Source organism: Miscanthus floridulus, chromosome 18 (genome assembly GCF_019320115.1).
Source record: "Miscanthus floridulus cultivar M001 chromosome 18, ASM1932011v1, whole genome shotgun sequence".
Taxonomy (NCBI): domain Eukaryota; kingdom Viridiplantae; phylum Streptophyta; class Magnoliopsida; order Poales; family Poaceae; genus Miscanthus; species Miscanthus floridulus.
In genome coordinates, this window is record NC_089597.1 from 129,973,593 (window position 1) to 130,045,150 (window position 71,558).

The window sequence follows — 71,558 nt, forward strand, 5'->3', positions numbered from 1 at the left end:
GTTAATTGAGAAAGCATGAGGTCAACTATCCAACACATGATCTTGAACTTGCGGCAGTTGTGCATGCCCTAAAAATTTAGAGACATTATCTACTTGGTAATGTGTGCAATATTTTCATGGATCACAAGAGTCTCAAGTACATCTTTACCCAACCAGAGATGAACATAAGACAACGTAGATGATTGGAATTGATCAAAGATTACAACTTGAATGTGCAATATCATCCTAGAAAAGCTAATGTAGTGGCAGATGCTTTGAGCAGAAAGTCACATTACTTGAATGTGCAGCCATTACTTGAAGATGGGTTCGATCTGATGCACCCTGCTGTGTTGCATAGTATTCAGATTAGTTGCTCTTTGGAGAATAAGATAATAGAAGGCCAGAAAACCGACAAGGGAATATTCCACATCAAAGAGAAAATAAAAGAAAAGCCGTCTCAGCACTTTAAAGTGGATGAATAGGGCATGTTGTGGTTTGATGACCGTCTTGTGGTTCCTAAGGATCGAGAGCTTAGGAATAAATTCATGGATGAAGCTCACCTTTCTAAGCTATCTATCCATCCGGAAAGTAGTAAGATGTATCAAGAACTAAGACCTCGTTATTGGTGGACCAAAATGAAGAAAGAAGTTATAGCATATGTTGCCAGATGTGACACGTGTTGTAGAGTGAAAGCTATTCATATAAAACCTGCCGGTTTGTTGCAACCTTTGTCCGTACCTAGTTGGAAGTGGGATGATATAAGTATGGATTTTATCTCGAGTTCGCCCACTACTCAAAAGGGACATGATTCGATTTGGGTGATTGTGGACCGTCTTACCAAGACCGCTCATTTCTTGCCTATCAAGACAGAATATCGACCACCTCAATATGCCGAGAAGTATATCACAGAAATTGTGAGGTTGCATGGTATACCAAAGACTATAGTATCTGATAGAGGGCCACAGTTCACGGCTCACTTTTGGGAACATTTACATAAAGGCTTAGGAACTAGTTTGATTCGTAGTACCGCTTATCATCCTCAGACAGATGATTAGACTGAACGAGTGAATGTTGTTTTGGAGGATATGTTAAGAGCATGTGTATTGTCTTCTAAGGGATCATGGGAGTCATGGTTACCATTAGCTGAGTTTTCTTACAATAATAGTTATCAAGAAAGCATCAAGATGGCTCCATTCGAAGCTTTGTATGGCAGAAAATGTAGAACACCATTGAATTAGGTCGAGCCAGGAGATAGAAGGTATTATGGCATTGACTTTGTAGAAGAAGCCGAGAAGAAAGTTTATATTATTCAGCAAAATATGAAGGCGGCCCAATCGCGTCAGAAAAGTTATGCAGACAGAAGAAGGAGACCTCTTGTATTTGAAGTTGGTGACTATGTTTATCTGAAGGTCACGCCAATGAAGAAGAAAAGGTTTGGAGTCCGAAGAAAGCTTGTCGCTAGATTCATAGGACCATATAAGATCTTGGAAAGAAGAGGTCTAGTAGCTTATAAGTTAGAGTTACCTAAAACAATAAGTATCGTCTTCCCAGTGTTCCATGTATCACATCTCAAGAAGTGTTTGCGTGTTCCAGAGGAAAGAATAGAACCTCGAGGCATTCAACTCAAATCAGATTTGGTGTATCGTGAGCAACCGATCCGTGTGTTAGACACTAAAGAACATGCTACTCAGAATAGTGTGGTGAAAACATACAAGATACAGTGAAATCATCATGACGAGGGAGATGCAACTTGGGAAACAGGAGAATATCTACAAAAGGCTTATGAAGATTTTTATAACAAATGGTTCGTAACCCAAATCTCGGGACGAGATTTTTATAAGGGGGGAGGGCTGTAACACCCAGGTATTATGCCAGCATTTAGGCACTACAAATTATGCATATTATGCATCATCAAGCATCCTAATCATACATACCTAATCATGTAAATAATAACTGAAACCCTGCTTCGAAATATATGAAACATGCTCGTGAAACATGAATGTTGCATACACTTGTTTGGAGTTGTTTTTGCCCAAGTTATGCTTGCTAGGTTAGTAAAACAAGTTTGGCTATGATTGTAAATCATCTAGAATTATTTAGCATAATTTTTGAAGCAAAGTTTGTATTCAAATTATTGCCAAATTTTACTTTAAAAATAATTCTCCAAAATTAGGGTTTTGAGTTAAAATTGACTTTAATTTTATAATTCAAAATCTAGCAAGAATTGGACTTTGGTCATAAAAGCAAAGTTGTAGTGGATTAAATTCTAAGCAACTTTTATTTTTGGGCCATTTTCAAAAGAAGTCATTTTCTTGCTCAAAAGGGTATTTGAAAACTGCTATTTGAAATTTCCTTAAAAATAGAAAATTAAAAAATGCTTTTCTCCTTTCGCGGGCCGTCGCCTCCTTTCTCGGCCCACGGCCGAAGTCGGCCTGGCCTGCCAGTGCGACCGCCGCTCGCCCGCCCCACGTCCGGCCTAGCCCACCTCGCGCGCACGGCCTGCCCCAGCGCTGCGTCGCGTCGTTCCCTCGCGTCGCGTCCCGACCGCGCCAGAGCGCGACCGCTACGTGGCGACCATGCGCCGACGACGCCCGCCGTGCTGCAGCCATGGCCTGTCACGCCCTCCACGCGTGCGTTCTTTTGCCCGACCATGCTGCCTCCTCCTCCTTCCTCCTCCCGCTCTCTCAGACGTAGCGCCAGCAGCTCCCGCGCGTGCCACGAGCTCGCCACCGACGCCGCCGCTGCCCCGCCGGCGGCATACCCCCTCCCACACCTCCATTCCTCGATTCCTGCCACCTGAAGCTCAACCTAGCCTCCCTGCCTCGCTTACGTTCGCTTGCGGCCACCGTCGTCGAGGTAAGGACCGAGCTTGGCCGCCTCCTTCCTCTCCGGCGAGTGCGCTGCCGCGGCCGTGTGGTTCGTCACGCCACCGAGCCACCTCCACCCTCCCAGCCGGTGCGGCTCGGCGTGGTGTGCACGCTGGCACCACCTGCGCCACTAGAAGGGCTCGCTGCCGGTGAGCACCGATCGGCGGAGCCCCTCCCCTGCTCTCGGGTCGCTGACCCGCAGGGCCCAGCCGTAGTGGCGTGGCTCCTCTACCAGGCCGAGCTGGGCCAGGTTGGCTTGGGCCGAAGCCCCGAGCCAGGCCGCCGCCCTCCCCTTCGCTCGGTCTACGCATGCCAAATGTGGCCGTGGGCCAGTTGTTTTCCACGGGTCGGCCTAGTAGTAATAGGAAAATTTCGTTTTCAGTTTTCTTTTATTATTTGGAAAGAGAAATGCTTTAGAAAATGTTTGTATACTCAAATTTGCTCCAAATCTATTGAAACAAATTTTGCTAGGTTCCTTGTCACCAGATCTACATGATAAAAATATTGCATGTCATTTTTGAGATACTTTTCTGTAGAGCTTTAATTAATTCTGATATTGCTGATATCTTGTAAAATGGTTAGTAAATTCTATATGTATCAGAAAAATATGATTCCAATTTTGTTACTCTTCTTGTGTAATGTACTTCCTAGGAAAAATATGTGTCATGCATGTACTATAGAAAAATTATGAGGTGTAGTTCAAGTGCCTTTAATGGCTGATTTTTGTTATTTTTGCTAGAGAGCAAAATTTGTATAAAACATGCATATGATAATTTTTGTACAGTGATTATTTGTTGTGTAGAACCTAGGAAAAATATTTTATCTATTGGTTGACACTTTTCACAGTACAAAGTATTTTCATGTTCATAATCATGTCATAGCTTGTTATTTTTGTGTAGGCTAATCCACTCATTCAAATACCATAAAAATATGATGGTAGACTACTTAGGGTAGTATTGTGCTATGGTAATTTTCTAAGATTTTTCTAAGCAATAAAAATAGATGTTGCTATTCAAACCTATTATTAATTAGGGTTTAATCAAGTGTTGTTTTATGTGTGATTAAGAAATTAGTGAAGCTTTGGTGTATCTTTGAAACATTTAATGAGATGTGTTGACTTAGCATATTAGTAGTAGAAGAGAATGCAGTAGATGACATGTGCTTGTAGTATATGTTTTTGGATGTTGTTGACTATCTTGCATTCAAGCATATCCATTGTATTCATTTCATCCGATACACTTTTTGCATAAGCACTTATGCACATGTATCATACAGGATCGCAAACTGAGAACCCAGTCGTCATACCCGAGGAGCCCGAGTAGCAGCTCGAGGTGCAGCCGCAGGAAGTGCCAGAAGCCGACGAGGAGGACGTTGAGGAACTTCCGGAGTGCCCCGATCACCGCCCGAGCTCCTTCGAGAGAGGCAAGCCCCGGAGCATTTTCTCCCCGGTTTGCAATTATTAATTAAATGCTTTACTTTAAATGATGCATTACGTTCAGGAGTTGTTTGCAACCGTTGCTGCATTATACCTTGCTTACCTTTGTTATACTATATCCTTGTTACCCTGGTATCCGCAGTCGAGTCAATGCTTAGCTGGCTTAGACCGATAGAAGTCAGGTGATTTCCTATCACCTGCGAGCTATAGGAGGTTACCTAGATCTGCTTGGATGACTATGAAGTCATGGTATAACTAAGTGTTAAATGAAGTTGAGACCGAACGAAGACTTACAGAGTTTTTTGACTATAGTGCTTTCCGTCTATGTCGATTAAGGACTGACCATTGTTGGGCCTCGAGTCATGTTGAACGCATGCCTTACATTTAGCTGGCCGAATAAAGTACCTTTCGACAGCGAAGCTGGGAGATTATTCGGGCCGAGTAGATTGCCCGCAGCGCACTGTGCCAGAGCAGGTGTGGTAGGACATGGGGACAAGATGATAAGACCAAAGTGTAGTCGGTCGGCCCCCGGGTACATGTGGTTCCTGGCAAACTCGAGATTCCTGGATAGTTGACTCAGTGACCGATACCTCACTTTAGCGGGTGAGTGAGATTTGTGTAAGGAATAAATCACCAGCTGGCTAGGAATTGATTCGAATTGCCATCGCTCCTGGATAGTGAGCACTTGACTTGAGTTACTTCATCGTAGTAATGTTAATGGAACACTTGGATAGTTATAATGAATATGACATTATGGAAGTTGATTAATGATCATGGGTTATCATTATTGCTTAATCACATGTTTGCTCTAGTATAGGTGCAAATCTAGTTGACAGGTTATAAATAATTAACTTGACAATAATGCTTTAAGAAAGGTTCTTGAAATGCTAAAAATGCTTCTTTTTGCAAATGAGTCAGCTACCCTACTATAAAGCCCTTCATAATCCTTGGTGTCACTTATTTTTGATTATGTCGGGTAAGTCTAGCTGAGTACCTTCTCGTACTCAGAGTTTTATTCCCACTTGTTGCAGATGGGCAGATGTATTACGGCTACTGTATCAACTGCCTTTATCCTGCAATGGGTGATGCTTAAGACCATGGGCATGGTCATTCTGTACATCTCGTCTAATGCTTTTGTTGGAGATGATCATCAGCTGGCACTGTATTTGAACTCCGTGTGAGTGTGTGTGGTTTTGAACAAATGGCTTCCGCTACTTTTATTCAAACTCATTTGTAATAACTATGTTTAAACTCTGATGTATCTGAGATGCGAACTTTTATGTAATATGTGATGGTGACCGCTAAGCTTATTACGATCTTGGCTGGTATGTGAGTTGGTTTGAAATCCTTCGTGATTTCACAGACTACCAGGTTATACGGGCTTAAGTTTGTTAAATCATCTGCGCTGGTGGATGATTTTCTTACTTAATTTCGTATAATTGGTCATTTTTATTACAAGTGGTACAACCATAGCCGACAGTATGAAATCCTTGCTGGTTCAAGTATTCTTGAAGGCCACTATAAATAGGAATCACTAGAAGCAAGTACTTCGTGACAACTCCTGATCTAGGGGCAAGGCTTGTCTTCACCCATGGTTTAACCTAAAAACAAGTGCCATCTCACATCAGCAGAAAGCATAAAAAGGCACTCAGTGTGGTAGAACCTTCTGAGAAATCGGGCCCATGTGCACCTATCGTTGTCTCAACAGACCTTTGATAGCGTACACAAGTTCCCAACAACTTAACAGGTCTGTCGGGTGTCCTCGGGAAACCCGAATCATCCATGATTCTTTTTTGAATAGGATCCCAATCATAGACATTGCAGATTACAGTAGTTTATTCAAATATATACATCAGAGTAAAAGATAGCAGAAGTCTTAAGATAACATAGTTTACAAACCAGTTGTTTTCAAACTTGCAATACCATAAGTGTCATACAACTATAGTAGCGGGATAATCTTACATTTACATGATTTATTTCACACAAACTAGTGCCTTGTCCAAAGGCCATTCCTCATTCCTCATCGTCATTGACTTCAAACATAGACATGCAGCAGGGACCAAAACAAGCCTGCACATACGACTCACCTGCAACAAGGGTTAACAAACCCTGAGTACAAAAGTACTCAACAAGACTAACCCAACTTAAAGGGGGTGTAAGACTTTTAGAGATGCAGGGGTTGGGGCAAGGTAAGGATGTAGCATGATTCAAAGTTCTTTGCCAAAAGCTTACTATTCTTATCCTTTTTCAAGTTTTACCCCTAAGTCCTTTTAGTTCATTATCTCAACTAAATATATATTTCCCATATTCCATTCCTTCTCATTCCATTCTTTTCTTATATTTTAGTAATTCACTAGTCCTACATTGCTTCTGTAATGAATCGAGTCTCCATATCCGCGGAGCACCGGTAATTCGAATTGATTCAAGTCCCAGCTGGGGGTTCCTTATCACACGACATATGTAGAACTCAATCTTGCATATATCAACCTTGCTACCGGATCCTCCTATACTAAGCCATCTCCACGCCACTCGAGAGCACAGCACACCTCAAATCCGACCACATTCCAGCCACGAGGGTACACGCTACTCCTACCATCTCTCCACTCCTAGTGCGTGGGCATTCATCTTAGTATCAGATTAGCCGAAGTAGGCTTACCGGAGTATGTGACCAGTACTACAAAGTGTCTCATTTAGAAGATCCACAACGAGTGGCCTTTAAGCGACATAGTCGGCAATATTACCCAATATTCAAGATAAGTCACCTAACTAGTCTCTAGTTCATTCTACCTCCTTTCTTTCTTTGGCCAGTATGCCATCTTTGATTGTATCAAAACTTTTACTTTGAAAGCCTACCATAAAGCATACTAAGCATTCTATGCCTTTGTAAAAGAAAACATCTTCAAGGATGGTAAACAATTAACAAGGTAGGCAATGCATCAAGTAGGTACATTTGAATAATTCAACTTAAAGCAATAGATAACGTAGGTAATAAACTTTTCAAAGTAAATAAGGTAAGGGTTTAATGCATAAACCGGGGCTTGCCTTCGTTGACGATCTCAGGTTCCAGATCAGTACCACTATTATCGAATCCCGTGACAACCGGGGATTCTTCCAGAACTTGCTCAACTAGAATCGTTTCACTCTTGGGTTCTACACGAAATGATAATATATGCTTTAACATGATGATAATGTAAACATGATGCAGTCATGGTACATGAAATATAACAACACTTCGAATTCAACCGTTTCTTCACGGTACAGTTGCAAGCCAACAAAACCAACTTGTAATTCTACCATCAAGAATCACACATGTGATTTGACCAAACTGATCTTAAAACCCTACTAGTCACAAAACATGACTAAAACAAGATCAAACACTAATCTAACACTTAGGGTTTGCTTTTATTTATTTTTGAATTAATTTGGAAATAAGCTCAAAAATGAACTTGTTCCAAATGACCTCAAAATTTTATGTAAGCTTCCTCATGACAAATTAGTGTACCAAAACAAATTTCATAATTTTTGGAATTATACAGTGGCCTACAAAAATCATTGAAATTGCATTTATCAATTAAAGGACTGAATATTTGAACATTAAAAATTTATTCAAATTTCAAGTTTCATATTTTTAAACCATACTAGAGCATGTACAGAAGCTACACACAAATTTTTAGAATTTTTGGAGCTATGATTATTTTCCTACAAATTCCCAAAGATTCAGCACTATTCAAAATTCAGAAAATATCAAAACCTTACTGTTCTTCTCTTTCTTTCTCACTGACAACCCGACCCCACTCGTCAGTGACACATAACAGGACACGGCGGCACTGCCATCACTGGCTGGCCCAAAACACACTGACGGCGAGTCTCCGGTGAGGCAGACCGCACCTAAATGATCTACACCATCCTACGAATCTATCTCAGTCCTCAGAACGGCAGCAAGCGCACCGGAGGGAGCTCCACGCTGGCCATGGCGGCGTGGGCACGACGACGCACGGCGTAACCCCAGCAACGAGGTGGTAGAGTCTAAAGCGAAGTGAGCATCACATTCAGTAGCTCACCATGATCACGCCGGTGTGCTTGGTGAAGACAGAGATGGGCTGGAACGTCCTGGCCACGGCGAGGTCGATGGTGGCGGTACTTCTACCGGCTCCGAGGAAGAAGGCGTTGCGCCAGGCGATTCCGACCAACCCAAGCAACGCGAGCAAGCCAAAGAGGAGTGCAAGACCGAGGCGATCGCGTTGGCATAGCTAGGCATGACGGACGCGGCTCGACGGTGGCTATGGTGAGCGACGAAGCTGACTAGCAGCGAAGCAGAGCAGAGGGGGAAAACGGAGAGCGACGGCGGCGGTGGCTGCTATTTATAGGCAGGAAGGAGACGCCCGGCGTCGACAGCGCACAAACGAACTCACCACGGTACCGGCTACGTGTCAACGCATGAGGAAGCAGCACAAATCAATCGGCGGTGACAACTGCGTGGCGCCGGTGGCAAGCAGAGAGGTGGCGCTCGGCTGATTTTCAATTTTGAAGTATTTACAAAATTGCCACTGCGTTAATTTTGCAAATTACTCACAAATTTTCTAAAGAAGTTGAAAATCTCCAAAAATGAAAGTTGCTCAACTTTTCAAACTCTACAACTTTGCTTCAAGGAACATTTTCAAATTATGCCCCCATTTTGAAATTTGAATTTGGGGTGCATTTGAGTATTTGAATCATTTCAAAATTACTCCAAATTTTATATGTAAACTTTAAAAACTTTGAATACCAAAGTTGATCCTTATAAAATAATCTTCAGCTTTGCTTTTTGCCTTAATCCCAAATTCCAAGTGGATTTTGAATTAGTCAAAAGGGGCAAAAAGGACTTTATGATTTGAATTTGAATTCAAATTTGATTTGTTTACCTTTTTACTTTAACTTTGATTTTTGACCAGTAACATGGCCCATTAGGGTTATTTGAGTCAAATGACACATGGCCTCACATGATCACATGAAATTTGACCCTTGTGGTCATGATCTTTATTTAGGGTTTTGAATCACATCACATAAAATAACAACATTATGAAATAAAGCTTATTTAGTGAATGCATTCAAAATTTTCTACTTTATGAATGCTTTGCAATGCATATGATGGCATGTCAAGTTTTAGTGCTGGGTCAAAACACCAGAGGTGTTACAACCCTTCCCCCTTAAAGAAATCTTGTCCCGAGATTTAAAACCTAAGGCTAAGTAATGGAAAAGGAAATGTATCAAGCTAACACATCATAACTTTATTCAAAAGGCTAGTGAGGGGGCTTTTCATTCTGTTGACAAATGAGACAAGTTACAATATAGACAAGGTATTGCAACTAGATAGAAGCGAAGAAGTCAGGAAAGTTTTCTTCTAAGTAATCCTCAGACTCCCAAGTAGCTTCATCTTCAGTGTGTTGATTCCATTATACTTTATAGAACTTGATTGTACATCTTTGAGTGACTCGATCTTTCTGATCTAAGACTCTAATGGGGTACTCAGCATAAGTCAAGTCAGGTTCTAGTTCTACATCACCAATGTCGATCACTTGGTCAGGTACGTGAAGACACTTCTTTAACTGAGATACATGGAAGATATCATGCACAGCTGACATGTGATCTGGTAGCTTGACGCAATAAGCGACCGGTCCACATCGTTGTTGGATTTGAAAAGGACCGACATAACAGGGCGCCAACTTTCCCCGAATCCCAAAACGATGAACTCCTTTCATCGGTGACACCTTGAGGTAGACATAATCTCCCACTTTGAATTCTAGTGGTCGTCTCTTCTTATCAGCATAGCTTTTCTGTTGGGATTGAGCTATCTTCATATTGGCTTGTGTGAGTTTAACTTTCTCTTCAGCTTCCTTGACCACATCCGGTCCAAAGAACCAACGTTCTCCAGCTTCTGACCAATTTAAAGGTATCTGGCATCTACGGCCATACAATGCTTCAAATGGTGCCATTTTAATACTCTCTTGATGGCTATTATTATAGGAGAATTCAGTTAAGGGAAGGCATTCATCCCATTTAGCACCATAGGAAAGGACACATGCTCTTAATATATCTTCAAGAATTTGATTTACCTTCTCAGTTTATCCATCTGTTTACGGATGATAAACAGAACTACGGATAAGTTTAGTTCCCAAAGACTCATGTAGACTTTTCCAAAACTTGAATACGAATAATGACCCTCTGGCAGAGATAATGGTCTTGGGTGCCCCATGTAGACTGAAGATTCTATCAAGATAAAGCGTTGCATACTGTTCCGCTCGATATTTATCTCTGACTAGTAAGAAATGAGCTATCTTGGTTAGGCAATCAGCAATAACCCATATTGAATTGTGGCCTACAGATGTCCTAGGCAATCCCACGATGAAGTCCATACAGATATCTTCCCACTTCCAAGATGGAACTGGCAATGAATGTAATGGACCTGTAGTCTTCATGTGAACCGCTTGACTCTTTGACAAATATCACATTTGGCCACATATTGAGCTATTTCTATTTTCATTTTAGTCCACCAATATCTCTTTCTTAGATCATGATACATTTTGTTGCTACCTGGATGAATGGAGTATCTTGTAGAATGAGCTTCATCAAGAATCTGCTTTTGCAGCTCTGGATTTTTGGGTACTACCAATCTATCCTTGAACCATACAACATCTGATTCATCAATCTTGAAACATGTTGGTTTTCTAGATCTGACTTTATCCTTGATATGGGCTATGCCCTTACTTTTCCGTTGAGCAGCAATGATCTGATCTTTGATAGTGGACTCAACTTCAATATTGGACAGGGAACCTTGTTCTATGATTTGTAAATTCAGATGCTCCATCTCTTGACACAATGTTCATTGTATAGGTTCTACAGTCAGACAATGGCAATGACTCTTGCGACTCAGGGCATCGGCAACCACATTAGCCTTGCCCGGATGATAATGTACTTCTAAGTCATAATCTTTAATAAGTTCTAACCATCTTCTTTGCCTCATGTTCAACTCTGACTGAGTGAAGATATATTTTAAACTTTTGTGATCCGTATAGATATGACAGATATTACCTAATAAATAATGTCGCCAAACCTTGAGTGCATGAACAATAGCAGCTAATTTAAGATCATGAGTGGGATAATGTTCTTCATGCTTCTTGAGTTGTCTGGAAGCGTACGCTATGACTCTACCTTCTTGCATAAGAACATAGCCAATACCAATTCTAGATGCATCATAGTAGATATCAAATGGCCTCTTGATATCAGGTTATGCTAATACTGGTGTAGTTGTCAGCAACTTCTTCAATGTTTGAAAAGCCTTCTCACATTCTGTTGGCCATACAAACTTAGTTTGATTCTTCAGCGGTCCAGTAATCGGCTTCGCAATTCTAGAGAAGTCAGGGATGAACCGACGATAATACCCTGCCAACCCTAGAAAACTATGAACTTGATGAATAGTGGTAGGTGCTTTCCAGTTAAGGACTTCTTCTACCTTGCTCGGATCAATAGCTATACCTTCAGTAGATAACATATGACCCAGAAATTGTACTTCCTCCAATCAAAATGCACATTTACTGAATTTGGCATATAATTAGTGGTCTCTTAATCGCTGTAGAATAATACGGAGATGTTCCGCATGTTCCTCTTTGCTCTTAGAATAGATAAGAATGTCATCGATGAATACCACTACAAACTTATTCGACTCGGGCATAAAAACTGAGTTCATGAGGTACATGAAATGAGCCAGGGCATTGGTCAGCCCAAAAGACATGACTAGATACTCATATAGACCATATCGGGTAGTAAACGTTGTCTTTGGCACATCTTCTCTTCTAATCTTAATCTGGTGATAGCTTGATCTCAAGTCTATCTTCAAGAATACCTTAGCTCCCGCAAGTTGATCAAAAAGCAAATCAATTCAGGGTAAGGGGTATTTGTTCTTTATGGTGACTTCATTTAATGGCCAATAGTCAACACATAACCTTAAGGTTTGGTCCTTCTTCACAAAGATAGCAGGGCATCCCCAAGGTGATGAACTGGGTTGAATGAAACCCTTATCTAACAACTCTTGTAGTTGGATCTTTAACTCTGCTAGTTCTTTGGGTGGCATCCTATATGCTCTTCTAGACACTGGTGTTGTTCTTGGTTTCAGATCAATTCTAAACTCTACATCTCGGTCCGGTGGCAGACCAGGCAGATCATCGGGAAAGACATCCGTAAACTCACATACCACTGGAATTTTCTTAGTTTCTTCAACAGTAATTGCACAGACTGTTTCAACTGTACTCTTAGGAAAGGGAAGTTGGATGAGAAGTTGGGTTTTGCTGTTAGGTGCATTTACTCTTATGGTTCTACATAGGACATCTATGATAGCCCCATGTTGGGTTAACCAGTTCATACCAAGGATCACATCTATATCTTGATTCTTTAATATTAGCATATTGGTAGGGAACTCATAACCTCCCAAATCAATAGGTACATGCCGAACTATCTCTCTTGTATAGATTCATCCCCCGGGCGACTGTATATGATATGGTTCTTTTGTTTCCCCAATAGCTATCATATGCTTCACAACAAATATACGATTGATGAATGTATGGGATGCACTAGAATCAAATAAGGTAATTACATGATGCTTAGCACTGGGAAACATACCCATCATTACTGGTTCTCCTTCTAGAATAGATTCCACCTGAGTATAAAAGACCCTTCTAGTTTTCTTCTCAGCCTGACCCTTCTGGCTATTCTGAGCATTGCCCTTGTACTGATTCTGAGCTTGAGTAACAGGGGCTTTGGGTGCATCAGGATTGTTCTTCTTGGGATATGGACATTCTTGAGAAAAGTGTCCAGGTTTACCACAATTATAGCATGGATAATTGTGATTCTGGGGAGTAGCATTGCGGTTTGCATTATTTGTATTATTTTGCTGCTACGGTGCTTGATGAGGATAAGGCGTTTTAGTTGCAGGGCGAATAAAGATTTGCTGCCTACCTTGGCCTTGTTGTGGATGGAATGGCGTACGGCCATGATTCTGAGGATGGTAGACTATCTTTTGACGCTTTCCACTCGACGATCCGAAAGTAGATATTTTCTTTTTCTTCGCCTCCTTGTGTCTGTGATAATTCTCCTCTGAAGCAATAGCAATATTGATTGTCTCATGATAAGTTGTGTTACCACAAGTTGCCATCATGGTCTGAAGTTTAGTGTTCAGGCCTCTAAGAAAATGATTCTTCTTCTTCCTGTCAGTATTCACATACTCTATAGCATACTGCGATAGGTGATTGAAGCGCCCAACATAATGCATCACCGGGTGCTCCCCTTGCTTAAGAGCCAAGAACTCTTCTAACTTCATGGTCATCACACCGTCTAGAATATAGTGTGCCCTGAAGGCATCCTTAAACTTCCTCCAGGTGATTTGGTGACCAGCGGGCTGGACTGCTACCAAATTTGCTCACCAGGCACCAACAGCTCCTCGGAGTTGCTGTGTCACAAACCTTGGTTTCTAAATCTCGATACAGTGAATCAGCTCAAACTTTTGCTCTATTGTCCTAAGCCAATCGTCATCTTCTAAAGGCTCTTCTACCTTAGAGAACACAGGCGGACATGTGTTAGTGAAATCAACATAGGTTGACTCGTCATTTCCATTATTATGGTAGCCACGATTAGGGTATGGTGCCTGTTGGTTCTACGCCAATTCCCTTAACAACCTAGCATTCTTTGCCGTTGCATTGATGAGTGCGGCTATGGCATCTGCCATAGTCGAAGGCATTAGTGGAGGATTTGGGTACTCATCATTGTCATGTGAGCCACTAGCACTAGCTCGGGTGATAGGACGAGGCATCTGTTTGAGAAACATGTTTACTTACATTATTCTTTATTGAAAGCATTTAAAAGGTTTCATGCTACAAAGGGTTACTTATTTAAAATACATGTCTTGTATCCCATAAGACAACCCTGGTTTACTAGGAAAGCAGTAAAGGAACTATTACTACTCCGAGCTCTCAGTCATCAGCGTCCGTGCCCATACCAGACGAAACCTCATCTTTATCTGAGAAGTACACTAACTCCTCAGGATCCTCCTCCTCTTCTTTATTCTCGACTTCTCCTGGATCCACAATCATTTCTTCATCTGTAACTTCACCATCCCCATTAGGAGGATGAAGTTGAGCGTACAGCATGTGGACATTCTCATGAAGAATAGCATTGTCCATCTCTAGATCTTCTACGTAGAACTCCAACTCATGGACACGTTCATTGGCCACATCCTCTCGTGTCCAGGCTTCATTCCGCAGCTCCGTGGTCATGGTGATGCCCCTTTGCAATTCCACCAACTCTTCTTGATCTTTAGCATGAGCTCGACGAAGAGTGTTGAGCTCCTTGGTAAGGTTCTCGATGTTGGCGGGATTGCTTGAAGATCCTTCATCTCCTAGTGTCTTGGCACTTCCTTCACCAAGCTCATGGTTTCACGGGGCCAACTGGTGATGAGGGACTCCATGAGGTCTGGTGGACTTGCGTGCGGTTACCTTGGTCTTTGCCATAACCTGTAGAATTTAGGGTAGGACTATAAGAATAGCTTGAGGATAAAGGAGGTTAGCAAGAATGGGATTGATATTACTTACCCAACCACTTCTTAAGGGGAATATTATGCAAGGTGCTCAAGCATGATGCATGAATCGATCTTACAAATCTAGGTACAAAAGATTTATATAATCAAAAGTACTAGATTTTTAATACATAGGACAAACCTAATCATATTATCCACCACAAACTTTCAAATAAGACAAGATTAAGGCTAGATCAAAGGTAAGAAGAAGGAAATTTGAACTTTAAAATATCAAGTTTACTTTCTTTGATCCAAATCAATTTGAAGGTTTTCCAAAGTAACCTACAATGATCTTAGATGGGAACTGCTCTGATACCAGCTGTGGCAGAACCTCCTGAGAAATCAGGCCCACGTGCACCTATCGTTGTCTCAACAGACCTTTGATAGCGTACACGAGTTTCCAACAACTTAACAGGTCTGTTGGGTGTCCTCGAGAAACCCGAATCATCCATGATTCTTTTTCAAACAGGATCCCAATCATAGACATTACAGATTACATCAGTTTATTCAAATATATACATCAGAGTAAAAGATAGCAAAAGTCTTAAGATAACATAGTTTATAAACCAGTTGTTTTCAAACTTACAATACCATAAGTGTCATACAACTATAGTAGCGGGATAATATTACATTTACATGATTTATTTCACACAAACTAGTGCCTTGTCCAAAGGCCATTCCTCATTCCTCATCGTCATTGACTTCAAACACAGACATGCAGCAGGGACCAAAACAAGCCTGTACATGCGACTCACCTGCAACAAGGGTTAACCAACCCTGAGTACAAAAATACTCAATAAGACTAACCAGACTTAAAGGGGGTGTAAGACTTTTAGAGATGTAGGGGTTGGGGCAAGATAAGGATGTAGCAAGATTCAAAGTTCTTTGCCAAAAGCTTACTATTCTCATCCTATTTTCAAGTTTTACCCCTAAGTCCTTTTAGTTCATTATCTCAACTAAATATACATTTCCCATATTTCATTCCTTCTCATTCCATTCTTTTCTCATATTTTAGTAATTCACTAGTCCTACATTGCTTCTGTAATGAATCGAGTCTCCATATCCACGGAGCACCGGCAATTCGAATTGATTCAAGTCCCAGCTGGGGGTTCCTTATCACACGATATATGTAGAACTCAATCTTGCATATATCAACCTCGCTACCAGATCCTCCTATACTAAGCCGTCTCCACGCCACCCGAGAGCACAGTACACCTCAAATCCGGCCACATTCCAGCCACGAGGGTACACGCTACTCCCACCATCTCTCCACTCCCAGTGCATGGGCATTCGTCTTAGTATCGGATTAGCCGAAGTAGGCTTACTAGAGTATGTGACCAGTACTACAAAGTGTCTTGTTCAGAAGATCCACAATGAGTGACCTTTAAGCGACATAGTCGGCAACATTACCCAATATTCAAGATAAGTCACCTGACTAGTCTCTAGTTCATTCTACCTCCTTTCTTTCTTTGGCCAGTATGCCATCTTTGATTGTATCAAAACTTTTACTTTGAAAGCCTACCATAAAGCATACTAAGTATTCTACGCCTTTGTAAAAGAAAACATCTTCAAGGATGGTAAACAATTAACAGGGTAGGCAATGCATCAAGTAGGTACATTTGAATAATTCAACTTAAAGCAATAGATAACTTAGGTGATAAACTTTTCAAAGTAAATAAGGTAAGGGTTTAATGCATAAACCGAGGCTTGCCTTCGTTGACGATCTCAGGTTCCGGATCAGTACCACTATTATCGAATCCCGTGACAACCGGGGATTCTTCCAGAACTTGCTCAAATAGAATCATTTCACTCTTGGGTTCTACACGAAATGATAACATATGCTTTAACATGATGATAATGTAAACATGGTGCAGTCATGGTACATGAAATATAACAACACTTTGAATTCAACCGTTTCTTCACGGTACAGTTGCAAGCCAACAAAACCAACTTGCAATTCTACCATCAAGAATCACACATGTGATTTGACCAAACTGATCTTAAAACCCTACTAGTCACAAAACATGACTAAAACAAGATCAAACACTAATCTAACACTTAGAGTTTGCTTTTATTTATTTTTGAATTAATTTGGAAATAAGCTCAAAAATGAACTTGTTCCAAATGACCTCAAAATTTTATGTAAGCTTTTTCATGACAAATTAGTGTACCAAAACAAATTTCATAATTTTTGGAATTATACAGTGGCCTACAAAAATCATTGAAATTGCATTTATCAATTAAAGGACTGAATATTTGAATATTAAAAATTTATTCAAATTTCAAGTTTCATATTTTTAAACCATACTAGAGCATGTACAGAAGCTACACACAAATTTTTAGAATTTTTGGAGCTATGATTATTTTCCTACAAATTCCCAAAGATTCAGCACTATTCAAAATTCAGAAAATATCAAAACCTTACTGTTCTTCTCTTTCTTTCTCACTGACAACCCGACCCCACTCGTCAGTGACACATAATAGGACACGGCGGCGCTGCCATCACTGGCCGGCCCAAAACACGCCGACGGCGAGTCTCCGGTGAGGCAGACCGCAGCTAAATGATCTACACCATCCTATGAATCTATCTCAGTCCTTAGAACGGCAGCAAGCGCATTGGAGGGAGCTCCACGCTGGCCATGGTGGCGTGGGCACGACGGCGTACGGCGTAACCCCGGTAACGATGCGGTAGAGTCTAAAGCGAAGCGAGCATCACATTCAGTAGCTCACCACGATCACGCCGGTGTGCTTGGTGAAGACGGAGATGGGCTGGAACGTCCTAGCCACGGCGAGGTCGATGGTGGCGGTACTTCTACCGGCTCCGAGGAAGAAGGCGTTGCGCCGGGCGATTCCGGCCAACCCAAGCAACGTGAGCAAGCCGAAGAGGAGCGCAAGACCGAGGCGATCGCGTTGGCATAGCTAGGCACGACGGACACGGCTCGATGGTGGCTATGGCGAGCGACGAAGCTGACTAGCGGCGGAGCAGAGCAGAGGGGGAAAACGGAGAGCGACGGCGGCGGTGGCTGCTATTTATAGGCAGGAAGGAGACGCCCGGCGTCGACAGCGTACGAACGAACTCACCACGGTACCGGCTGCGTGTCAACGCATGAGGAAGCGGCACAAATCAATCGGCGGTGACAACTACGTGGCGCCGGTGGCAAGCAGAGAGGTGGCGCTCGGCTGATTTTCAATTTTGAAGTATTTACAGAATTGCCACTGCGTTAATTTTGCAAATTACTCACAAATTTTCTAAAGAAGTTGAAAATCTCCAAAAATGAAAGTTGCTCAACTTTTCAAACTCTACAACTTTGCTTCAAGGAACATTTTCAAATTATGCCCCCATTTTAAAATTTGAATTTGGGGTGCATTTGAGTATTTGAATCATTTCAAAATTACTCCAAATTTTATATGTAAACTTTAAAAACTTTGAATACCAAAGTTGATCCTTATAAAATAATCTTCAGCTTTGCTTTTTGCCTTAATCCCAAATTCCAAGTGGATTTTGAATTAGTCAAAAGGGGCAAAAAGGACTTTATGATTTGAATTTGAATTCAAATTTGATTTGTTTACTTTTTTACTTTAACTTTGATTTTTGACCAGTAACATGGCCCATTAGGGTTATTTGAGTTAAATGACACATGGCCTCACATGATCACATGAAATTTGACCCTTGTGGTCATGATCTTTATTTAGGGTTTTGAATCACATCACATAAAATAACAACATTATGAAATAAAGCTTATTTAGTGAATGCATTCAAAATTTTCTACTTTATGAATGCTTTGCAATGCATATGATGGCATGTCAAGTTTTAGTGCTGGGTCAAAACACCAGAGGTGTTACACTCAGCATAACAGCCCATGATTACATTACTAGAGGACTAACCTCAAGACCCAACTCACAGGCTTTCTTAGCTACAAGACCAGCACCAAGCATAACACTAGGATTTGAGGTGTTTATGCAGCTAGTTATTGCTGCTATAACAACACTACCATGCTTGATTTCTGCTGGCTGACCGTGAAAGTCAAATTTGACAACCTTATCCTGCTGCTCCTTTGGCACTGCAAATAGACACCTTTTGCTTATTGTCAGTTTTCTAAAGCAAATAGAGTTCACAAGAAAGATGCAGTGTGGTCCTAGGAACCTAGTGAGGCAGTGAAACCAAAGCTACATTCATCATCCGCACCTACTGCTACTGGGAAATGAAGCAGACATGCACAACACTGGTAAAGCCAGCAAGAATGACTGGTTTATCAGTATTAACAAAGATAGATGACAAACTAGGACACAACCACAAAATCATGACAAATATAAAATGCAATTTAGTAACAAATATACTAGCTCTAGCACAAATCACAAGTAACAATTTAGTAACAACAAGGCTAACGATTCAATAACAGCATATTGCATATGCTTAGAACTAAAATTATAGTACCTGATACTTGCAATCTACATTATAGCAAACTACAATTATGTAATGAAATCTTTAAATTGTTTGGTTTACTGAATTTTTAAGTTGTCTGATCAAAAATAGTTCTTTGGTATTACTAAAGTACAACTGGCATAAGATATAAGTGCTCCTGTAGTAGTGTCATTGATAGAAAACCACCTAATAAAACAAGCTACAGGTGGAAAATGGTGCTTCTGGGGTTTGTATTATATTGATGTGCGAGGAGAAGGACAAAAATGAGATGTGTATTGGCACAAATCAGAATTAACAAAGTTCATGAAGTGATAGCACAAATCACAAGAGGCAATTTTTTACTATGAAAGGATAAGGGCAAAAACTTGGCTTGGGTAAGCACAAACCACAATAAACAAAGGAAAAGGTGAGTTAGCACAAATCATAAGAGACAATTTTTTTCTATGAAAGGAAAATGATAAAAACTTGGTGTGGACAGACACAAATCACAATAAACAGATGAAAAAGCATGTTAGCACAAATCACAAGAAATAATTTTTTTCTATGAAAGGACAAGGACAAAAAAGAGATGTGTTGCCACAAATCATAATTAACAGTATCTCTGAGGAATATTCTATATTTTTGTTACCTATCCCGTCCATGATACTTGGATAAAAGGAACCATGACAACGCCACCAAATAGAGTGTGCTAACATAGTTACACTGTTACACTGTTACAGAGATAATATTAAGAGTTTAGCTTCACATTGTACTCTTAGTTTTCACCACCATAATCAGTGCCATCTTCCTCTCAATTGAACTAGACTGGAAGTATGCTAACTGTGCCATTTTCACTACCATTTGAAATTTTACTGTTAGGGAGACTGATCAGTTCACCACAAAACTCTGGACTATGTTAGCATAAAGATAAATCCGATTCTATGGACATCAATTAGGTTTGCGCTGAGCCCTCACAAGAAGGGCTTCTAACCATCTAAGCACGGAGCCAGAGTCGTTGGTGGTGCGGACGCGGGCGTGGAGGTCCGCGAGGTCGACGCGTCCAGCGACGAGCGCGACCTGCGTGGCCTTGAGGTCCGCATGGAGGTTTCACACAATCAAACAATAGAAATAAATCAGTCCTTTGTTCCATCCTCATTCTAAAATGAGGAGGAGGCGACCGACAGGCGAAAACAATAGAAACAATCAAACACGGAAAGGGGTTCCACACCCTGTATTCAACCTTTGTTCCATCCTCATTCGAAAATGCCCAAACAATTAAACAATAGAAATAAATCAGTCTACAATAGATTTTCAATTGATGAGTTTTAGAAACTACGGCACTGTGAATATTCAGAGCAGCACTTTATCCCAGAAATGGAAAGGGAAACAAATAAATCTATATATCATTGGGCATTAGCGCATCAGAAACTCGAATTTGCATCATCCATTTAGATGTCCTAAAGGGGAATCCGAGTAACCGAGTAAGATCATCATTTACAGAGCTGCAAGCCCAGAATGTTGTCACAAGATAACAGTCCAATACTTAGTTAGATTCAAGCTAATGAGTTGGTAGAAACCGAAAGTCTACTTTTTTTATATATAACATTATTGCCCGTGCTAACGCTACGGTTCTCCCATTACTTAAACCAAAAGAAAACTAACAAAAAACAGATCCAAATATCATCTTCTAGTTAAGATTTTTATCTTCACATGGCCGGAAGAAGAAAAATCTAACACAAAATCGAAGAAAAAATCAGAACAAACTCTTGATTTGCAGTTTCAGATTGAAAACCACAAAAGCTATGATAATATAGCTTTCCATCACTGATATCAGTGGAATAAAAGTGCTTGGGGTAATTGTTTCATCATCAATCAGCCAGCTCAAGAGTTGACAAATTGTACTCCAGAACCATCCAATCAGTATTTTAGTACCACATAGGTGCCGAAAATGAAAATGAACAGATCTAACACTACAAAAAAACAGACCAGCAACACACTGCATGGATCTACGAAAAAAGCAGATCTGCACATTACAGTGCTCATATAAGTCATAAACATCAAAAGGACAAAAAAGAAAGCCCAAAGAACACTCTAAAAAGCACACCTAATGGCAGACGAAAAAAAAAAGAAAAAAAGAAAAAAAAACTGACAGAAAATGAATATTCAGACAGGGATAGCACTAGCATGAGCTAACAAAAAATATATATTCACGTCAGTCTGAAACATCAATCTGAGGTAATATGAAGCAAAAAGAAGGAAAACCATGGCTAAAAACAGTCTAAAAATTTAGCTCACTGCTGCAGTACTGTTCTAGCCAGACCAGATACTAATCAAGAACTGTTCACCTATAGAAAAACCCGCAGCACCAAAAAGGACTGACTGAGCTAAATTGAGACAAAATAAAATGAATTATCCGGAAAGCAGAGTCTGCAGGGAAACTGAAAAACTACTGAACTGCAGACAGGAAACTAGCAGAACACTATAAGCTAAAGCTACTACTGCTGGACAGGCCAAAAGTGCTACCTGAAACTAAAACTAAAAGCACCAGAATAGCCACAAGATTTGAAAGACAGTCAATACTAAACCAGATGACCACTACACACGATTAACTGAGCAACTAGACTATCTAAGCACAGATACTAGCTTGCAAGAATTAAATACTAGATGAATATGTAGCAAGAAAGGGACGTTGCACAGAGATTTAATTCGCAAATTGCTACCTGGAAGTTGACTGCACTTTGCCAATCTGAAAAGCAAGAGTTCGGTTATATTGCTCAATGGCTGCTACTACTGATATTGCTCAACTTGTAAAAATGACAGACCAAGATAAAACAGACACGAGCGCAAGCTGCTAAAAGAGCATGATCAGCCAGAAGAAAACACAGAAGATTAGCAGCACGATCAAATGAAGACTGAACTGGGAACAAAAAGCTGCTGGTGATTCTCTGAACTAAGCCGAACAATGAAATGAAACCCAGGTGGGCGATTCTCCCCACCTGGATTTCAGCCTTTAGGCAAAAAGAGAATGATATAGGAATAAACACTATACAACTGAGATTTCAAGCAGATCACAAGCACCATACAGGCAAAAAGATCACAAGCACCTTACAAGCACCAAGGAAAAAAATCACAAGCACCATGTATTTGCTGCTGCAGTAACTGAACTTGTGGTAGATTGGATATGCTCCTACACCATCCGATCCTCCACTCAGTAGCTCGCATCCACAGGGCACTGCATATCCATAGCAGCAATAACTATTTCCTCATCAAGCTCCCACAACGCTGACAATGACACACTTACAGTTGAGGAATCACATTTGCAGTAGCTAAATCACATTTATAGTTGCTGAATTAACAGCCTATCCTACTTTACTTTTTGGACCAAATACAGAAGTTGAAAAATCATGTCAAATACCATCATTACTTGCTAAAAATCAAACAAGCATTGGAATGTCTGGTTCCTCTCTCTCCTTCCCTCCCTCCCTGGCTGCTTGCTTTGCTTCCCCCAAGCTGCAAGATCCCAAGGAAGCTGAGCCACCGACTACCTCGAGAAGAAGTGAACTAAAACTGGCAGCAGGAACACATGCAATAACTGAAAGTGCACACCACATCCACACACACGCCTAGCGATGGAGTGACAACCATCGGCTTGCTTTCGGCGATGGCCATTGCCAATCCCGCCCCATCTCCTTCGTCATGCGTACAAGACATCCCACACATCACCCTCCTCCACCTCACCTAACATCATCCCCGCTTCGGTAACAAACACCGCTCCAATCAGCGCCCGGTCGCTCGTCGTCGGCCGCGAACAAGCGACAGCACACAACGCAAATCCAACACACAAAAGACAAAATCTCCGGCGAGACGACGCCCGTCCAGGTGAGGCGAAAGCAAGCGACTTCATCCTCCCTGGATTCGAACCACAAATACATCAAACATATCATCAAATCATAAAACAATCAATCAAACAACTACAGAACCAGATCTACTGAACCAATGACCCCCAACAACATAGTTCAAATCAAGGGACAGCGCGCGCCGTACCAAGGTACCTGTCGACCTCTAGCAATGGCACCCTGTGCCCTCGTCGTTGGAGACGGCCGCCGCCCGCGCTGCTCGGGAGAGCTCGTCTAGGCACGACCTATGTCGTCGCTCGGGGACCTCGTCCGGTCGTGACCCGCACCGCCGCTTGGCGGACCTCGCACGGGCCCTCGCCGGCTGTGGCCATGGAGGACTGCCCCGCCGTGGCCTTCGATAGGTGGGCGTCGTGCCCGGAAATGTGCGCCGCTGCGCCTGGGTGAGAAGAGGATAGAGGAAGGGGAAAGGTTGCAACCGGTCTCACCCACTGGAGAAGTGAGTCGATGCGTGGCCTTGAGGTCCGCATGAAGATCCGCAGGTCAGAGAAATAAAACAGAAACGCCACATCAAACGACCCAGGAGACACGCGTGAGACGGATCCGACGGACAGAAAATCCATGTGCCAACCAACCAAAACACACACATGTGTTGTATAGCATTCCTGAAAATAATTAGTGCGCATACTATATGCATCCGAAAAATGCAGCCATCAATGGAATACAACATAATATATATACCACGTGAACATAAAAAACATCTTAGAACATCACATGTATAATACGTGAACATAAAAAATATAATAGAACATCACATATATACTACGTGAACACCACAAATACATCATAGAACATCATTCTATATTACGTGAACATCACATGTATACTGGGCGAACATCACAAAAAATATCATAAAACATCACATGTATACCATGTGAATATAAAAAAATTATAGAACATCACATATATAACACGTGAAAATCACAAAAAAAATCATAGAACATCGCATTTATACTACATGAACATCACAGAACATGACATTATATACCACGTGAACATCGCAAAAAACATCATACAACATCACATTTATACTATATGAACATAGCATCTCATAGAATATAGAAAATAAAAAAACTTAAAAATAATAATTAAGTAAGGTAAAATAGAAAAATAGAAAATAAAAAATCTATAGAAAACATAAAGACAAAAAAGAAAAGTAAAAATAAAGAAATACAAAAATAAAATAAAAATAAAAAATAAAAGAACAATGAAAAATGATATGAAATGAAAAAATAAACAAGAATAATAAAATAAATTGAAGAAAGGAAATTAAAATAATATGGAAAGAAAAGAAAACAAAACAAAAAAGAAATAAAAAAATATAAAAATGAAAAGAATAATAAAAAATCACATAAAACAAAAAAAATATAAATAAAAATGAAGCGCGAAAAGAAACAAGAAAAACACAAAAGAAAAGAAAAGAAAGAAAAAAGAAAGCATACGTTTATAAAAAAAAAAGAATACTTACGTACCTACCTGACGCAGTTAGAAATAAAAAATAAATTGAAGAAAAAAATAAAAAATAATAAGAAAAGAAAAGAAAAAAGAAATAAAAGAAACATAAAAAAGAAAAGAATAATAAAAAATCACATAAAACAAAAATTAAGAACAAAAAGAAAAAAGGAAAAAATAAAAAGAATAGAAAAGAAAAAAAAAACATACGTACCTGGACGCTGCTCCGGTGTCTGAAATCCTGCGCCCAGCTGCGCTCGCTCGTGTGGGCCGCACTGCGTACTGCTTCCCGCGCTGTTCGGCGCGTGGTTCCGGTCCGGCCGTTCGGACCGGATGATTTCCGGGAGCGATGTTATTATGTCCGGTTTCCATCGACTTCTGTGGGTTCGGGGTGGTGGTCATCTGATTTTGATAGTTGTTGTGCTTATTTCAACATGTAGAATATACTCATATCACAAAACTCGAAGGGGATGCAGCATGCCAACATTCCCTCCTGTGTGCACTTTGAGACTTCAAAAAACACACGTCATGTCACTGCAAATCACATATTTCTAATCTTATGCTTTGCCACGCCGTCAGAAAAGAAATCAAAAAGCTAGCAGCTTGTTCGTTTGCTCGTGTCTGGCTTATCAGTCAACGAACAATATTTTTCTCTCACACCAAACCATCCAACAGTATTTTTAGTCATGGCTTATAAGCCAAACCAGCCTAAATGAACAGGGCGCTGACCAATGACAATACTAACGTGTCAACGGTCTTGGATCAATGAATCTAGAAGCAAGCACAAACATTTTAGCTTAACCTATCAATTTATACTGTAGTGTCTTGTATTTCTAGCCCTAAGCAGATAATTTCCGAATCCGACTTTTAAGGACATAAACTAGCTTTATGAATCCATCCGAATATGGATAATCCAGATCTAACAATACGTGGATGTGCGGAAGAATACGCCATTGGCAACATCTATTTTATGGATTTGGATTACTTGTAACTTTATATGGCATGTTCAGTATTTAAAATAGTTTTTTTTCGATATTCCTATCCCCAATCCAACACAAACACATATCTAGACTGAAATCATAAAGAGAACTAAAATTGCTTAATTAGATTTCTTCTATAACAAAATATGCATGTTACCTTTTGGGGCTAGTGTACAATTGTTAAGCATGCTTTGTCAATTATTAACAAGTATATTCTCTACATATGCAGATATTGGCCCCCTTTTTGGGAGTTTCTGCTAGATTTTGCTTCTCTAAAAAGCTCAAAAAGCCACTAGTTCCCCCAAGCAGACAAAAACTCCAAAGGTTGCACTTTGTACTAAAAGCAGAGAAACTCCCCCTGAGCAACTTCCCAAGCTTTTTCAGGAGCCTTCTACAATTATTAAAATCACTCTTTATACCGGTTTCGTTTCATATCCCTTCCATTATTTCTAACATCAGAAAATCCCTACATGCGTATATGTTCCTCCGCTCCTAGTTCGAGAAAGGAAAGAGGATTAAGATATAGGAGAGACATTATTAGCTTCATTATCTGCTCTAATATTGTCCATTTTCACACCTAGCCCCACAAATACAAAAATCTATCTAACTCGATCCCTAACTTCCAATTATAGCTCATATCTTAACCTGTTCACATGTTTAGCATAAATAAAACTAACAAAAAGCAAAAGGAAAATTATCTGTTGTTACAAGTTCAAATGAGTTGCTTGTAACTCATCACAGGGTGTCAAGTACCTAGTTTTGTAGTTTTGGGGTGGTGTATCGTTCCATTTTGATAGTTGTAGGACGTATATTCAGGGTTAAGAAACACATTTTCGTGAAAGTTGAATATTAACGAATAGACTTCGCGCTCACCTTCCATAGAAAGTAAAGAACATCTTGAGTTATTATTCGATACCCCGCATCTCCAACTTAGAATATTTAATTCAGTTTTTTAACCAAATTTTTTTTTATTTCAGTTGTTCCAACTGGGTGCTGTTTTTGCAACTGTGCAGCATGCTAGCAATAATGTTTGGAGATCTGTTTTTTTTTTTTTTTTGACAACAGAGATCTGGCGGTACGACTTACTAGTGTTTGGAGATCAATGAGCTGGAAAAGAAACCGTGTAACTGCAAGGTCACAGATTTCTAAACCTATGCTTTGCCATGTCGTCAGAAAAAAAAAATAGAAAGCTAAACTACTAGAGGCAATAACATGTCAACAGCCTCGGATCAATGAATGAATGTGGAAGCAAGCACAATTTTGGCTTAATGCATCAGTTTATAACGGTGCTGTCTAAAGCACTCTCAACAGAGGAATTATAAGATAGTTTAATATATACTTACTAAGTTAAGTAGACACTATACATAGAAATAATACACCCAATGGTTGTTTTCTTCAAAATATTTTTTTTCCAATCACGTGTCTTCTCTCTTCTACCGTTTACTTATCATATCTTGGTTCCCGCGTAAACATAGTTTATGGTATAATAAGAAATCATTTTATCTTCTCTCTTCCTTAATTTCAATACCACATCACCATTTTACTTAATTGACACCTTAGTTAATGACTATAAAAATTAAACAATCCTAAACTCTACATTATTGGACAACCCTTATGGCCCCAAGCAAGAGTAAAAGTACTACGGATAATTTCCAAAACTGACTTTTAAGGACATAAACTACTTTTACGAATCCATTCGGATACGATAATATGTATCTAACAAATAGGTGTATGTGTGGAAGGATATGTGATTGGCAACATCTATCTTGTCTTGTAACTTTTATATGGATTGGTCGGTATTTAAAATACATTATATGATATTTCTCTGCCCAACACAACACAAACACATCCTTGGACTAAAATCTTAAAGTGAACAAAAAATGCTTTTTTGTGAAACAAAAAATGCTTTTTTGTGAAACAAAAAATGCTTAATTAGTTTTTTTTATAACAAAGTTTACTTGTTACTTTTGGCTAGTGTACATATGTTGAGCATGATTTGTCAATTATTGACATGCAGTATGTTCTCCACGTGTGTGTCTCTCTGTTTATATAGTATATAACTGATTATTAAAATCCCTATCTATCCTAGTTTGGTTTCAGCTTCCTGCCATTTCTAACATCCGATAATCCATATCAGTATTTTCTACGCATTTGTGCATTATATCCTTCACTTCTAATTCGATAAGGGAAATAAGAAAATTAGAATATGGGAGAGACGTTATCAGCTCCCGGTCCATTTTCACCCCTATAGCCTAGGGATACAAAACACGACCTAAGCTCAATCCCTGACTACTTCCTCCATCTTGAAATATAAGGGATCAAAGATTCAAAATTCGTACCAAAGTCCAAAATACAAGATATTCTGGTCCTCAACCTCCTCTCTTCTCTGTCTTTTTGGCACGAAATACTTATATTCCTTCTAAACTCGGTGTCATCTACAAAGCCAATTGGTAACTAAGGAAAGTAACGATTTAACTACTCTTTCTGTCCTAATTAGTGAGGGACAAGGTGGTCTTTTACCAAGCTCCTTATTTTGTGTGAAAATCGCTTGGATGTCTTATATTTCAGGACGGAGGGAGTACCGAATATAGCTCATATCTAACTGTAATACACAAAAAGATAAAGTAATACTAACATAAGCAAAAAGGAAAATTATATCTCTTCAAGATCGAAGGAGTTGCTTGTACATCAGTGTACCTCAGTCATACACACACCTGCCCACGAAAAAAAAATTTGTATACTACGTACTGTACATGAAAAAGAATTCGCTGTCAATTATTCCTCTCGTTTCTACTGTAGAATCACAATGATGAACTAGCTAGCTAAGAGATGAGTGATGAATGATGCGAAGCTAATCTTGGGACGGCGGCGGCGTCGCCTCCAACGACGGCAGACCTTGCGTCATCTCGTGCGCCACCATCCTCCTGCTCCGGTTGATGGTGATGAGGCAGAGGCAGACGTGCTCCTCCAGCTCCTCCAGCTGCGCCCTGAGGTCCTCCTCGCACTCCGCCTCCTCCCTCGCCACCTCCTGCATCAGTGGGCGCTCGCCGCGGCCCCGCACCGCGATGCGCGCCACGCCGCGGCCGTGCTCCAGCTCGTCGTGCGCGCGGCGCACCATGCGGCTCACCGTGTCCAGGTCCCGCCCCACGATGTAGGCGCCGCGCGCCGCCGCGTCCACCGCGGCGCCCGCGCGCGCGTAGTGCCGCGGACTCACCCGCTCGGCGGCCCACCGCCGCACGGAGGTGGCCGGGCCGGCTCCCACAGCGGCGGCCGCGGCCCCGACGCCCACCACCGCGTGCGCGGCGAACACCACCGCGGCCACGACGGCGGCCGCGCACGCCGCCACGAGAGCCACCGCGGCCGTGCCCCGCGCCACGCGCATCGCCCGGGCCAGCCGCCGCAGCCGGCGCTGCGCCGACGCCAGGCGCGCCGCGAGCGGGCCGCACCGCCCGTGCACCTCTTGGAACCCCGCGAGCCGGCCCGGCGACAGCGGGTTGTCGAGGCGGACGTGCGCCGCGACCGCGTCCCTCGCGGCGGCGGGGTCGCTGCCGCTGCCGCCGCCGTCGTTGTCCTCCTCCAGCCGGTGGAGCAGGTGGCGGAGCGTCAGCTGGTGGCGCCGCGCCGCGCCGATGGCGGCGAGGAGCGAGGAGCACGCCTCGCAGGCCTCCTGCGTCACGTCGAAGTACTCGATCAGCAGCCTCTCGACGCGGCGCCTCCGCCGCCGCCGCCGCCCCCGCCCGAGCGCCTCCGGGCTGGGCTCCAGCACGAAGTTGTCGAGGACGGTGTACGAGCACGACTGCTCCAAGGCGGCGGCGGACGACGACGCGTCGGGCTCGTTGTCGTCCTTGACGCCGCCGGACTTGGACGAAGATGAGAGCTTGAAGGAGGCGGACGAGAAGGTGTGCATGAGGTGGCGATGCGCGTGCGACCACAGGTCGAGGAAAGACTTGGACTTGAAGGCGCTGTCGTACTCCTCGTCGACGCCGAGCGGGCTGCGCGGCGGCAGCCTCGAGCTCTCCGGAGTTCTGCTGGAAGGGGTGGAGCTGCTCCTCTCCATGGTGTCATCAGCTGCAACGATGGATCAGATCAGAGTCAGAGTTTGAGCTGGAGATGAGACATGACTACAAGAGAGCGAGGGCAACAAGCAACAGAACGAAGCAAAGCAAAGCAACGTGCGTGGTACGTATACGTATATATGGACGACAGGAGAAAGCGTCAAGAAATGGTTTTTCTTAGTAAAGATTGTCGTTGCTTTACATGCAAGTAGGAGTAACAAGCTTAGCTTAGCTTAGCTAGCTAGAAAGACAAGTGTGCAGCATTATATCGACATCAACTTTAATTTGCAGACGACAATCACTCAAGGAAATAAACATGCTTCACATTTCAAAGAAGGAAAAGAAAAACATGCTTCAATCTCAACAGTTTATTAGTTTTGTAGCCTTTGCATATGAAAGACTATCCTATCTAGCTTGACCATGTGTGGAGTGTGGACTATATATACATGCATGCATCAAATTCTCACACTCAACTAGTCCAAATTAAACATGTACAAAAACAGAGTCCATTTTCGTAACTCAATTGAATACACTGCGTGTTTAATTATCTTGCAGTTGTGTGTGATGAAAACATTATTATCATAAGATCGAACTTATCAACAATAACACATGTGCATTAAGACAAAAACGTTCCTTCAAAGGATAAAGACTGCTAGCATTTTGCCGGGCACAGAACATGAATGGGGAGAAATTAAACCAGAACAGTTCATGGCCAATTTTTTGTGTGTAAAGTTCATGGCCAAGTAATGGGAGCATTTCCAGTAGTTTTATTAATTAATTTGGTAAATGAAATAGCAGCATTGCTAAGAGAACAATCAATATTTGCTAAAAAGAAGTATAAATTGGCAAGCCATAGTAAGATGCATGAATGCAAGGCAATGTACGCTTTGATATAAACTTACGAGTTCCGATCCCAAAAATGGATCTGGATGATGAAGATGAATATGACGAAGGTGATGGTGATCGTCTCATTTTGACGCACTGGCTCAAACAGAACAAAATTGTGCTATCACTGTCTTGTATGGTCAGTTTGTTCTCTCAATCTAACATAACTCACAGCAAGTTTGATTGTCACAGCAGCACCTATAAGACTCCCTCTGTAGCTTTGTATAGCGAACTTGAATTTTTTTTCAAATGAATTTGTGGCCTTCCCCTTATATAGGATGGGATCCAGGAATGTGGAGAGAGAGAGAACGAAGAGAAGCTCTTGCAAGGCAAGAAACAAAACCCACAAGCCACCAAGAGAGAGCTGGCTTCTTTCTGGTACAGACTCAAGGGAAAAAGGATAGAGCAACACGGCAGAAGAGACACGGAAGCACACAACATTCTAGCACATGTGACTAGCTATTAGGGCACAATGTGGACATATCATCATGTTGCTTGGGTAACATTATTGTTGTGTCCATATCTCTCGAGCATTTGACATGTAATCGCGAACAGTGATTTCGCCCGCGCACAGATAGGCCACAATCTGGAACTTTGTTCCATTATCTAAAGAAAAACAGATAGGCCAAAATGAAACGAGTGACACGCGGATGGACAAGTAGGAAAAAAAAGACGCGCACGACACGCAGATGCAAGGATAAGATGAGTGAGTAATGTTTAAGGAATTTCCCCTTTCCTTACCTCTCATTCGAGAAACGAAACCAATGTATGTATACATATTCGTACAAACTAGGGATGTTTGTTGAGTAGACGCAATACGCGAGAGTCCGAAATGTTCTAACTTGTGGCCTCAAAAGGGGAAACAAAAATGTTGGCGATCCTCGTGTCTACCAATTTTTGTAACCATAACAAGTTGTTGATAGACATTGTGTACCCATACGCAACTGCCAACGATTGAACAACTCTCGGTGAAGAACCGTTGTCGATGCGGGACCCACAGGATACCCCGCAAGGGAAAGAGAAGATCTAGTCCAACTAGGATTCTTCCCATGTAATCTTAGTAGTAGAACTATTAAGTAATCCTACTAGAAAATCTCATTGTAAACCGACTAGGACTCTGGCCTCCTAACTATATATAAAGGAGGGCAGGGCTTCTGAGAGAGGACGACAATTGTACAACACAACATATCACAATCAATCCAACGCAAAGGCTAACGCCGACTGGACGTAAGGTTATTACTCGATCTACGATCGAGGGCCTGAACCAGGATAAATCGACTGTCTCTTGCGTTAACCATCGAGTTCAGCATACGCCGAAGCCCGAACATACTGCCCCGGGTACCCCCGTGGTAGGCTATCGGTGGTGAAACATCGATAGCTGGCGCGCCAGGTAGGGGCTTTCGGCGACTTTGCATCCGAGAGCTCGATGGACCTCGACAACATAATCTTCCCGACGGGATCAACTTTCATCTTCGGCTCATGGATCTGCGAGGCAGACAACAACGGCAAGCTTCAGGGCCATCTCTTCAAAGATCCAGATCATCATAAAGAATTTCCTATTTCAACAACTACGACGGATCAGCTCACCAGAAGATTCGCGTAGCTCATAATATCCGATTCAAATAAGATTTCACGGCTACGCGCATCCGACTCGAATTTAAGCTCCGTGTCCAAGATGAAGTCTTATTTGAGTGCTTTCAAGAAACCGAGTTCTTTTTTGGCAAGATTCCAGAGCACAACCCAAAACAACTCGGATTACCCTCAGAGTTCTTTCAAGAAGTCGAGTTCTTCTCCATTTGGGCTCGACAACATGGCAAAATCCTATCAGGGACAGTTCGAAAGATCCTTTAATCCAATGTTTGGGATACCACTGACAGGAGCCCAGGAGGGTCTCGTGCTAACGATAACATCGCAAGACTGTATCATCCACTGGCCAGGTTCCGCTCCTAAAGATAGTGGAACCCAACTAGTCGGCACAACAACAACAGCTATTCTACCTTACCAAGAAGGAGACTCGATCTATGACATCGAGGAATCTACTAAAGTTATCAGCGACTCCGACAGCATGAAAACTAACGCCAATAACAGAACGGCTCACACACGAGAAGTGCTCATGGTTCGACGTCCTCGGTCACCATTAAATCCCCCGGAAGCACCCGATGTCAGGTCGTCAGATGAATCAGAATCTAACATATCACCCTTTGCCCAGGGCTACGATAGAGAAACCGAGAGTCAGAAACAAGCTAGAGAAAGAAAAAACAAGTTGAAGCAAGGGCGCCAACACCGTGCTAGGCAGCGCAGGGAAGCTTGGATCAGATATGAGTCAGAGTTGGCTGAGTACGACAAAAGAAAATCGCAACGAGAAGTCGAAGGAAGACGCACGACAAATACGCCTTACGATAAGATTCGAGAAGCATTAGAAGAACTCGGAGCAACTTCACATCCCGGTGAGAAGTATGAACAGCTCTAGGACTTGCTCCGATCGACGATCCCAAGAACGCATGAAGAGAGAGCTCGATCAAGACTACCCGCCAGATCAACAACCCACAGACAAGAAGACCAAAATCAAAGGAAATCTGCTTTCGAAAGACTTGGGCCGGGTGGAAGCCATGATGGAGGAAGTAGGAAGGAACATAATCAAGGCCACTGATTTGAACAACCAAGGAAGACCAGGAGTAGGGTGCCTACCCATACAACCTCGCAAGATTATTCCCATCAAAACGACAGTTGGCCAGAAGAAGGTGCCGAATCCGAATTCAAAGAAACCAGGACACACGATAGATTCCCCTGTTTCGCGAACAGGCTTGCATTGGTGCGATTATCTCACAAATTCAAACCGTCTAACCACTCCAAGTATGATGGCAAAACTGAACCAAGGCAATGGCTCAGAATATATTCACAATCAATTGAACTAGCCGGAGGAGACGACGATATCAAAACCCTGTTCTTTCCCATGGCACTGGAAGCCATGCCCCTCCAATGGTTCGACAAACTGAATCCAGGATCTATCAGAAATTAGGAGGATTTGCAAAGAGCTTTTTGTGAGAATTTCGCAGGAATCATTACACACCCAATCACTCATGCAGAACTAAAAGGACTCAAGCAAAAGGGAGGTGAAAGTCTCAGAAATTACTATCGATGATTCGGCGAACTACGAGCTCAAGTGCATGACATAACCGAACGAGAAGTAATTGAAGCTTTTTCTCACGGAATCATGGCTAGGTGGCAATTTCAAGACTTCTGCAAAGAAAATCTGAGAAACAATGAAGAATTCAGATGAACAGTAGAAAAGATGATTATTGTAGAAGAAAAAACTTGAGAGAGGTTCCCGGACAGAAGCAACCAGGACAACTCGGACAAGCAAAATCACCGAAATAGCAGACATCAAGAAAGAAAACGTAGACTAGACAATACCGTGGCAATGGCCGACAAATTAAAGAAGTTTTCCAAATCCAGAAGATATGATGACATTGAAAACATACGTTGCCCATTGCACCCTAATGGGAGGCACACTATCAAAAATTGCTACACTTTCAATGATCGATACACAAGAAAAGATAGTAAGGAAAACACCAAAGAGGACAATCAGAAAAGAGATGAAGACAACCACAAGGACAAAGGATTCCAAAAACCCAGGGGAACGGTAGCAGTGATCTTCTCAGGGGCTCCAGATTGCAGAAGCAAACATCAAGAAAAACTAGCACTACGGACCATCATGACAGCAGAACCGGCTACACCAAGATATCTCAATTGGTCACAGTATCCTATCCAATTTACCAGAGAAGACCAATGGACTAGCGTGGGAAACGTAGGCCATTATCTACTGGTTCTAGATCCAACTATTGCTGGTATGACCGTCACCAAAGTACTAATCGATGGGGGAGCTGGACTCAACATCATCTTTTCAGAAACTCTAAGGAAAATGGGACTACAACTCGCCGGGATGATCACGCCAACAAGCACACCTTTTTACGGAATAGTACCCGGCAAAGCAGCCATGCCACTCGGACAAATTACTTTACCTGTTACTTTTGGAACTCCTTCAAACTACCGAACAGAGTTTATCAAATTTAAGGTCACTGACTTCGATTCGTCATATCATGCAATCCTCGGACGTCCAGCACTGGCCAAATTCATGGCAATACCACATTATCCGTACTTACTGCTTAAGATGCCAGGACCCAACGGTATCCTTTCTCTTTGAAGTGATTTGAAGCGTGCTTTTGACTGCGATGTTCAAGCGATCCAAATTGCAGCTAAAGCACAAGCCGACAATGGAAGAAAAGAAATAGCCGCAATCGCTACAGAGACAAGCCAAGAAGAATTAGAAATACCGGCTAAAAAGCCTAGCATCATCGCACCACCAAAAGAAGCCGACGTCAAGCAAATTGACTTAGGCACAGGCGATACCTCCAAGACAGCAACCATCAGTGCTCACCTCTCGGCAAAATAGGAACTCGCGCTCACTAACTTTCTTCGGGACAACAAAGATATCTTCACTTGGAAGCCGGCCGACATGCCAGGAGTCCTAAGGGAGTTGGCTGAGCACAGAATTGATGTTAATGAAAGCTCCAAGCCTGTAAAGCAACGGCTATGATGATTCTCACCCGACAAAAAGGCAGCAATTAAAAAGGAAATAACAAAACTGATGGCAGCCGGATTCATCAGGGAAATCCTTCATCCAGACTGGCTAGCAAACCCGGTCCTTGTGCAGAAGAAGAACACGGACGAGTGGCGCATGTGCGTCGACTACACAGATCTCAACAAACATTGCCCAAAAGATCCGTTCGGGCTACCACGCATTGACCAGATAGTTGACTCAACAGCAGGATCTGCACTATTATCTTTTCTCGATTGCTATTCAGGGTATCACCAGATCGCACTAAAAGAACAAGACCAGAGCAAGACATCTTTTATCACCCCGTTTGGTGCCTACTGCTACAAGACCATGTCGTTCGGACTAAAGAACGCTGGCGCCACGTACCAAAGAGCTATCCAAACTTGCCTTGGGAATCAAATCGGTGAAAATGTGGAGGCATACGTGGACGATGCAGTGGTGAAAACAAAGAACCCAGACACTCTTATTGAAGATTTAAAGCAAACCTTCGAAAACTTGAAGAGATGGAGATGGAAATTGAACCCAAACAAATGTGTATTTGGAGTTCCCTCAGTACAACTACTCGGATTTTTGGTCAGTCAGCACGGGATCGAAGCCAGCACTAAGCAAATTCGAGCTATAATAGAAATGGGCCCACCTAGAAGTATCAAAGATGTGCAGAAACTAACAGGATGCATGGCGGCCCTCAACCGTTTCATATCAAGACTCGACGAAAAGGGGCTACCTTTCTTTAAACTACTAAAGAAGACAGACAAGTTCGAGTGGACAATAAAGGCCGACGAAGCTTTCAAAAAACTTAAAGAATACCTCACCTCGTCGCCTGTCCTGACACCTCCAAAGAAAGACGAAGATATGATGCTATATATTGTGGCGACTTCTACCGTAATCAGCACGGCAATAGTCATAGAAAGAGAAGAACAAGGGCGCGTGTATAAAGTGCAACGTCCCGTATACTACATTAGCGAAGTACTGTCAGAATCCAAAATCCGGTACCCACATGTACAAAAACTACTCTACGCTCTACTCATCACCTCATGCAAGCTTCGCCACTATTTCAAAAGCCACAAGATTACCGTGGTGACAGATTTTCCACTCGGAGACATCCTACACAATAAAGATGCCACGGGGCGCATATCCAAGTGGGCAGTTGAAATCGGAGCTCTTAACATCGATTTCACCCCACGGAAAGCAATCAAATCTCAAGCCCTCGCCGATTTTGTGGCCGAATGGACAGAGATTCAACAACCTTTATCAGATACAATCCTTGACCACTGGAAGATGTACTTTGATGGATCACTCAAACTAGGCGGGGCCGGTGCAGGCGTTCTCCTCATTTCTCCAGAAGGAAAACAACTCAAGTATGTCCTTCAGATATTATGGCAAGCTACAAATAACGAAGCAGAATATGAAGCCCTCATCCACGGGTTACGAGTGGCAATTACTCTCGGAATAAAGAGATTACTTGTATACGGCGATTCAGCAGTAGTCATCAACCAAGTCAACAAAGATTGGGATTGCACCAAAGAAAACATGAGTGCTTACTGTGCTGAAATACGGAAACTTGAAAAACATTTTCAAGGATTAGAAATTCTACACGTCCTGCGCGATTCCAACATTGCAGCAGACGTCCTCGCCAAGCTTGGATTAGATAGAGCGAAGGTTCCACCCGGCGTATTCATAGAAGAGCTATCAGTTCCCTCTATCAAACAACCCGGTGAAACAACCCATGAAATTCAGACTAAAGGCGTTCAGATCTTGGTAATCAACACTTCATGGAGCTAAGTTTTCATCGACTACATCAAAGAAAATAAATTGCCAGCAGATAAAGCAGAAGCCACCCAAGTTGTCCGCAGAAGCAAAAACTACGTGCTAGTAGGAGATAGACTTTACAGAAGAGCAGCATCATCAGGAGTACTCCTAAAATGTGTCTCATTTGAAGAAGGAAAAGAGATCCTAGATGAAATACACTCAGGTTGCTGTGGAAATCATGCCGCTTCAAGAACACTAGTTGGCAAAGTATTTCGCACTGGATTCTACTGGCCAACCGCTTTAAAAGACGCAGGAGAGCTTGTCAGAAAATGCAAAGGTTGCCAAATGTTTGCAAGACAAGCCCATGTACCAGCTCACAATCTTATCTGCATCCCACCCGCTTGGCCTTTTTCCTACTAGGGGCTGGATCAAGTAGGACCCCTGAAGAAAGCAAAAGGCGGCTTCGAGTACATCTTTGTAGCAATCGACAAGTTCACCAAGTGGATTGAATACAAACTACTCACGAAATACAGCGCAACCAAAGCAGTCGAGTTCATCCAAGACATTATGCACCGCTTAGGCATGCCCAATCGAATCATCACAGATCTAGGCTCCCCCTTCACAGCTACAGAATTCAAGAGCTGTGCACAAGACTGTGGTTTTAGTATAGACTATGCGTCTGTTGCACATCCAGAAGCCAACGGACAAGTAGAAAGGGCTAATGGACTCATACTAGCCGGATTAAAACCAAGGTTATACGAAGAACTAGTGGACTATGGGTCCAAATGGATTGAAGAATTACCGAAAGTAGTATGGGGGCTACGAACTCAAATAAGCAGAGCAACAGGCTACTCACCCTTCTTCCTAGTTTATGGGTCAGAGGCCGTACTGCCCGCCAACTTGATCTGGACATCACCAAAGATAGAACAACACGATGAAGGAGAAGCAGAACACACAAGAAGATTAGAACTCGACAGCTCAGAAGAAGTCAGAGTAAACGCTACCCTCCAATCAGCCAGATACCTACAAGGTTTAAGACGGCACTACAACAAGAGTACCCATCCTCGATCACTACAAGTCGGAGACTTAGTGCTAAGAAGGATACAAAAGACTGACGGACGACATAAGCTACTCAGTCCATGGGAAGGTCCGTTCATTGTCGCAAAAGTCACCGGACCAGGCACATACAAATTAATAACCGAAGATGGAAAAGAAGTCAGCAATACATGGTACATCAGCCAGCTAAGAAGATTCTACGTGTAAAAACAACTCAAGAAAAAACAGATATGCAAGCCACAAGGAACCAACGTTCACAATCAACGAAGGACAATATTCTTCAACAACATATGTATTAGTTTATATTCATGATCAATAAAGATGATACTCATCCATAGCATGTCTTGTCATGACTTCCAATGAGTTGTTTTCATGAAACAAAAAGCAAAATGGCTGAAAACATGCCTGAGCATCCCGGCCGAGAGCAAAATAGCTGAAAAGACGCTTGAGCCTACCGATGAGGGTAGCTAAAAGCTAACACCCGAAACAAAAAGCAAAATGGCTGAAAACATGCCTGAGCATCCCGGTCGAGAGCAAAATAGCTGAAAAGACGCTTGAGCCCGCTGATGAGGGTAGCTAAAAGCTAACACCCTTTTGATCCAATGGAGCAAACTTCATTCACAAATGTTTGAGAGTTGGAAGTGAATGGAGAGTCAAATACTGACCGGACGCTAGCTCTGGTGTGACTGGACGCTGGCTCAGGGTCCGGTCAGTTCATTTGACCAAGGTGAAAGCGTCTGAAAGTGACCGGACGCTGCGAGGTCATGGCACCGGACGCTGAGGGCCAGCGTCCGGTCGACTCTAGTAAGGTCCCAGAGAGGGAGAATCCTGATCGGACATGTCCGATCAATGCTGACCGGACGTTGATTAGGTTCTGGCTACTGACCAGACGCTGCTCAGCAAGTGACCGGACTCTAGGGGTCCAGCGTCCGATCGACATCAGTAAGGTTCCAGTGAGGGAAAACATGACCGGACGCGTTCGGTCAGTGTTGATCAGACATTGCCAGCGTCCGATCGATATCAGTAAGGTTCTAGTGAGGGGGTACTTTTGCTTATTTCAGCAGCTGAGAAACACCTTAGAGAGTGCCAAGAAGAGCAAGGTCCTAGTGAGGTAATTGAGATTTGAGAATCCCAAAGAGATCCCTCGTTAGTGAAGATCAAGAGTAGCAAAGTGTGCATCCACCTTCTCATTAGGCTTGTCGTGGTCAAGTGAGAGTTCATGCTTGTTACTCTTGGTGATCGCCATCACCTAGATGGCTTGGTGGTGATTGGAAGCTTGGTGATCATCCAGAGAGCTTGTGGATGACCCAACTCAAGTTGTGAGCGGTTGTGGGTGATTCACCGGGACGGAGTGTCGAAGAATCAACCCGTAGAGAGCACTTGATCCTTGCGCGGATCAAGGGGGAGCTACACCCTTGCGCGGGTGCTCCAACGAGGACTAGTGGGGAGTGGTGACTCTCCGATACCTCGGCAAAACATCGCCGCGTTCCTCCCTCTCTATTTACTTTGAGCATTTACTTTGAGCAATTCAATTCATGTCTTTACATTCTTAGAATTGTCATGCTAGAGTAGGATTGGAACTTAGGTTGTAAGTCTTTTGTGCGGTAGAATAATTAGAAACATTGTCTAGGCACAAGGGGTTAATTGGGCTAACCATAGGATTTAATTATTGCAAAGAAATTTAGAATTAGCCCAATTCACCCCCCCCCCCTCTTGGGCATCTTGATCCTTTCACCGTGGATAAGGAGAAAACATAACAAATGTTGTTGTTTTTGCCCTTAAGCGCATATGCATGCCCCAGCCATGTGCATCAATCAATATGTGAGACTTTATATAGATTGATTGACAACATAAGATTGGGCATTGCTAGATTCATTAATGGCAGAAGAAAGTACTTTGATAACTCATAGTGGTAACTCTTTCCAGTGTAGCTGACTGACGAGATCCTAACATAGGGGCATGTTAAGCATCGAGATCAAAGGTTCCCGACCAAGAAACCCCTCGGCCGCCCCTTCCAGTATTGCCGGGGGCTCGGGGGCTATACCCCTCGGGTGCGCAAGCGCGCACCCTCCGGTCAAGGAAATGGGTCGAGCCCGAGCACGCTCGCCATCTCTGCTCGAGGCTTGGGGGCTCACCCGAGCCTCAGGCTCCCGATCGACAGAAGCCTGGACCCGATCCTTGGCCCCCTCTTGGCCTTCGGTGCTAGAAAAGTCCCAGGCCAGAGACAAGTGCCCGAGCCTCCAAGGCTCGAGGGCTCCTTAGCGCTGCCCAGCAGGCGTGGCCCTGTCAACCGCTCCTACGATAGGGTCACGCATGAGGCATGACATAAGAAGACAAACTCCTCCGCTGGCTTCAGGGGCTCAGGGGCTTCCGGGCCTGCGCCTCAGCCCCTTAAGATTGCTGCCTTCGCCACCAAGAAACCTTCAAAAAGATGCACCTGGTAGAGGCCAGTCCACAAGCCAACACAGCCTAACACTCAGCGTGTCAGAACAGAGCAGCCGGACGACGCCAGGGCCTTCTTCGGTTCCACGACAATGCCAAGGTCCACACGACGCTGCTGCAAGACCCTCCTGGACTCCGACGCATGTAGACTATAGGCTAAACCCCACAAACCTTCATGTAACTGACCTACCTCGCTATATAAGGGGAGGTCGGATCCTAGAGGGGGGAGGATGATTCCAGACGGGACGATCCGAGATAGATCATTCGGGTCCTCACCAGACAGCTTGAGCTCTGCACCGAGAGCAGAGCCACCACAAGAGGAGCACCGAGAGCTCCTCCCCTGCTTCCATCATCTTCCTCCTCTCTGACGAGGGGGAAGGCTCCCACCGGCGACGAGGTCTCTAGGATCATCACCGAGCGATCCCCTACAAAATCTCTCTCGTACACTCTGTTGTAACCCCTCGATTTTGGATGCTCTCGAGTATAAGGATCATCAGCTACTGGACGTAGGGCCCTGATAACCCGAACTAGGCTAAACCGTGCGTCATCTCTGTGTTTTTTGTGTTCTTGAGTCCACCCGAGCCACCGGAGACACACACTCAGTGACACCCGACGAACAACAATGCTTGCCGCGGTTTCAACCCCGTGACACTTACATATATACATACTCGTACACATGGAGAAAAAGAGAGCGAGATAGAGCGCGCGCTTGGCTAGTGTATAGTTTACTCCTTTCGTCTTAAAATAAATTAATTTTTAAAATCACCGGAAGTCAAACTATCTTAGGTTTGACAAAATTTATAGAAAGATGGTGTATGTACCAAACATCTATGACATGAAATAAGTACATTATAAATATATATATATATGTATGTATGTATATATATATATATATATTTCATGATGTTACTAAACATCTATGACATGAAATAAGTACATTATGAATATATATATATATTTCATGATGTTACTAGTGATACTAATCTAGTGCCATACATATTGATGTTTTTTTATTATAAATTTGGTAAGACTTAAAATGCTTTGACTTAAGGCAACTCGTAAAAGTTGATTTGATTTAAAATATAGTTTGACTTAAGATGACTAAAAGTTGATCTAATTTAATTAGGAGGGAGAGAGAGAGAGTAGATGAATAACAATGTGATCATATGATTTAGGACCCTGGCTGCTAGTTGAGTGGACCTAACAATAACGCATGCGAACAGACAGCAGACGTATGTGACGAGACGATGCAGCATCCGATCCGATCGGCCCGATCCCATTCCCAGCACCGGCCAGCAGCAGCAGGTTTGGTTCCAGCCGGCATTGCTGGGCGGCCGTGTGCGTGCCGCGCTGATAGATACTCCCTCCGTTGAGGTAAAATGCAATTCTCGCTTCCGAGGACTTAAACAGATTGAACTTTGACTAAATTTATATAAAAATTTACTATTATTCATGATATAAAATAAGTATCGTTAGATTAATTATAGAATATATTTTTATAACAAATTTTGTTTGAAGATATAAATGTTAATATTATTTACTAAAACTTGATCAAACTTAAATTATTTTAACTGACATGGATCTTATAATTACATTCTTTTACGAACAGGAAGCATTATGAATGCTACGATAGATACGTACGCACGCAGGCATGAAGCCGTATCATGTCGCCGTCACTATTAGCTAATGTAGTCGCGCACGGCCGCCGCGTTATTCGTTGGCCGCGTGCCTTCTGCTGCCTCTAGTCGATCTCTCTCCGCCGTCCACGCCAACGACCGGAGTATCGGGACCGACCGGAAGATCGGAGTATCCGGACCGGTAGATCGGTTTCATGGAAGGGAGGCATAATTAAAAGGAAGCGGCAGATCCATGGACCATGGAGCTGAGCAGATCATGCGCGCCGCGTCGGCGATCAACATCGATAGATGTGCCATTCTGCCCTGCCCTGTAAACGTGTGGCTCCGATCGATCCTGATCCGCGCCGTACGTCGTCGTAGTCTAGGCCAGGCCAGGTCAGCTACGTACGTCCGGGGTGGTGACTGGTGAATGATTTTAGACCTAGCTAGGCCAGGCGGGGCCATAGCTAGCTAGCACTGCACGTTCACGCAACCGTGCCTTCCCTAAACTCGTTCGTCGCTCCCTCTAGTTGTTATTATTACTGCTTGCGTGGCAATTAATATCGATATGATATAGTACTAACTCAATACTATAATAACTTGCTTCTTCTTCACTATACGTGCGAACATACTCTAGTTCCTTCTTCAATTTGGACTGGGGGCCGTTATTAGCCCGTGACCATGATTAGTTTTAATATAATGCCTTGATCGAGAGATTAATAACTACAATACCAAACGAGCATCTTCAGCAGGACTTCTATTTGACCTCCTACTCTGAATTTAGAGAGTGAGAGTAAAAAAAAAAAAAACTCCAGCAGCCCCCTGCTACACCCTATAGTTATGTTGCCCCCTACCTCAACACCCCCCAACCCTATCTCCAACAACAACACCTAAAATACAAGACCCATTCGTACTTTGGGTAGCGCTACAGGCAAAAGGTTCAATACCTATTCGGCATCTTCTCCAACAACCAGACCCAAAAGATAATCCTTTCTGCAAATGGGTTTTCAGGAGAGAGGATACCCATATTTGGATCGTGTCTCTCAGGCAACCCAAAATAGGTCTCTCGTATAGGTAATCTGTTGGAGTCTAATTTTAGGTCTCTCACTACCAATTTTGGGTTTGGGTCTCCTTATTGGAGACAGTCTTATGTTGGCCCCCTGCTCCCCTTTTTTCCATGTTTCCTCTCCAGCCGCGCGACTCGCACGAGTCGCGATTCCGTCCGTGCGCCGCCGCCATGGTTCGTCCGGTTGCCGACGGCGCCACCGCCTCGGCCAGACTGGATCTCGCTGCCTCGGCCGGCCCGGACACCTAGGCATAGTCCCCCCCCCCCCCCCCGCCGCCCCTTGCGCCTCCACAAGCCCCGACGCCGGACCAGATCTCGTCGCCCCTTGCGCCTCCACAAGCCTCGACGCCGTTCGTCCTCTGGTGCACCTCCAGCAGCCCCGGCGCCGTCCGTCCTCCTGTGCACCTCCAGCAGCCCCGCCATCGTCCGTCCCCCAGTGCACAGCAGGTTGAACCCCCCTGTCTCCTACATACGAATTGAATGATGCAATTTTCTGTCCAAATTTATGCTATTTTCTTGTCGAATTAGTTTGCAATGGATTTCGAAGGCACATACACAGAATTGTTGTCGGAGGACACCCCCATTGTTTCAGTTCCAATGTCTGTGGCCCTATTTGAGAACGCTTATCTGAGAATCGATTTTAATTTGATCAAGATTTTTTAATAAGCTGCGATGAAAAGAATCTGCTGTCTAAACAATCGAGGGTGTTTGACAATCCTGATTATTGCCCTTAGATTGTCTGTCCTGAGTGTAAAATGACATGTATGCCCCTGAGGCTGATGACACCTCATTTGTTCACTGAATACGAGATGAAAACAATTATGGTACTAATTTTTTGTGTTTTCATAATAATTAGTTTGTGACAATAACTAGTGTGTAGGCAACATGAAATTAACAAAAGTCTGGACAAATTGAGATCGATACAATAGTTAATCAACCAACCATAGCCGTGGCTATAGCATCACGCAAAGCACTCATATCCATATCATCTCCAGAAACACTTCCTTCACCCAAGCTGGATTCAGGTCCATCTGTACCTTCTTCTTGGATATTTGATTGAAAGTGAGCATCATTTATGGAATTGTCTCTAATGAAATTGTGAAGGGCCATACAAGCAACTATAATTTTTTATTGCTTGTTCACTGAATATTTGGGCATCTTCAAGAAAATGCGCCATTTCATCTTTAGGACTCCAAATTACCTCTCAATCACGTTTCTCAAACTTGAATGCGCATTATTGAACACCTCCTTGAATCCCACTGGAGTACGACCGTGTTGCCATTCAGAAACATGGTACCTTTGTCCCTTATATGGTGTAAGATATCCTTTTTTATTAGGATATCCTGAATCAACGAGATAATACTTCCCTACATTTTGTAATTGTAGGTTACTTAACACCTCATATCCTTGTCAATTGCAAAAAAAATGATTTGAGTCCAAAAGATACATACCTTCGGGAGGGTGTGGAAATTGTTGCTTGTATGTGACTAGAGTATCCAATAAGACACGACTGTCATGCACAGATCCGGGGCAACCAGTGACAACAAATATGAACCGCATATCAAAGTCACTGACCGCCATTACATTTTGCGAAGCATAACCATGGCGACCAATGTATTTAGGTTGCTCATGCAATGGAACAGTTACTGGTATATGTGTGCCATTGATTGCACCAATGCAATCTTTGAAATGAGGCCAAAACCTAGCTTCTTGTAGCTTAGGATGTATAGAATCAAAATGTGGATATGTAGGCCTCAGAATGTAAAAAGCCAACTGCATGACACACTTAAGTACCTTTGTAAATTTCCTGCTAATAGTTTCTAATGAGTGGGTGAACTTGTTCTTCACTTGCCTAAATGATTGAGGTGCACCACATGCCCACATGCTCACCGCATTTTGCTCCGCCCACCATTCATCAGAAGCCACAATACAACCAGTGTTAGGATTCCTCCATAATCCAGTAGCTCTCATGTTCAAAGTTTTTCATTGGTTATATTTCTTCTTCATTGTATCCCATCTATTCTTCATTTGTGACTCATTATAAGGCCTCTTGGTACGTTCGAAGAACTTTCGGACAAGATTTACATAGCCCAAACTATTCAAACAATGTCCAGGTCTATTATGGGCAAGAACTTCTTCCACACAAATGTCAATGAAGGCCTTAGCAGAAAAAGCATCCTATTTTGCCTGAACTTTTGCTGACTTGTCCATTTCAAATCTCCACAGACTAATAAATATATAAAACACAAGCATTCAGCATTATATTTGAAGAAAAATTCCTAACCAAAACAATGCAGCTCCAATTCCTAAAACAAAAAGCATTCAACATCTGCACAGACATATCCCTAACCATGGTACTCATCTATAATTCATTCTTTTGCAATACAAATCAAAGCAATCCATAGATCAGGTATGAAGAAAAGTACCTCAACAAATCAAGGGAACCAGGACGGAGGGGATCGTGGACGAAGCGGAACACCTTCAGTCGGAGCAGAGGAAAGGGCAATGGGGGAGCCGGCCTCCACCGATCGAACAGCTACGGGTGCCTCTAGAGAAGATGACGGGGACAGGGAGCGGGAGGGGCGGCGTGAGCGCAAGCGGCGGCGTGAACCCTAGCGAGCGAGTCGCGAGTGGAGGGGAGCGGACGGGAGACGGACGGGTGAACGGAGGGGCAGAGGGTGGAAAAAGAGTCGCGATGTGGGAAACGCAGTCGCTCGCTCGCGGTCCGCAAAACGCTGGTACAAGTTCATTTAGGATTGTTTCCACCTCCCCGATTATTACATAAACTAAACTCAGCGAGGGTGTTTGGGTGGGATTCTTGCTTCTTTTCACCTCGATTCCGATTATAAGCGAAAACAAACACGCCCTGTACCTATTCAATCCAAGCCCTCCAAAAGAACATCAAACTTCACACAGGACGAAGATGTCCAATTTTGCATATCTTGGGACAGTGTGAGCTCTGATCCTATCATTGGCAATGAGCTACCGAGCAAGGCATATTGGACAAGAATCACGAAACACTTCCATGCCAACAGGACCTTCGAGTCCGATAGCACTAAAAATTCACTTGAGCACTGATGGTGTACAATTCAGGAGTGTCAAAAATTTCAAGGAATATTTGAGGCTGTGGAGCGTCGACACCCGAGTGGAGTTACATACCAAGAGCATGTAAGTTTGTTGTATGTCGGTCAATTGTGCAATATTGTCATATGTGCAATCTTGTTAACCCATTATTTTATTTTGATTGTAGTTATTGGAAGCAAAACTCGCCTACTCAGGTGGAAAGAAGAAAGGATTTTCTTTGCTTCATTACTGGCTCAAGGTGAGGAACTCGCCTAAGTTCCAATCACTTAATCCAAAGGAGAAGAACAAGGCTACCAATGCCAAGAAGCAAAAGACTAGCAATGCCACAACATCCAATCCAATCAATCTTGATGAAGTCGAGGCTGAAGAAGGTATGGGAAGCCCACAAACTCCTAGATCTTCTCAAATATCACAAGGACAAAGGCCCATTGGAAGGAAGCATGCAAAGGAACAGCTCAAGAACATGGGAGGAGATGGTGGTTCACACAAGAATGTAATTGAGGAATTGCTTGTTGAGAAGAAAGAGGAAAGGAAGATGAAGGATTTAAGGTGGCAAGAGGCTAAGACAATCCAGGAGCGTAGGATATCAGTTGATGAGAAACAGTTGATGTGGAAATAAGAGCAAAAGATTATGTTATGTGATATTAACACTTTAGATAGTATAGAGCAGAAGAATTATATGTTGGCAATGAGGGCTCAAATCACGCACAGAAGATGGCGGAGTTCTCCCAAAGCCTTGGTGGTTCCAGTGGTGGTGGTCGTGCTGCAGAAGATGATGGTCTTGGTGGCGACGCATCTATTTGAGCTTTGTTTTATTGTGGTCCAATTGTTGACATTGAAAACTCTATTGTCGTACTTTGTTTAAGTATGTTTGAACTTTATAGTTTCCTACTTTGATTAATTATGTTCGAACTATGTGCTTTATTTGTGGTTCAAATATTTTTGGTTAAATTGTAGAGGAGAAATGGAGATAATAGAGGGCCAACATGCATTTTTGAGAAAATAAAATAGGGGTCTGTTTTAGGTAGTACTGCTGGAGACAATAGTAAAAAAAAATATGTAGTCTCAGAATAGGTGGCTACCTAAACAGAGAAATAGGGATCTGTTTTAGGTAATATTATCTATTCATGCATGCCGGCCGGCTGCATGTTGCCCGTCAGTTTATTTGTGCCGCGCTTGCCCGCGTCCGCAATTAACTACCGACCATGTCTACATGCATATGATGCATATATATCGCGTATGCCCTCAAGGCAAGCAAAACCTACATATATACACCGTACCCATCAAAATTTCATATTTTGTGTGGCTATTATTATTCAACCCTAGCTCTAGTGTTTTTGTGTACTAGTTATATACACAGAATGTCAGCAAAAAGCGAACCTCGCTCAACTGGTTGCATGCGTATATAGTTCAGTACAATATATAGCTTCATATATCAGTTGTTCCCCATTATATATTGCCTAGTGCTTACATAATCTTGGAGAATTTAATGTCTCACTGTGCCTCCATACCATGGTGCCTTTGTTTTTGTTTTTTTTTTATCTCGGTACTACATAAGCAACCACCACTAGAAATGGGCATTCTCAATCCACTGGCAGTCGCTTTATACCAAGACCGCCAATGTGGTCCTCTCGAGCGCTCGTTGTTAATTATCTTAGACCTTGAGCTATGGAATATATTCATGCCAACAGGGCCTTTCCATTTTGGTAGCCCTTGAACCTTGGCAGCTGACAAATTACATACTCCCTCCATGCTAAATTATAAGTCATTTTAACTTTCTTGGAGAGTCAAAGCATCTCAAGTTTGATCAAATTTATAAAGAGAATTACAAAGATTTATGACATCAAATATGTATACTATGAAAATATAATTAATGAAAAATTCAACGATACTTATTTGGTATCATAAATGCTATTGTTTTATTATATAAATCTGATCAAACTTAAGATGCTTTGACTCTATAAAAAGTTGGAATGACTTATAATTTTGGACGGATAGAGTAAAATATAAGTATTATGTAAGATTATGCCATTAACTTATCCCATTTTTCAAGTTTACTTCTAAATTTATGGCTTATTTATAGATATGGGAGAACGTTGGGTGATGATCTAATTCACTTGTTATACTCTTCAAGACTTCACTATTAACTAGTAGCTATTACTAATATAAAACGATTTTAGGACACATGTTTGGTAGCTATTGATACTTGATAATCATGTGTATATTTGGTTAGACTGAAAAACGAGGGTACAACTATTTTAGGAAAGAGAGAGTACTTTTCATATGCATGTTCTGCTTGTATGTTGGGCCGGCATCCGGCACTGATCTGAGAAGCTGCTGGCTGGTCGAGTCGAATAGCATGCATGCATGCATGCATGCGGTTCTGCATATATCTGCACACGTCTGCATGATACTTGTTTACACCGATCGAGGGCTGGATGATATAACACATGATCGGCTGACATGATCTATAGCTTGTTAGAATCTGGCTGCAAGGGAATCTCTTTGCAATCGTCACCGTACCACACCAAACACACGTTGGATGTAGTTGATGACATGGCCGTGACGACTTGAGGTGACACTGGGAGTATTAGTTGCTGACATATGGCAAGGGCCCTGATGACAAGTCAGTGGAGAGACAGCTGAAGGCAGAGATGCTGGGATCTAGATGACAGCTGATTACCATTTAATGATACTTATTTAATATGGTATAAATATTAGTATATATTTTATAGGTTTGGTCAAACATTTCACTACTATTCTAGCATTATATTCTTTTTTAGGATTGAGGCAGTAAAAAAATATTTGCTTTGAAAAGGTCCATTTTACCCTCTGAGTTATTGTCGTGGTATAATTTCCCTTCTTGCACTCTAAAATTAAATATTTTAACCTATCAAGTCTCAAAACCGTTTAAATTAACCCCTGCCACATTAACATAAGTTGTGTTGACAACCAAAAGTGGCCAAAGTGTATAATGGACTCCGTCATGTGTTTCTATCGTCAAGACAGTCAAAAATATATATTTGAATCATTCCATTTGGAGCTCGGACGAAGAAACAACGTTTCGGGGTGTTGACCATGCTGGAACTGGCCAGGCCGGTTCCCAAACCGGCATGCAAGTAGTTATTGGTCACATACATCGTTTGAGAGGGGGGGGTAGAATGTCTGGTTTTGAAGTTAGAGGAGGAAAGTTAGACGTCGACATTAATTCAAAGGTAAAAAGGAATTTCTTCATTCACCGTTCTATACATACACTTCTGGCATGTAGTTATTGGTCACATATATCGTATACATCGTCTGATGTAGAGGCCGGGACATTTTCATTTGCTTAATGAAATAAACTCCCTTTATTATCTAAAAAAAATACATACACTTCTGGCATGTAATTGGGCTGCGCTGGCCGCTGGGCTGGATGCCGTGTGAGGCCCAGAATCCGGCCGGCCTGCTGCGGGGTGCTCTTTCGTGATTTCGTCACGTGCACCAGGCCGCCGCCGAATGTCGATTCAATTGTCATCCACCTAGCGACCTCAGCTCGCTGACCTCGTCTTCTTCCTCATCTTCCTCGTCCAAATGTCCACGCAGCTCGCCCCCGGCGCTTCGAAATGTCCGTCCTCCGTCGCCGTCAGCGTCGGCTCTGCTGCTCTGCCTCGTCCTGGAGGAGAAGCATCGTTAAGTAGTCATAACTCCTAACACACGAGCTGAGTTGAGCATCCTGCGCCAGTCACCACGCACACAGTCAAAATTAATCTAGCAGCAGTGATATGGCGATGCAGGCTCTGGCCGTCGCCTCCCTGCTCCTGATTCTGTGGCCGGCGCGGCGCGCCGGCGCCGCCGAGTACATGGTCGGCGACGTCAGCTACGGCTGGGAATCCGGGTCCGGCATCAACTACGCTGCCTGGGCAAGGCAGTACGCCCTCGCCGTCGGGGATGTCCTAGGTCAGCTCGATCACCGCCTGGCCCCTGCTCTGCTCATCATATAAATGCATCCCTGCATGATCCATGCATATGAACACTACCTGTTTCATGCATGTTTAATTTGCGCATGAGTTAAATATATACTAATCCATGTACGTACTTTGATGTTTGATCTGCTGCGTGCAGTTTTCCAGTACGTGAGCTCCCAGCACAACCTGTACGAGGTGACCGAGGAGGTCTACCGGTCCTGCGACACCGCCGTCGGCGGCGGCAACGGCGTCAAGTACACCAGCGGCTACGACCGGGTGGTGCTCGCCGAGGCGAGGGGATACTGGTTCATCTGCGATTTCCCCGGCCACTGCCTAGGAGGCATGAGGGTCGCCGTCAACGTGTCCGCCGGCGCAGCAGGAGGAGGAGGAAGCGGCGGATCGCCTACTGTCAACCCCCCGCCGGACGGCAGTGCGGCGTCGTCGATAACCGGAGGTCGCCCGGGTTGGGCGGCGGGGTGTCTGGCTCTCGTTGTCCTGGCGTTGATGAATACTAAGGGCCTTTTGCTGCTACTATCGGCAGTATGGTCACTGACAGAGACAGAGCAATAGTGCAGTGTTTGCTGAGAGACACCTTCGGCTAGAAAACTTACCAAAAAAAGGCATTTTGTACATTTTTCAAATTTATGGGAAAAGACATACATTTAGATTATATATGAATATATGATAGTGCTATATTTCAAGCCCCTGAATTTTCGGGCAACCAACTTGTATGATTAAAATGAGAAATAACAAAACAAGTTTTTTTTCCATTATTCAAACAAGGATAAAATTACATGTTGTCTGAACACCAACAAAAAAAAAGCACCTGAGAGATAAGAGAAGTGTAATACATTGGCACACAAATTTCATGGGAAGAATTGACCACATGCGTAAAACCGATAAAAGTCCTAATCGTGGTCAAAAGCAATTTTGCCGAAAAGCAATTACGTTGTCTATTCTTTCAGCTAATCTGACATGATAAACCTAAAGTTTGCTTTCTATTTCCATTGGTGTGGTTGATGGATGTCATGGATCGTGCACTGAAATACCATTCTTGTTTTATTTCCTAGCAAAGTTGAGGCACGAAGGACTTGGATCGCTTCATCATCCTGCAAGACGGTGTGGAGGCCCAATAAGAAGCACCGGCTTATACTTGTGTATGCCTACTGGGCTTCATTTGGGGTCATTGTGCTTAATATATTTTCAAACTTTTTTTTTGCATTTTATTCTATATTCTCATCCTCTAGTGTATTGCCTTTGCTTAATGATTTTCTCGGTTGTTGCAACTCAAGGGTATACACCTAGTATCTTAATCAATCCAAATTTAAGATGCCCATGAATTGCTTATACAAGGCCTTTTGGTAGGGTTTTAGAGCTTTTGTTTGGACTTCTCCGTAAACCTAACCAAATGGTCACTCGAAAAACGTATGTCTTCATCACGCCTAAAGGCTAAAGCACCCATGGAGCAAGAGCCGTTTGCAATGCAGCCCCCAACAACTCCTCTAGCCCTGTCCCTGCTTGGCGAAGTCCTTCTGCCAAATGTTTTTTTTTTCAAACGGCTTAGCTCCACGAGGAAACTCCATTAGAGCAGCCGAGCCCTAGACATTTGTAAATGATGCGTAGCCCTAGCAAATGGGGCCTTAACCTCAATAGTTATGTTTTTGGTAGTATATAAGAGGTGTCGTGGTGTCTAATTTGAGTCGTGGATTGTAAACCCAAAATAGGCAAGCCAGATACTTTGTTTTCTTAACCCTTTGTCCCCTTAGAACTGAGAAGTGGGTTGGCATGAGTTTGGTGGGCTAAGCCTGGTCCACAACTATTCTAGGGCTGGGCCTGGACGGAGGAAACTCGGCCCAAAACAGTTTTTGTAGTTCTTATTTTAACTTAAAATTAACGGGTGGAGTCCAGCCCAATAGCATCTGGGTTAAGTTTGCCCATGGGCATTAGTAGGCACGGATTTTAGGCCTGAAATGTTCTCAGTTTTTCCGTTGGCTTGGTCCGCAAAATGCTAATTCCAGTTTCCTCTGTTGTATTATCTTTATATATTTTTTAGGAGAACTTGGCCCAAGTCTCCTTCCTTGGCTTTGATGGTGAACGCAGAAGCCTGCAGGGGTTATCATAGGCATCTAACTGAACTCATGTCGCCACGGAGTCTAAACCATGTTGGACTTGTGGGATGGTAGATTGGCAAGCTTGAGATTGCTCTAGGTGTCAAAGAAAAAAAGATACAGATCATAGCACATTGCCCAATCTATCTCCCCTTGCCCTACTTCACACAAACACACACCGACACTGAAAATGTACACACAAGTCCAAACATTCCTTCTCTTAACTTTGTACTACTATCAAATATATATATGTTCATGTTTCTTTGTCCCTTCAGAATTGGGTGGATGAGGTTCTTCGAAGTGAGCTCTTGGTTGGGAGGACCAGTGCCGCTACTTCCAGTTTCAGCTGTGCAGCAAAAAAAGAAAAGAAGTGTTCATCACATTGACCACCAAAGAAAACAAGGCATGCTTTTGACATGCATGATTCTCAGTATGTTTTAGCATGCACCTCTTTGCACTGCTTCTTGAGCTTCAAGTTCTCATCCACCAGACGGCGAACCTCTTTCTCTAGATTCTCCACATATGCCTGCACATAAACAAATCACTTAGTAAAAACAATCGAGCTACAATTAACACAAAGACCTTTCATTTTCAGGTAAACGACTAATTGTGCTGGTTGAGATGTTGGTTTTCATTGACCTAGTTTTGATCAAATTATATTGTTAGACGTCTTTTTAATAATTATTTTGTTTATTTGGAGACGGCACGTAACTGCATAAGCATATGCATTACCATGAGACTGTATTAGTCTGTACTTATATGTAGTCTTATAGATATCGTAAGCCTCGCGAGGAAGAAGACGCAACAAATTGTAGTGGTTAATTTGACGCAATCCTGAAGTCATATGCCAACTTGGAATTTTTTTAGTATTTGGTTCTGTGATCGAACCAATAATAACCATTCACTTCTTGCCATCCAAAAAAATGAAATAAAAAAATCAATCACAAACTTCCAATATGAATGGAGATGCAGATGTCATGATCACCAGGAATATTCTAACGAAGTTTTGCACAAGCGTACTCGTGTCGCTGTGTGAGCCCTTGGTGCTTGAATTTTCTTTGTTTTGTTTTTGTTATCTAGATTGAGGAATTCGTGCTTAGACTTGGAGAGCAGGTACAACTGAACTCATCATGATCAGTGTTAACATTTTTTTTGGGATTTTTGTACTGGATGATAGAGTGATAACCATCCAACTTGTTCTTGAAACAACAGATATGTATGTCGTTCAATTATGTAATTAAGCTGGATTTGGCGGCACTCAGAGAAGCGATATACATGTTTAATCCATGTTGACTAAGAAATTATTGGCAGAGACTCAGTATATATGCATGATGGAAAGAGAGCCACCACGCATTCCATTTTTTAAAACTTTTGCAAGCACTTATTTTAACTCAGAGACCAAATTAGCTCACTAGTCATCAGTCACCACCTCTCTCCAAAGTTTCACTGTCACATACCTGTATAGCTATAGTATACGCCTGTGTATTGCATTGGGATGTGCTAGTAGTATAAGGTTATCTTAGGGGGAGCAAAGCTGTAATGCTGTACCATACTTGTTACTACTCCAAAACATTTTGAAGCATGCTTTATTAAGCTTGAAAAGGTGTTCTCCAAAACAGTGAGGGTTGCAATAGTGACATAAATATTTTGAAGCATGCATGGCTTTATATGCCTTCATAGGTATATGGTAGTATATGCAATTTTTTTCAGGAAACTTCATGGATTTGTAGTTTCAGACTTTCAGCTAGTTTTTGACGTTGCCATCATCAGATAGCAGTGCATAATTGGCAATAAACTCACTCACAAGTAGAAAAAAAATACTATCTTTAATTAGAGAAAAATGCAACTGTGCTAAAATACCCTTTTCTAAAAAACTGTGCTAAAATACTTGGTGTATACGTACTGACCCTCTTCCTGGCCCTGGAGCGGAGCGCGGACTCGCGGTTCCTCATCATCCTGATGCTCCGCCGGTCGTCGCCGCTCGCCTGCTGCACCTCCATGTCGACCTCGTCGCCGGCGGCAAACCCCGCGAGCGAGACGGGCGTGGAGGGCAGCGCGTGGCCGGCGATGACGACGGCGGGTCTGCCGTCGTCGTCGTCGTCCTGCAGCGTGGAGATGGAGAAGAGGGAGCTGCACCCGCTCACGAAGCTCAGCTGCGGGCTGTCCGGCTCCCTCCACGCAGCCGCCGCCGCCGCCGCCGCGTGCACCGCCATCTGGTAGTGGTGGTAGTTGGCCGCCATGACGGATAGATAAGGAGACGAGAGAGAGAAAGACAGAGCACCAACAAGCAACAACACTAGGGTGCTTGCTTGGATATGTGTAATCGCTAGTAGTGCTTCCTCTACTTTTGGCTCCTGCTATGCTGCTGCTTGGAAACTGGGGTGCAGCTCAGCTAGCTTTGGCAGCAGCACTGACCACAGAGCTACCAATGGCTTTGCTTGCAGGCGCGCGGTGAGATAGTTCATGGCCCTGTAGGAGTATTTATATGCTGATGCTGATGCAGCCTGTGTCGTATGCCTGCATGCTTGTTAATTAGATATATACTCCTACCAGCTGCGGCGGCAGCGGCTCCCGATAGGCTAATTAATTGTTAATTGGCATCTAATAATCATGTCTGGGACGGAGGCAGTTGGCTAAATCCACCACTTCGATTCGATCAGGAGATCGATATATGATGCTAAGAATTTTCATCAGCTAGGCCATGAACTTATTAGAGATATAGTGCTGCGCATGCTTGCTAGCTCACCATGACATATTACACCATGTAAATACATGTCCACTCCTGTTGTTTAGCTCATAAATCTTTTATTTTCCTTTTAAGAATTTTGGTTCATATCCTTGCATATTGGTGTTGGAGAAAGCGATCCATCGAGCAAGCAGGATGGTCCCCGTACTAGTTGATCAACGTTACAAGTGAACTGTGTCATCTGGGACTCTGGGTAGGGCATTCATGGTTAGATAATCTATTGCTACCTTGTGTGAACATAGTAAGAGAAGGCGACGCCGAAAAGACCCCATGCTGTGATACCGTAGCCGCTGCAGGTGTAGGCGTCGCACGGCTCACCTGCAGCACTGTAGGCATATGCAGTGGCTGGCGTAGAGTCAGCCCTGTATATTATCTAGTCACTGTGCAGCAGGGCAGCTGTACTGGGACTAGATGGATAGAGTTGTATAAATAGACTACCACGATAACTCAGTAAAGAGAGTTTAGATTTGTCATCTCACAGACAGGGCTTCGGCCAACACTGGTGTCTTGTATTGTGTGTGCTTGCTCTGTTCTTCCTTCTTCTTCTAGCTCCACCCATAGTGTGTGGGGACGGACAACGCTTGTTCGTGGGCGGCACGGCTAGTGGGTGCTCGGCAACACTAGGGGGTGCTCGACAAGACTGGTGAGTGGTTCACTCACCTGAGCCGGTGATCCTGTAGGCCAAAAGTGGTATCAGAGCCGTACAAGCGTCATCGCCAGACTAACCGCTGGTGATGACGGGCGGTTCGGAGATGGGCGACAGCAGTGGCACTGCTGTGGCTGCCCAGCCACGATCGAAGGTCGTTGTTCGCATGGTGCGAGAGGTCAGCGGCACTAGTTGGCCGACGTTGACTCGCACCAACTATAGAGAGTGGTCGGTGACCATAAAGGTCAAGCTCAGAGCCTGACATCTCTGGAATGCTGTTGACAAGGGCACCGACAATGAAGAAGATGACATGTCAGCACTGGAGGCTATCCTCGCTGCTGTACTGGCGAAGTACAGGGAGTCGTTGGGGGCGAAGAGCTCGGCTAAGGAGGCATGGGAGGCTATTGCGGCGATGCGCGTTGGTTCCAACCGCGCAAAGGAGGCAACGGCCCAGCTTCTAAAGCAGGAGTACGCCAACCTCAAGTTCAAGGATGGTGATACGGTGGAGGATTTCTCCCTCCGCCTGTAGATGCTCATCAGCAAGCTGAAGAGCCACGACGTCACCATCGACGAAGAGGAGGCGGTCTCTAAGTACCTCTACTCCGTACCGGTAAAGTACATCCAGATCGCTCTCTCTATAGAGACGATGCTGGACTTGTTCACCCTCACCATTGAGGATGTGATAGGCCATCTGCGGGTGGTGGATGAGTGCCTGGAGCAGGCGACAACAACGAAGGACAGCGGAAAACTCCTACTGACGAAAGAGGAGTGGGCTGCTCGGAGAAACTCCGGGAAGGCAGTCTCCTCCAGCCGCGGTGGCGATGGCAAGCGCCACGGTAAGGCTTCTTTGGAGAAGAAGCAGGTCGATCCCAACGCCTACCGGCATTGCAGGAAGATAGGTCATTGGGCACGGGAGTGCCCAAATCGTAAGCAGGAGAAGAAGGCTCAGGCTCACCTGGTGCAAGCCAATGATGAGGATGAGGCCACTATCCTAATAGCGATGTTCTGTGCATTACACGACATCGAGGCCGAGGAGAGGGAAGAGGCGACAACGGTGGAAGGACCTAGGAAGGCCCTGAAGACCGTCAACCTCGACGAACCACGCGCCCAAGTCCACCTCGAACGTGTGGGCGCTGACCAGGAGTAGCGTGGTATCTAGACTCTGGTGCCAATAATCACATGACGGGCTCTAAGGCATCCTTCTCCGAGCTCGACGGCGATGTTACCGGTACAGTGAAGTTTGGTGATGGCTCAAGGGTGGTAATCCAAGGGCGCGACACCATCATCTTCAGGTGCTAGAACGGGGAGCACCGCGCGCTAATGGATGTATACTACATCCCGCAGTTGTGTTCCAGCATCATCAGCATTGGTCAGCTGGATGAGCGCGGTAGCGAGGTACTGATCAAGGATGGAGTCCTTAGGATCAGGGACCGGGAGCAATGACTTCTTGCCAAGGTGAAGAGGTCCCTGAACCGGTTGTATCTGCTTGACCTGAAGGTAGAGCAGCCGGTGTGCATGGCGGCAAGGCACTCCGAGGAACCATGGATGTGGCATGCCTGGTTCGGATATCTCAGCTTCGACGCGCTTGGTCGGCTAGAGAAGATGGTTCAAGGGCTACCCCACATCAAGCATGGAGGCGAGCTGTGTGATAGTTGCCTTGCCGGGAAGCAGAGGAAACTACCTTTCCCAAGGCAGCCAAGTATCGCGTGAAGGACGCTCTCGAGCTCGTTCATGGCAACCTCTGCGGGCCGATCACACCTGCTACAAATGGTGGTCGGTGGTACTTCCTCCTACTCGTGGACGATTACAGTCGCTACATGTGGCTGCAACTCCTGATGAGTAAGGATGAAGCGGCGGCGACGATCAAGAAGTTCAAGACGCGCGCAGAGGCCGAGAGCGGCAAGAAGCTCCATGTGCTGAGGACTGATCACGATGGCGAATTCACTTTGGTGGAGTTCGCTGTGTACTACATGGATCAGGGTGTGGGGCAACACCACACCGCGCTGTACTCGCCACAACAGAATGGCGTGGTGGAGAGACGGAACCAAACGGTGGTCGGCATGGCCCAATCCATGATGAAGGCCAAAGGCATGCCCACAAGGTTCTAGGGAGAGGCAGTGACCACGGCGGTGTTCATCCTTAACCGCTCTCCGACCAAAGCCCTGACAGGCAAGATGCTGTTCGAAGCTTGGTATGGGCGTAAGCCGAGCGTGTCCTTCCTCCAGACATTCGGCTGCATCGGCCACATCAGGAAGACAAAGCCAAACCTTACCAAGCTGGAGGACAGGAGCACACCGATGGTGTTCCTAGGCTACGTGGAGGGTACCAAGGCGTATCGGCTCTATGACCCATGCGGAGACAAGGTGCTTGTCTCGTGCGATGTCGTGTTCGACGAGGAGGCGGCTTGGGACTAGAGCAGTCCGAGCACGGGGGAAGCTGGCGGCTTCACCAGCACCTTCGTCGTCGAGCACTTGGTCATCCACAGTGGTGGAGACGCTGGGGAAGAGGTGCCGAGCACTCCGGGAGGAGTGCCGAGCACTCTGGCGGTAGAGCCGGGCACTCCTGGGGCAGTGCCGAGCACTTCAGGAGGGATGTCGAGCACTCAAGGAAGAGTGTCGAGCACTCCTGGAGGGATGCCAAGCACATCAGGAGTGGTACTGGGAGGTTCTACAGTGGTGGCGACCACTCCAAGATAGGTGCCGAGCACTCCCGTGGTGAAGCCAAGACGTCTTGCAGTGGTACCGACCACTCCAAGACTGAGGATTGGCACTCCTACAGTGTGGCCGAATACTGCAGGAGTTATGACGAGCTGTCCAGAAGTAGTGCCAAGCACTGCAACCAGGGTACCGAGCACTCTAGGACTTGTGTCGAGCACTCTGATGAAACAGGGAACTCCATCGACGACGATCGAGTTCGCCTCACCTCCAAGTGACATCACTGAGTTCGTGGACGCCTACCACGAAGGTGAGGAGGTGCGGTTTCGTAGGCTGAACAACATCGTCGGTGGCACAGGTCCCTCAGGTCTAGCGGGCAAGCTGCTCAACGACGTAGAGCTACTACTCGTCAGTGCAGAGGAACCACCCATGTTTGCGCTAGCCGAGCGTGATGGAAACTAGTGACGAGCGATGCTGGTGGAGATGAAGACGATCGAAGAAAACGAGACTTGGCAGCTCGTCGATCCACCTCCAGGATGCCGTTCGATCAACCTGAAGTGGGTGTACAAGGTCAAGCGGGACGAGCTCGGTGCCATTGCTAAGCACAAGGCGCGCCTCGTCGCCCGAGGCTTTATTCAGCGTGAGGGCATAGACTTCGAGGAGGTCTTTGCACCAGTAGCGCGCATGGAGTCGGTCCATTTGCTACTAGCTTTGGCAGTAGCAAAGGACTGGCGCGTTCATCACTTGGACGTTAAAATTAGCCTTCCTCAACAGTGAGCTGGCGGAGACGGTCTTCGTCAGGCAACCTCTAGGTTTGCCATCAAGGGAGAGGAGCACAGGGTGCTCCGACTGCGTAAAGCGCTCTACAGGCTGTGGTAGGCCCCACGAGCATGGAACGCCAAGCTTGACGCCATGCTTGGCGAGCTTGGGTTTCAGAGGTGCGCAACCAAGCACGCACTCTACACGCGGCGACGGGGGATGGAGGAGCTTGTCGTCGGTGTGTATGTGGATGACTTAATCATCACTGGCGCGCGCATGGAGGATATCAACAGCTTTAAGCGTGAGATGGCAGCTCGTTTTTGAATGAGCAATCTCGGCGCACTCTCCTACTACCTCGGCATCGAGGTGAGACAGGGGAAGGAGGAACTCATGCTCGGTCAGAGCGCGTATGCCTCCAAGCTGTTGGAGAGGAGCGGCATGGCTGAGTGTAAGCCATGCGTGACTCCGATGGAGGAGCGGCTGAAGCTGACGAAGGCCAGCACCACGCGCGAAGGTGGATGCGACACTCTACCGGAGCATCATCGGTGGTCTACGCTACCTAGTCCACACAAGGCCAAACATTGCGTTCACCATGGGCTACGTCAGTCGCTTCATAGAGGATCCTAGAGAGGATCACTGGGCTACGGTGAAGCGGCTACTACGCTACGTCAAGGAAACGGTGGATCAATGGATCATTTTCCTCAAGACCGGTGGGAGTAGGCTGTAGCTCACTGTGTTCAGCGATGCAGACATGGCGGGGGACATTGACGAACGACGGAGCACCTTTGACGTGCTAGTCTTCCTCGGGTCGGCTCCAATTTCATGGTTGTCACTGAAACAGAAGGTGATGGCTCTATCTACGTGCGAGGCAGAGTACGTAGCGGCAGCCACAGCGGCATGCCAAGTTGTGTGGCTACGCCGGCTGCTGGGCGAGCTGACCGGCGTGAAAGCTCATCCACCAGCACTGATGGTGGACAACCAGCCCGCCATCGGCCTCGCGAAGAATCCGATTCTGCACGACCAGAGTAAACACATCGACGTGAAGTTCTACTTCCTCAGGGACTGTGTCGATGGAGGGCAGATCGTCGTCGAGTTCGTTGAAACTGGTCGGCAACTTGCGGACGTTCTCACCAAGCCGCTCGGACGTCTTCGACTCACGAAGCTGAAGGAGATGATCGGCATGAGGGGGTACAAGGGTTAGCAGTAGGATTATAAGAAGATTGTTAGATAATATATTGCTACCTTGTGTGAACACAGCAAGAGAAGACGGCGCCAAAAAGGCCCCCTGCTGTGATACTGTAGGTGCAGGCGCCGCACGGCTCACCTGCAGCACTGTAGGAATATGCAGTGACCGGAGCAGAGTCAGCCCTGTATGTTATCTAGTTACTGTTGCAGCAGGACAGCTGTACTGGGACTAGATGGATAGAGTTATATAAATAGACTACCATGGCAACTCAGTAAAAAGAGTTCAAATTTGCCATCTCACAGACAGGGCTTCGGCCAACGCTGGTGTCTTGTATTGTGTGTGCTTGCTCTGTTCTCCCTTCTTCTTCTAGCTCCACCTATAGTGTGTGGGGACGGACAACGCTTGTTCGTGGTCGGCACGGTTAGTGGATGCTCGGCAATACTAACGGGTGCTCGGTAAGACTGGTGAGTGGTTCACTTACCTAAGCTGATGATTCTGTGGGCCAACATCCCTTTCTAATAGCCTTATCTGGACCTCGCCTTCCTTTCCATTTCTTTCCCAAGATCCATCGCCTTTGGCACTTTGTCTTATTACTTGTAGTTTAGCTGGTACTAAGGGACAGTACTTGCTGTACCACACTCACTCAGAGTATAGTTTTGCAACTCTATATATAATAACTCAACATTATATTGACAGAGATATCATGGATAGATGAGTTCACATTAAAATTTTGAGGTCGAGTTGCCGTCTGATGACCCTCCAGATGCCGACTGTAATCAAAAGCATGCAAAGTTCTGAAACCACTTCACTCTGTCGACAGATCATTGCACCACGACAATTAATATGTATATATATAGATATCGCAGCATAAAATTTACTCGTAATCCCATCTCATCATCACCGACGCATTGACCCAACCAAACGGATCACATTAGCCATCTTTATCTATCCAATCCATGTTCCAATGCAGAGATATTTCGCAGGAAGTAATCTTCTTTATCACACTCGGCGGCGCTTTTTCTGCAGTATTCAGATTTCAGAGCAAATATATATAGGAGATGATGAGTCAAAAGCGTGGCAAAGCACTTGAGGATTTCTGCAGGACCAGGTGTAGTGGTTGCCTTGATAAAAATGTGCATATTCTATCTCGTTTCTTTAGCTCTGTGTGATGTCTGAAACTTTGGCCTCATCTTTGTGCAAGATATTTCCACCTATCCCAGAACCTAATAAATTCACCTTTGTCCTGACCTTTGTTTTAAAATTCATCTATCTGTTTCCGAAACAAACACTAAGGCTTGTTCTGATCCCCCAATCATCTGCCAAAATCCAAGCCAGGCCAAACCGAAGCGAGCCTTCGAGATGTTTGCGAAAAAATATGTGAATTAATCAACATCGTTTTCAGGGAAGTTAGCTGCAAATGTCGTCACCTGATCATTAAGAAACACCTTGAGGCTTTTGACCTTGCCGTGCATTTACTTTTATCGAGGCACAAAAGGCCTGCAAGCATTCTAGATTTGTTGTAATGAATAATGGGCAAGATATGTTTGTATTTGCCGACCATAGGATGTCTACTTGTAAAGAAGAAGCACCAGCCACATCACTACTCTCTCAGCCCCTATGGAAAGTGACAAACATGTACATCATCAGCTGCTGCACAGCTGCAAATAGAACACAGCAATGAGAAATAAAATATTAGCAACTAACTGTAGAGAGTGATCCAGCACAGCATGTGTTATTTTTTTTCTGAAAACATTCAGATGGAGGAGGATCAAATGAAGTGAAGATGCAGGCTGCAGCCGGACAGACATGGTCTTTCAGCAAAGCTACTTAACAGTCTTCAGAGTTCTGACATCAACAAGGTACATACCAACATTTGTTTTTTCATTAAGGAAAGCAATTTGCTTAGATGAATCACCATGCCTACAATATAACTATGCATCGCCTAACTGATACACACACACCTACTAAAAATAAACTGAGCAGCTTGCTACAATCACATAATAATTGGTGTAAACAATATAAGCAGCTGTTGGTATCGTATTACTACCCGGTCCAGATGTATGTGTTTGATGCTCTGATTGGTGATTTCTTTCTCCTTTTCATTGGACAGTGCAGTGTTCATCTTGCCATGTGCTGACATAGGATTAAGTCGATTACCAGCTTTTGTCTAACCATGATGGTTACCGACTAGTTTAATATCTTATCGCCTGCCGAATGAAGAAAGCAACTCCCTCAGCAATAGTGCAAGTTGCCTCTTTCGGCAATCACGTCGTGTTGAAAGTTAGGGTGTATGCATTTGGACAGGGTTTGGTTGGGCTTTCCTCATCAGCCTTGCATCAAGTTTGCTTTTGCTTGCATTTGCCTAGAAATTTCCAGCGAAGTTTGTGTTGCCTTCAATGTCTGTTATTTGAATATGCTTGTGTTCAGAGCCGATCGACATGCATGGAACTAATAATCCCGATGCAATGCATGAATGACCTCTCTTACCTAGACCAATGGTTTCATTTCTTGGTTATGTTGCTGAATCTGACATAGCTGCATATGTAATGTAAGCCCCTCATGCCAGCCAGCCAGCTGCAGATTGTATTTGAGCCCTGTGTAACTGTGCAGCAAAGGAGAGCACTTGCACTTGCAGAGCAGGTGGCAGAGATAGAAAACATGCATGGGTGCGGCAATGCGTTGTGGTTGCAGTTTGTGTGTTTGGTGAGCAAATGGAAGCTGCAGCTTGTGTGTTTGTTGAGGGAAAGAGAGCATTGCATTTTCAGGCCCCTTTAGAATGCCGGAAAAAATTCTTGAATCCTGTGTTTTCCCGTGAAATTAAATTGATTTCTGTGAAATTTCTATAAAAATCATGTAAAAACTTCACAGGGAAAATGTAGGATTCATGAATTTTTCCAGCATTCCAAATGCCTATTTCAGTGGTAATTTCAGTCTATCTTCTGTATCTAAAACAAGTATTAAATTAAATAATACAACCAACCAGTCAACCAGAGCAACATTTTTCACCAGATTACTTCAAGCCTGAAACTGTCATTAGCATCAGTTTGCTGAACACTGTCATGCTAATCAGAGGCAACCGATCCCTGATCCAAATAATTCATTCCAATCCCAGCCACATGAACACAATTTATTCTCACATGCACACTGGAAAGGCCCGTATCCGCAAGTACTTCAGCTGTGGAGGTCCATTTCGCAAAATCGCGCCACTACCAACCACCGGTCGTCTCGTCTCCTTCCTCCTCTGCTTCCTCCTCCTGTCTCGTCTCCGACGACCTCGTCGCCTCCGCCCTCGGCCAGCCCCGCCTCACCCACTCCCCGATCCGAACCCTCCCTTCGACGGCGATGCATCCCTCCGGCACGGGGGACTACGCCCCCTACTACCCTCCTTACCCCTCCCCGGCCGCGCCGCCTCCCGCCGCCTACCCGCCGGTGTCCACCCCGGCTTCCGCACCTCCTTCCGCCGCCTACCCGTCGGTGTCCGCCCCGGCTTCCGCGCCCCCGTACTCGTCGTACCCCGCTGACTTCACCCCCGCGCCGACGTACCCCGCGTACTCGCCCGCCGACCTCTCCCACTACGCGCCGCCGCCGCCGCAGCCGTACTACCCCTACGAGCCGGCGCCGCCGCTCCCGCACAACCCGGTGCCCTCGCCGTACCCGTCGCTGGATCGGGCGGGGAGCTACGGCTATGGATCCGGCCCTGGCTCCGGGTACGGCCAGGAGCTGTACCCGCCCAAGCCGGCGGGCGCGGGCGTGGGCGGGGGCGGTTGGTCCGACGACGGGGCGTACGCGTACGACGGTGGCGACGCGCCGGAGCCGTACGGGGCCAGGGGCACCGCACCGAGGTCGGGCTCGGGATCCGCACTGTTTGATGACTACGGGAGGTCCATTGGCTCAGCTGCCGATAGGGGTGGTGGCCGCGGGAGTAGTGCGGCCAGCCCCAAGGTGGTGAGAGCCGTGCCCAAGGCAGAGACGTCAGAGGACGTCAGGGGTGGGGTGCAGAAGTTCAGGGTCAAGCTGCTGCCGGAAGGGTCTGGGAGCCACATGGATGTGCTCTGCCAGGTACTATGCTTGCTATGAAGCTGCAGAACGAGATGAATTTTGTGAACATTGTCATGGATGAGCTTCGTACTTCATTGCTGGTGGCTTAGCATTTAGTGTGCTAACTATAAAATTGATCCATTCATCAGTGTGCGAACAGATTGCATTTCATAGTTGTGCATTGCTTACTGGCTTAGCATCGTCTATTCAGAGCTGACTTCAGTTTAATTGGAAGTTTTAAAACAGAGGAGGTGACTGGGACCAGTAAATGTACTTCATCAAGTAACCAGTAGCCAGTAGTGGGTACATTTGTAGTGGCTAAATGTGAAATAAACGGTTTATTGTAGAACTTTGGCTTATTGGTGAGCGCAAAGGCCAAGTCAAGCTGTTTAGTTTACTGATAATTAACTGAATGATATGCTGAGGAAGTTCGGGGCATCATCTTTTTGATGTTTGTATAGCTAACACACTATAAAAAGTAACGGTCATTTCTTTTTTACAGAAGTTAAACAGCAAGAACCTTGCAAGGATACTAATGTTGGTGTTTGAAATATGTTGTGAATGAAATGGTAGTTAAATCAGTTGGTTTGTGAATGGAGTTGTAGCATAGTTAGCATCACAAAGTTAGATGAAAATTAAAAATTATTGAGCTCATAACTGTGCAGGTTATTCAACACAAAATGAAGAAAACCAAAGATCTCAGCTATTGGAATTGTGCCGTTAGAGCGTTCAATAGTTCGAATGAAATCATTAAGTTAGAAAGTATTTTTGCCTAATTAACATATGGTTGTGAATTTGCACCTGACTGAAAATGGACAGGCTGGGACTGGACTGTTGTTGCCAAAACGTTCACATTTAAAATTACTAAATAATGGTTTCCAATACCTGTAAATGTTTGCATTGAACTCCTGTTTAAGGAAGGGGTGTTAATAATGTTATGTTGTTATACTTGGCATGTCATGACTTGGTATGGTCCAGCAGTCATTAATCAATACTTTTCTGCTTGTGCCTTATGCAGGTTGGTTTGGATGGAATTCGGATGCTTGATCCCAACACTGGTAGGACACTAAGAATATATCCCCTTGAAACTGTAACTAGATGGGATGTAAGTAACTCGTCCTTATGGCACCTTTGTAACTTGTCAGAATTCTAGTATTTCTTTTGTTGATCTTATGGTCTCTGTATCAGGTATTAGATTCCTCTATCTTTGCCTTTTGGTCCAAGAGTTCAGTGGATGTTGAAGCAAAAAGAATAAGGCTGAAATCAAACAGCTATACATCCAACACCATTCTTGACACTGTCACAGCTGCGACTGTGCAGGTTTGACATCTGTGTTATCAACGTATTTTTAATCATCCAATAGTTTTTATAATTTGTATTGTTGCACTATATGTGGCTTGCCCAAAATGATTGATGCCTGTTAGCTTCTTTGGACTGCAGTTCAAGGAGATGGGTGGAAGCAGCATTTCAAGAAGTAGAGCAATTGCTGATGTAGCCAAGCCTGCTGAGCAGCAAAATGAGAGGAGGAAAAATTTCCTTGATTGGAGGAATTTAATGAAGCCTATGAATGAGGAGAAAGATCACTGGGTAATTAGTCTCTCTATTTGCTTCTTGCTATCAGTTCAAACCTGTAATTTCTTCATAATTTGCAAAGCTATAGTCAAATTGAGCTCAATGTTTGTTTGCCTCTGTTGCTAATTTGCTATTAGTTTGATTGCATTGTTGGCTTTTGTGTTTGTTCGATAGCATCATAGTGGAGCCTGCCTTCAATACTATTGTCTGCATTCTGCTTTTGATTTCATTCGTACTTATCATGTCACATGCAATATGTGTTTGCACATTTCCTGATTCTTGATTTGTTCATCGACTCACTTTTTTCTAATCAGGTACATGTTTTCTCCTTTCTTTCTTTCAGGTCCCAGATGAAGCTGTCAGCAAGTGCACAGCATGCGCAGCAGATTTCAGTGCTTTCAACCGCAGGGTAAGAACAGTTATATATTGATCTGTTCTGCTGATGATATCACCTTGCATTTTTTTTTAATTTGGCAAACCTATTATATTTTCAGCATCACTGTCGAAACTGTGGTGATGTTTTCTGCGATAAGTGCACCCAGGGAAGAACTCCTCTGAATACAGATGCTGATGCTCAACCAGTTCGAGTTTGTGACAGATGCATGGTAATATTTTCTTTTTCAATCCTTTGCCATTGCGTACCTCTGCTCTTATTTATGTTATGTTAATTATTATTTAGTGCTTTGCTTTATTTTTTATTGAGCTTAGAGAGCTCAAGGCATAAACACTGAAAAACCAAACATGCCACTTGGATAATACAGCCTATACCGTTAATTTATAAGTTGGGCCCAAGATATTTGTATTTGATTAACCACTATATGTTGAGTTTGACATTTTATTGTTCCTTTGAGGCACGGAAGCTTTATTGTTCATTCATTTCTTTTCTCTACAAGGAGCTACTGGTTTCTTCGTACTGCACTGTTGGGAAATAAACGAGGGAGTTAGTTTACGCAATTAGTGCATTTTCTTGTAAAAAAAAACTGCAGATTTGCACTGATTGGTGGGTTTCTTTTCATCCAATAAAACCCTGTTGTTTTGTCAAGTCTTTAATGGCCTGGTCTGTTTGGAGTGGCCTACGTGGACAACCTGAACATACAATTTCCAATGAGTTATACTAATTTTCGTATCATGCCTTCCTGTTTTCAAAGGCTGAAGTAACGCAAAGACTTAACAATGCAAGGGAAGTGGCGAATCGACCTATTGTTCAGAGCCATGAGGATCTTGCCAAAAAGCTCCAGGTTTGTTAGCTCCTCAGATTCTTTTGAGCATTGTTGTCTTGTATAGTTCTATTGAACTGATAGCCCTTTCTAGTTCACTTTCAAGGGATAATATTTTGGTTACGACAGCTGCCCAGATTTATTTTATTAAGCTCATGAGACCAGATTATCCTGGGGCGCTAATGTATTGAAAAAAAAAATGCTTGACACCACCTTTACTGAAATTTTTGAGGCTATTGCCATAGTAACTTAGTAAGTGACAAGTGGATCAGACATCACCCACGGGTCTGTTTCACTTTCACTGTCCTTTTTATTGCATACGGTCTCCTTCGGTCCTGTATGTGTAGTGTGTAGATGTTTGTCAAATGGTGAACATAACTCTTAATACATACTCCCTCCATCGATTTTGAACTAATTACATTGCCCTAAATGTCATGTATTTAAAGATGAAGGGAGTATCTTACTTTCACATTTGAATATATGTTGACTGAGGATGTTATGTGGTTTTGAACAGGAAGCCATGGATATAAATAAAAGGTCATCTTCAGGCGAGTGGATTCATCTCTGCAATCCATACCAGAGATGCTCCCCGTTGTGCTATTTAACAATATAAAATGTGCTGTTTTATCCTTGACAGGGACAAGGTCTTTGGATGTTTCTGGCAAGCGAATGCGGGAGGTCGCGTGCCCAATCTGCACGGTCCATCTTCAGGTCAAGTTTTGCAACCATACACTTCTTCCGAATTCCGATGCCTAGTGCACCGATTGACAATCCACATCTTAACATAGCACAACAAATTTGCTTTGATCCAGGTTGAAGTCCCAACTTCTGGTTCGGAGACAATAGAATGCGGCGTATGTCAGCACCCTTTCCTTGTCAGCGCCCGTTGAACTGAGTTCAGCTTCAGCCGCCATGCGGTGGTGGAGTCTTATCAGATTCATAAGCGAAAAGTCAGTCCTGTTCAATCGAGCTTGATGCTGAATGCCGAATGCGGCTATCCCTGTCTGTACCCTATTCTGCACGGAGTCTGTCGCAGCACTGTGTATATGGATGAGTTGAGTCGTTTGCAAATTTGTTAGTACAGTTGTAAGTTGTTTTGAGAAGCAAGCAGGGGTGATCACATGTAATCGCTTGCGCTGTGTTTGTATTGCCACCATCAACTTTGCTTCTGTTACATGAGAAAAATTTGTGTAGCGATAATTGGTAGCGTCCGTCATCACGGGACAGCTATAGTCCATGAGTCTTTTTGGTTCCTCGGAATTGGGCTGAATTGGACCCACTTTCTAAGCCGGCTTCCACATGAATAAGAGGGAATTGAGCCCACTTGGATCAGGAGAATATGCTTGCTTGGGACAGAACACACAGAACCCATGCGTGCAGTGTGTGCTTTCGATTGATTCCTAGTAGAATCTAAGCTCCCGTTTGGTATGCGTCGATTGATTCCTAGTAGAATCTATCATCTGTGTACTCTTACTGTAGCAAGAAACTGTTTTTATCGTTTTTCATAAACAAAATCAATTAAGAGCCGATGAAACTGCTATTTTTAGCTTCACTAGCTCTAGCTCCTTTACATATTGTAGTCGGAGCTAGGGCCAGAACTAGAAGAGTCGTGCCAAACATACTATAGGTATAATCTAGTACTATGTCAGATGTATAATCTAGTACTATGTCAGATGCGATGACTTTCCCTATAACAAGGCATATGTTGTAGTTTATGTAAGCTTTTTGGCAGATAAATAAATTGGAGAAAATTCGTTATTTCATACTAAAAATAACTGTTTCTTATTTAGCGATGAAATTTTTCCCTATCCTAGTACTGGGCCTATTTTTTTTGTGCCTAATAGTTTTTTAGCTAACACTGATACGTAGTAGTAGCAAGCGGAAAAGCCCATTTTGCCCTTAATGTCTGGTTCACTAGCTTGAGCTCTCAACCACAACGGGATAGGTAGGATTTTCTTGTTACACGTTGATATTGTAGGATTTTGCTTGTTGCACATATTTTTGTATTGATCATTTGAATTTATGATGTATTAGCTTGTGTGTAATACGACCGGGATCAATCTGATGGCATAAAAGGTTAACACTAGAAAAGTCATCTTTTAAGTGTCAAATGAGAAATTTTCTGGAAGTGGCCAACAGTCGCATCTTCCTAATTTTATTCATCACAAATCCCATCTCCAGTTTTTTCTTCCCTTACCATATGAGAACACGCATCTTGAGGCAAATCCAACGGCCGAGAGTCATCCTCTGGCCTTTGGGAGGCGATTTCGAGCTCCACCGAGGATTCCACGAGAAGTCTCCATTCTCTCCCCCGCTGTTGGGGTTGGGGTGTTGGCCTGCTGCCTTTCCTCCTCCTCAACCTCGAAGCATCGGGCAATTTAATTTATTGCCACTCTTACGGTTGCCACTCCTCCAGTTGCCAGTGTTAAAAGTGCTCCTACATATTTGCCACTGCATGCAATTCATCTCCTACGGATTTGCCATTTTCGCCGACGTGTCGTGGCAGATGGACTCGCCAGCGTGGAAGGCAGCCTAGGAACCCTATTTGGGCGTGGCAAATGACCATATTGCCCCTCCTCCACCTCACGTTCTTTTCTAGGACAGGCAAAGGAACGATCCCGGACCGAGAAGCCACTGACTCTACTCCAACTCACGCAGCGCCCTCTCCCTGAACCTCATGGCGGCGGCGGCAGACAAGCAGGAGGCGCCGGCGACCTCCCCGTCGGTGTAGCCAGGCCAGCCTCGGGCTGGGTCGCCACCCCCACTCCGGCTCCCACCTCCATCCTCCTCTCCCCCATTTTTCTTCTGGCCGCGACGGCGGTCAAGGCAGTGGCGGCGGTCAAGTCAGTGGCGGCGGCCAGGAAGGGGGCACGGCGTACTGTCCCCATTCTTCGACGCACGACGAGCAGTAGGTACGAATCATACTCCCCTGAACACCATTTTGCCCAAATCTGCTGAACCTAGGGTTTCAATCTTATTTTTGTTACACCCAATGTAGTCACACTGCGGTTATTATTGATTCGTATGCATTAAGATGAAGGGGACTGGCTGCCCTCCTTGGTAAGTTTGAGCTTGCATGTGCTGTAGATTTTGGGATCCAGCAGTCCTTTCTTCTACATTTTTTAATGTGCTTACGGTTCTGTCCAGGATTGATCCTGGAAATGCTTTTAGAATCCATGTTTGTGTTGATAAATACACAGCCACTGGTGATTATGATGACAGTGTGGAAATGGTTTAGCAAGAGCATGATGTGTGGTTTGATCTTAGCACCCAGTGCTCCCTGTCTAAGTTTGTGGAAGAAATGAGGACAAACATCATTTGGGGTAGGGATCAGCAGTTACTTGATTGGGGTGTAGACAAAGACAGTGGGACAGAGTGGAAGGTTACTACTGACGAGTAGTTCATGGAGATGATAGAGGCCAGATGGGATGAGAAGGAAATGGATGTGAACTGTGAGGTGCTTGACAGGGATAAGGAATCATCCAGACAGCCTAGATGGGATGCAGGAAAGGCAAATGTGCCAAATGAGCATAGTGTTCATTCCACATCCGGTGTAACAGCAGAGCAAGCTAATGCTTAGGCTAATGTTGAATGCACTGATGATGCTTGTAGCAGTCCAGACCATACTAACTTAGATGATCGTGGAATTGATTGGTCAGCTTACACTATATTACAAGAGGAAGAATTAGATGGGGATGCCACTATCTTAGTAGATGAGGACAAAATATATGAAGCCATGGGATTCAAAGCTACAGATGATCTTGTAGATGGTGGTGATGGTCCAGCCAAGATACCTGTGCCAGTCATTCCTCCTGAGTTTCAAGCAGAGATGGATGCAGTAGCTATGCCTATTGATGATAATGCTGAGTTTGAGCCTTTGTATTTCTATGACAGAGATAATCCTGATATGTCTGTAGGCCAAATCTATCCATCAATGCCTGAATTTAGAATAGCAGTGAAACAACATTCTATAGTTAAAGAGTTTGAGTTGGGCACTGAAAAATCAGACAAAAAGAGGTTTAGGGGTTTCTGCAGATCTGGAGGATGCCAATGGATTATTAGAGCAAAAACTCAGATTGATGGTAGTGTCAGGGTATAATACGAACTTGCCATTGTTTTTTAATAAACATCTCTGTCATTGTTTTATATGTGACATTTGTCATTGTTCTTTTGCAAATACAAATAAACAAAAATACTCATACTTGTGCTTCTAGATCAAGAGTACTCAACAGGATGGCATCCCAGGCTTGGATTGCTGAGAGAGCAGTTCCTTTGCTTAGAGATGACCCCTCAATGGGGGCAAAGGCAGTCAGGAAGGAACTTGAGAAGCAATACAAGGTCAAGATCAACTACCAGACTTGCTGGTATGGTAGGTAGAGGGCTGCAGATAAGCTTTTTGGTAAGTGGGATGATTCTTTTGATTGGTTATATAGATTCAAAGCAGAGGTAGAGCTCAGGTCACTTGGAAGTGTGGTTGAGATAGACACT

General features: G+C 44.0%; 5 protein-coding genes, 1 non-coding gene and 1 pseudogene across 6 annotated transcripts; 2 read left to right on the top strand and 5 right to left on the bottom strand.

The window, feature by feature from the left end:
• Positions 1-20,700: 20,700 nt before the first annotated feature.
• LOC136525033 (small nucleolar RNA snoR60) lies at positions 20,701-20,783 on the bottom strand (annotated as a pseudogene).
• A 272-nt stretch (positions 20,784-21,055) lies between these two features.
• LOC136525016 (small nucleolar RNA Z194) lies at positions 21,056-21,161 on the bottom strand. The gene has a single exon (XR_010776351.1). It is a non-coding gene; the product is annotated as a small nucleolar RNA Z194 (small nucleolar RNA).
• Positions 21,162-28,317: 7,156 nt separating this feature from the next.
• On the bottom strand, positions 28,318-30,704 carry LOC136519416 (putative UPF0496 protein 2). The gene is made up of 2 exons (XM_066512818.1): positions 30,587-30,704; positions 28,318-29,697 (listed from the first exon to the last, which is right to left on the bottom strand). The coding sequence occupies exons 1-2, from the start codon at positions 30,654-30,656 to the stop codon at positions 28,481-28,483; spliced, it is 1,287 nt and encodes a 428-aa protein (XP_066368915.1). The 5' UTR covers positions 30,657-30,704; the 3' UTR covers positions 28,318-28,480.
• Positions 30,705-44,049: 13,345 nt separating this feature from the next.
• On the bottom strand, positions 44,050-45,087 carry LOC136524671 (protein ALP1-like). The gene is made up of 3 exons (XM_066517948.1): positions 44,568-45,087; positions 44,318-44,483; positions 44,050-44,203 (listed from the first exon to the last, which is right to left on the bottom strand). Exons 1-3 carry the CDS (start codon positions 45,085-45,087, stop codon positions 44,050-44,052), a joined length of 840 nt encoding a protein of 279 aa, XP_066374045.1.
• Positions 45,088-49,967: 4,880 nt separating this feature from the next.
• Positions 49,968-50,714, top strand: LOC136524672 (mavicyanin-like). The gene is made up of 2 exons (XM_066517949.1): positions 49,968-50,136; positions 50,302-50,714. The coding sequence occupies exons 1-2, from the start codon at positions 49,968-49,970 to the stop codon at positions 50,712-50,714; spliced, it is 582 nt and encodes a 193-aa protein (XP_066374046.1).
• Positions 50,715-52,517: 1,803 nt separating this feature from the next.
• Positions 52,518-54,492, bottom strand: LOC136519703 (protein FD-like). Its single transcript, XM_066513076.1, has 3 exons — positions 54,160-54,492; positions 52,701-52,778; positions 52,518-52,598 (listed from the first exon to the last, which is right to left on the bottom strand). The coding sequence occupies exons 1-3, from the start codon at positions 54,490-54,492 to the stop codon at positions 52,524-52,526; spliced, it is 486 nt and encodes a 161-aa protein (XP_066369173.1). The 3' UTR covers positions 52,518-52,523.
• Positions 54,493-63,452: 8,960 nt separating this feature from the next.
• LOC136520546 (protein FREE1-like) lies at positions 63,453-68,263 on the top strand. Its single transcript, XM_066514103.1, has 10 exons — positions 63,453-64,302; positions 65,300-65,386; positions 65,470-65,601; positions 65,722-65,868; positions 66,197-66,262; positions 66,348-66,458; positions 67,002-67,091; positions 67,585-67,618; positions 67,708-67,781; positions 67,883-68,263. Exons 1-10 carry the CDS (start codon positions 63,586-63,588, stop codon positions 67,958-67,960), a joined length of 1,536 nt encoding a protein of 511 aa, XP_066370200.1. The 5' UTR covers positions 63,453-63,585; the 3' UTR covers positions 67,961-68,263.
• The last annotated feature ends 3,295 nt before the right edge of the window (positions 68,264-71,558 follow it).

Bases quoted from the DNA above. Each gene is read 5' to 3' on its own strand.
- LOC136519416 (XM_066512818.1), bottom strand. From the start codon at position 30,656: ATGAGACGATCACCATCACCTTCGTCATATTCATCTTCATCATCCAGA. The intron at 29,698-30,586 runs GTAAGTTTATAT...CCATCGTTGCAG, and splicing joins CATTTTTGGGATCGGAACTC to CTGATGACACCATGGAGAGG.
- LOC136524671 (XM_066517948.1), bottom strand. From the start codon at position 45,087: ATGAGAGCTACTGGATTATGGAGGAATCCTAACACTGGTTGTATTGTG. The intron at 44,484-44,567 runs GTATGTATCTTT...TACAAAATGTAG, and splicing joins ATTTCCACACCCTCCCGAAG to GGAAGTATTATCTCGTTGAT. The intron at 44,204-44,317 runs GTAATTTGGAGT...CAATTTCATTAG, and splicing joins TTGAGAAACGTGATTGAGAG to AGACAATTCCATAAATGATG.
- LOC136524672 (XM_066517949.1), top strand. From the start codon at position 49,968: ATGCAGGCTCTGGCCGTCGCCTCCCTGCTCCTGATTCTGTGGCCGGCG. The intron at 50,137-50,301 runs GTCAGCTCGATC...TGCTGCGTGCAG, and splicing joins CGCCGTCGGGGATGTCCTAG to TTTTCCAGTACGTGAGCTCC.
- LOC136519703 (XM_066513076.1), bottom strand. From the start codon at position 54,492: ATGGCGGCCAACTACCACCACTACCAGATGGCGGTGCACGCGGCGGCG. The intron at 52,779-54,159 runs GTCAGTACGTAT...GTTTATGTGCAG, and splicing joins GCTCCAGGGCCAGGAAGAGG to GCATATGTGGAGAATCTAGA. The intron at 52,599-52,700 runs GTGCATGCTAAA...TTTGCTGCACAG, and splicing joins TCAAGAAGCAGTGCAAAGAG to CTGAAACTGGAAGTAGCGGC.
- LOC136520546 (XM_066514103.1), top strand. From the start codon at position 63,586: ATGCATCCCTCCGGCACGGGGGACTACGCCCCCTACTACCCTCCTTAC. The intron at 65,602-65,721 runs GTTTGACATCTG...TTTGGACTGCAG, and splicing joins TCACAGCTGCGACTGTGCAG to TTCAAGGAGATGGGTGGAAG. The intron at 67,782-67,882 runs GTCAAGTTTTGC...GCTTTGATCCAG, and splicing joins TCTGCACGGTCCATCTTCAG to GTTGAAGTCCCAACTTCTGG.